This window comes from Corapipo altera, unplaced genomic scaffold (genome assembly GCF_003945725.1).
Source record: "Corapipo altera isolate COAL_440 unplaced genomic scaffold, ASM394572v1 81, whole genome shotgun sequence".
Lineage (NCBI taxonomy): Eukaryota > Metazoa > Chordata > Aves > Passeriformes > Pipridae > Corapipo > Corapipo altera.
In genome coordinates, this window is record NW_020884987.1 from 317,067 (window position 1) to 389,155 (window position 72,089).

At 39.6% G+C, this 72,089-nt stretch overlaps 1 long non-coding RNA gene across 1 annotated transcript; it reads left to right on the top strand.

Moving 5' to 3' along the window:
• The first annotated feature begins 27,037 nt into the window (after nucleotides 1-27,037).
• On the top strand, nucleotides 27,038-35,624 carry LOC113958093. The gene is made up of 3 exons (XR_003531418.1): nucleotides 27,038-27,181; nucleotides 29,616-29,707; nucleotides 35,372-35,624. It is a non-coding gene; the product is annotated as an uncharacterized LOC113958093 (long non-coding RNA).
• The last annotated feature ends 36,465 nt before the right edge of the window (nucleotides 35,625-72,089 follow it).

A 72,089-nucleotide genomic window follows, 5' to 3' on the forward strand; every position in this document is an offset into this window, starting at 1 on the left:
TAACTGTTATTATATCACTTCTGGATGTCTAATACTACATTTTGGTTCCACTGGGTGACTGCCTTCCAACTGTCTTGGCATATTGTACCAAGCTATGTTGACACCTAGAAACAGGATTCCTTGCTTTCCATTCCTTTTTTTCTATGATATGAACTATTTTTCCATCCTATCTACATATTATGCTATACCTGAGTAAATGAGCTGCTTAGGTTAGAATTCTTAAGTCAAATCATCTAATACTTGGTGAGTTCATGCATTTTCTCTTTTTTTAACCTTTGATAAACCAGTGAGCATCATTGTAGGATATTCTCAGCTTAGTTCATTGTCTTTACTTTCCGATGGGTTTGTAAGTGGCTGTCTTGTCCTTCCATGTGACAGATGTGACTTGTGCTAAGCATAGAATTGATCAAATTGCTCAAATTGGCAAAGATCAACTTCTTCATGTGGTGAAAGGAATGATATTCCATTTTGGCTTCACTGATGGAAAGGAAGAAAGGAAGGAGAAATTCTCACACTTGCAGAAGTGAGTGTGGTTGTGTAATCCCAAAGGTGATTGAATGTGCCAAGGAAAGGGGCTGGCTCTGAGACTTCATTGTGATGATTAATTTTCAATTTGTGGAACTAAGCACAGTCTCATTGTCACCAAGGAATCCTGCTTCACAAAAAGAGTCCCTTCTGCAAAGCAGGACAGTGTGAAATCTCTGCTTAAACACCCGGAGCCCCTATTTTAACTCTGTCTTATTTGTCACTAGGGGTTGTCACCCTTTGAGCACCCTCTTATGATAAGAAATGTGCTGATAATTACAGGCAAGCTCTCAAATTTTCTTGACACTTTGGGGGTTTGTTGTTGCTTTTAAAATTAGAGGATGAAGTAGTCACACTTGAAAAAAAAATCTGAATAACTGGCCATTAGTTTAAAGTGCAACCAAAAATACCTACTCGAAGGTGTTGGGTAAGCTTCAGCTAAAAGACAGCAAGTAAGCTTTGGTACATAATTAGCCTGCTTTTTGTCCCTCTCCCCTTTTAAGAAAAATTCTCAATGAGAGACTGAGACATGAACTGCATTATCAGCTGCTGAAAAGTACATAGCAGTTCTCATCAACAAAATAGAGAACAGGATTTCAAATCTGTGATTTTGTTCAGTTATTTCAGAACAGTAAGGCTGTGTTTTGTCCCAAGGAAAGTCTGATATTTGTCATTCATGCTGCCTCCTTGAGATGCTTCAGTATTCACTGAGTGTTGGTGCGTAGATTAAAGAAACTGCACATTTATTTATTCATCAGACCATAACACTTTCTGGAAGTACAAGACACTTCCAGTGGATTTCATGGACTGCATACATAATTCTTGTGTGTCATGGGGCAAAGGTTTCCAAATGTATGAATATGCAACTTAACTTTTGTGTTTAAGAAATTTCTCAAGAATCTAATTATGTATAGTTTGGGATAACAAACTCTGCAAGTTTATTCTCCTACAGCAGATTCTGGAATGGATTGAACTTATTTTAGGGCTCGTGTGAATTGCAGCAACCAAAATCAGCATATTTCAGCCCTTGGACATTTTTCTTCCCCTGTTTATTTCAGCAAGGCTTATGCCTTGCAGTAAAGATTAAGAAGGAGCGGAAACAGATTAGGAAGGAAGCATAGAAGAAAATTAAAGGAGGACAAAACGCAATCTTGTACCAACATCAAGCAATTTTGCCACATTGCACTTTTTTGTGAGGGTTAACTGATGTGACTTCTCTCGTTCTGCCCCATCCCTTCCCATACCCATCTCAGGACTGTGTGAGGGCTGCCAAGAACCAGATTTACCATGTTTGCAGCCCACAGGAACTGCCCTTGGAGCTGTTTGAGCTTGCCAGAAGCAAGGAATGCTTTTCCTAACCCCTGTAGCCTCACGCAGAGTAGGTAACAAAGTGAACCTCGTCCAAGACTCCTGCTGGCTGCAAGCTCCGCTTTCCATTCATTTATCCTAATTTCTAGCAGTTTGTACCATATTAAAGACCTGGCTGAGTTGTGTGTCTGAGAAAGGCTTCCAGAAGGATTGTTTGCTGTACTAAACCGTTGCAAAAGTGCTTTAGCTCGTTGTCCCTATTCCAATATTTACTGAAAAGTGTGACAGTCATCCATATTTTCTAAATGCCTGTTGATAAAATGTTTACCTAAATTAATCTCCTTATGATGAGAACTTTCCCAAAACAGGAGTCTTAGAACAGACCCTTAGGAATTTTCATCAATTCAGTTTCCTTTGCAGCTTCATCCTACACACAAGCTTCTCTGACTAAAAAGCAGCTCAGAAAATCTATTCAACTGAACATTTCTAAAAGCTACCTGGAGGTTCTGCCATATGTGACATTTAAATTATTACAAGTTTGATTTCTTGTTGGGTTGTATTCTGTAAGCACTTTATTCAGTAAAAAAAATGAGATGCTTTTTGAAGCTTCTGCTTCAAAATTAGTATTGGAATATTTTTAATAATTTCATTTTCACTGAAAAGAACTGAATGAGTTCTGTAAGAATCTGAGCTGGTTCACTTTGGAAAACTATTGTGCATTTTAAATATTTTTGTTTTCTTGTTTGAGTTTTGTTGGTTTTGGTTTTTTTAAAGGAGCTTCATTGTTTTCAAATAAAACTGTCCTTGACAGCTGAAAAGACTCAGAAAATCCTGAGCCTGTGCACTGCAATAGGACAAGGTTCTAAAAAAGATATGGTTCTTAGAGGGGGAAAAACAACAACAAAACTTATTTGAAGGGCCTTGATAGACTAAAAATCTGGACTTTTTTTTCACCCTCATCATTAATTTTTAGGATATGTTAGAACAATATTATTGTTCACATACATACTTTGCTAATTTTTTTCTAATGGAAGAGAGCCACTATAATGGCAGATTAGAGTGGCCTACAGTCTAAGCAATGCAGGAGTGAGTTTCCCATGTTTTTACAAGCTTATATATATCAGAATACTATGAAGAAGCCAGAACAGATCTGAATTTTTGAGAAACTTCAACCCTGTAAAATAATTACATGATCACGTCTAATTTGTAACAGATAAACCTGGGATGCAACTTGACTTGGCAATAAAGTTTTCAAGGTAAGTGAGAATTAGTGAGAAATTTTACAGGTGGATGGAAATGCTCTGTGGGATTTCTTGCCTGACTGGACTGAGCTGTGCTCTCCTCATGAGTAAGGCAGCATTTATGCAGTTTTATCTGATGATCTGCCACCCTGCTGCTGAGAAGCAAAAAAATAAATAAAATGCTTGATTCCATTTCCAGATTTTCAGTAAAAGTGTCTCACAGTCAAAACTTTTGATCTTGACTTTACAGTTTGCAAGTCTGTTCTCGCATCTTTAAGGTTTTAGTGAGTCTACATTAAAATCTGTCCCTCAGATTTGAGAATTTTTACCACTCACTGTGTATATTTTGATAGTATCTGTAGATTGCCACAATATTTAGTGTGAAAAGGCTACATTAGACAAGGCTGTGATCCATGTCATCACAACTGGATGCTGTTGTAACATTGCAATGGCTTCATTTATGAAATTGGAGTAATAGAATGTTATAGAAGGTTCCATTATTTAATAAGCCTTTGAAAAGGTAGGTATTTTTAAAATAACAGAATCTTATTTAAAAATCTGAAATATGTGACTAGAGAGCTAAGTAAACAAGATAAATTGCCTCTTGGCACTCCAATAAATAAACCAGCAAGGCCACTAAAGCCACATGAGTCATAGAGCCATAATGAATTTACTTGAAACTTAGGAAAGCAGGGATTTGTTTTCTCAGGACCACAGATTCAGTCTCTCACAGACCTCCCTGCTTAAAAAGTCAAATGCCAAAGAGAAAAAAATATCCCACACAATATTTGACTCTGATCTAATGTATTGCTGTAGGTAGGTTTACATCGAGGTTGAACTAGAAACACAATCACCACAAGCAGCAAAGCAGTTTGCATGTTGTGAATTCAACCATTTAGAAATAAAAGCATAGAAATGAAAGGCATTTACTGCTGAAAAAAATCTAAGACACAATGATTATGACTTTATGATTTTTAAATATGCATGGAGGAGTCATCCTGATTCTTGGCGTGTGTTCATAAGCAAACTTTTATGGTCTCAGAAGGTACTGGGAAGCAGTGAGAAAGGTGAGATAAAGTGAGAAAGGTGAGATAAGGAGAGAAAGGTGAGATAAAGTCAGAAAGCTAATATAAATGAGATTATCAATAGGAAAAACCTGAATTTGCCTGACCACAGAGCCCACAGAAAACACTCTCCTGATGCTTAACTGCTCTGAAAAGATAAATTTTGGGGCATCTGTGAGAATACGACTGATTCAGAAAATGCTCCTACTGAGCAGTATCTCTCAAGGGTCTACTGGATCACAGTGGTACTGATGGGTTTCATTTTTCAGAAAAGTGTGGGACAAACTGTTTGCATCGTTTGTAGTGACATCTGCTTTTCGATCTATCTGCGTGGGAATGATCCCTGTGGATCAGCTGTGTGGTGTGCAGGCAGTGAGGGGCAAAGAGACTTTGCTCTTCCCCTCTAGAGACTGCTGCTTCCAGGGGTGGCTCTGGAGTCAGGAGAGAAGAATTTGAGGTACTCAAACGGGGAGGTGCTTCACACTCGGCAGTTTCTGAACAAGAATACTGATTGCCAGAGCTGGCAGAGTCTGGGGAAATGTCAAGTCGATCTCCATCAGGATTTCAAGCACAAGGCAAATAGGTGCAGACAGACGTTGAATGCATTCCAGACACTGCCCCCCCCCCAACTCAGCTGTTACAAAGCAGAGAATATTTTAAAAATTCTTTTTCTCAGCCTGAGAGTAAACCCAGGGGAAAAGGTACCTTCAGATACATCCTCACAGAATTTAGACTAAATAGGGACACATTCTGACCCTCCATATTTAATTAAAAGGCAAAAAGATGGTAATCAAGAGAGACTTTATTGGTATGTATAAAACATGCATTACCCCTGTGTTTTATAAATGCAAGCCCTTGAAACTTGGAGTAGTTATTTTTACATAGAGTATTCTAGCTTCTGTTCGTTTGAATGCTACTTATTTTTCTTATAATCGCTTAGGTTTAATTCCTTTTTTTTTTTTTTCACAATTTCGGTTTTCCTGGAGAACTTTCTTGAAAGCCATGAGGTACGTGCTGTTTGTATATTTCAATACTCTGACATTTCTGCTGAGAAACAGTGGCAGGCCGGTTTTTTTTGCTAAAACCTAAAATCCAGTCCTCCGCCTAGGAATCAGGAATTGCATGTTGATGTTTTGATAAGCCTACAAGGAAAGTTGGGGAAAAAAAGAAATACTGTGGTTGGCTCCAGGAAACAAGCTGTTTTCCAGGAATGCTGAATTAGTTTGTAATCTGCAGCTCCCTGTCTCCTTATGGTTGTACTTTTACCTTCCCATGCAACGGCATCACAGGGCTCGAGCACTGGCTGGAGCTGATCCAGTGTCCTTTTTTCCCCCTCTCTGCTCTGATTTTTGTAGTCCAAGTAATGCCTCTAACTGTCTTTTTTAGGACAGCTTTTAGGGCAGTGTTGGTACCACCTTGTAGTCTTACCTTTTTTTATCCAATCAACGATTGACTTCTGGTCAATTCTGGTGTTGTATTTTTTGTTCCAACAATGCATAATAAGTATATACTAGAAAAATGTTGCCAAGTCTATAAAGGAGGAAATGAAAACAGTGCCACAACTTTATTTTATTGAAATAATTTCTTACTGAAGTTCTTGTATACTGCTCTGGGATTGTCTTCTACAAACTGTCTTTTCAAAACTGATTTGTTAGGGGAAAGTGTGTCTTTACCTTTCAGTCGCACTGCTATATTGGATGTTTCCTAGTTTTTTTATCACTGTAGGTATGGCAGGTTAAAGACAGAAAAATGCTCCTGCCTCTTTTTCAGTCTCTTAGTGTCCTTGGATGTCAGGCCATTCCTTTATCTGCATATTGGGATTTAGACAGAAATAAGAATACACATATAAACTGTAATTTTTTTATATTGTTCCACTGCAGTGATCCTTATTCCTTGAAACTAAAAGAATGTGAGAAATTCAGAATAAGGGCATTAAAGGGTCTACGTATTCAACAGGGGGCTTACATATTCATCGGGGGCAGAACTATTACAATAAGAGATTTTACAGGGATGAGGTAAAGGGGAAATCCTAAATCACAAACTTTTGGGTCTTAGCATTTACATCATAGGGAAAAACCCATTTTATCTTAGGGAATTTTACAGAGGGGAACAGGTGTTCAGGTCTACAGGGAACACAAAGAGAGCGATAAGGTACAATAGATCTTCTGCACAGGTCTGATGGGATCAGGGTGTGGATTCTCTGGCTCGAGCAGGGCATGTGATAACATCATGCAAGGAGTCTCTTCACATCCTGCTGAAGAAGGCAGAAAGAATCCACAGGGATGAGGTCAATGAAGGGGGCTTTTCCCAGCTTCTGTAGCCCATGGCCTTTTGCAAAGACCACTCAAATCTCTCTCTGCAAATATTATGTCTTTGGGATCCAACATCCAGCTTTCCACTTCCTCACCCCAGCAGTCCCTGTGCCCGCACCAGGATTGTGTTTGCATAGTCACAGCCATGTTCATAAATCTGGGCTCTTGAGCAGTTTATACAAGACTTGTTTTTCTGCTCTTGAAAAGAAATCCTGTATTGAATCTCACTTGATAGGCCTTAATTGTTTGGGTTTTTTTCCACAAGCTTAAGATGCTTCCTATGGAACGTCTGCCGAGATCAAAACCAGGCTTCCAAGCACCACTGCTGTAGGACTTGTTCAAAGCATGAGCACTTAAACCTCATGAAAGGCAGACTAGATACTTCTGATGAATCAGCCCCAGCTTCCCATTAAAGTCTGCCTGGAAGGACTTTCTTTGTGTGGCTGCCATCGTGGTCCTCAGCAGTTCATTTGGGGAGGAGATGTTGGTTAAGACCATGCCAAATGTACTCCTGCTTTCCACAGGGCTGGCTCAGGACCTCTCTGTGGCTGTGGCAGATTGAATTCACATGGAAAAGTGAACTGCTGCCCTACAGACTTGGCTGGCCCACCTATCCAAACTCTGCCACCCACACAATTCTCTGTGACCAATGTTCCTGTTAATACTTTCATCCTACTGTGTATTGCTGAAGGCATCTGCTGCTTCTTAGGAATTCTGGAAAAGTAACCAATGGTGGTACATGCTCCAAATTTGTGCATTAACTCAGGGTAAGACCACACATCCAAGCAGACTGTAAAGCTTCCAGCTTCATCTCCACCACTAATGGATTAATTAATTCCCAAATGGGCCTCTGTCTGTCACAGCAGTCTGAAATTCCCGCTAACTCCAGGACAGTCAGGGTCCTGTGCGAGTTGTTCTTACAGGTTCTGGTGGTCAAAGTCTGTCCACAATCTTCTTACTTCTTCCATTGCATTAGATATAACTGGTTTTTCTCTTCAGTCTTTACCGGTGTGGCCAGGGGCTTTTTCCCTGACTTCTGCTGCAGGTAAAATATTCTTTGCTCAGAGATGGCTCTGATGAAGAAAAGGCCAGTGTGTGCCACAGCCCAGAGTGCAGGAACCATAGGATGCCGTCTGTCCATGCACAGACCGCCAAGCCTTTGGCTGGGCCAGGCCAGGTTACAACAGCTTTATCAATTCCCTTTGGAAGCTGTGGCTGGAGCTGGTGTCTGGACAGTCTGGCTGGGCAAACAAGTGTAAGCACAAAGGTTGGCAGGAGAGAAGGTTTGGGTTGGGGACAAAAATGATGAGGTTTCACATCAGCAGCCTGTTAATGTAATTAAAAGGGAGAGGCACAGGAAAGACTCGTAACTGAGGACAGTGCAGGGAAGGGCAGGAGAAAAAGCTGCGTAATTCTCTTGTTCAGTCACTCTTTCCATCTTGTGTCAGCATTTTTAGCAGCTGCCATAGAACCAGTGAACCACATTTTGTGTGAGTGTACACAGCATATGTATGTTGGACTTTCTGTGACACCTGGGGCATCCTCTTTGTCTTACCAATACTTTCTGCCTGACTTCATATCCAGTGATCGATGTGTGTAGAGGCATGCATGGAGAAGGTGCTCTTTCTGCAGTCAGTCTGTGTCTGGAAATCATGGAACTTATTAGCTGCAAGGAATCCCTTGGTCAGAGGCAGACATATTTATGTTGGTGAATGGGAGTATGTATTTATGTGATCCTTTCTAGGGTTACTATGCATTTAATTTAATTGGTATTGTTTCATCATAGCCTTATTGACAGAGTATAGTAAATTATTTCAAGGTGACAGTGGTTCTCCCTGTCATTGTCCCATAAGTACCCTTAGATATTTGCCCGATAGTGCAGACACTTACCTCCCTCAGGGTTGGCAGACTGTTCCTCCCTGGAATAATTAGCATAATTCTAATCCTATCTCCAGGAAATTTAGTTAATTTTTGTTTTCTCCCTCTGCAAGAAAGAAAAACTAAGTTTAAGTATAAAGTTCATTATAATATGATTATCTAAATTTACGTGAAGTCAACCTGCAGTTCAGAAAAGAATAAGCCTTTTGCCTTTTTAAAAGTATGACAAGACTGACTTATCAACAAACACAGTAAATTCCAGATCTTGGCTTTAATCATGCAAATATTTATATAAGCATGTGTTTAAGTGCAGGTACAGCTATATAGGTCTATATATGTACCTTCAAACAAAATAACCCCACAAAAATCTTTTGGAGAAGCCACAATAGCACAATAAGTAACCAAATTAAATAGGTACAGTAGCTGTGGTCTTCGTCACTGCCAGATTAGTGATGCTACAAATCTTGTGAAATACTATTGTCCACCCAGACTTGTACTGCAGTCTACAAGCTTACATACCCTAATGACTGTTGATATATATGATACATACTTTATGCCAATTTTGCTTTGCAGATAGAGTAGGAGAAAATAGAAATATTTTTATTTTCTCTAGCATTTTCAGTGAAGAATAAAGCGGAGTTTCAAAGAAACTAATTGAAAATGTTAAGCTCTTGCCAGAGTAAAAAGCTGTTGGCTTGCTACAGTTTGAGACGTCTCATGATACGTGTGTGACACATGTTGTTATTCTAAAATGGCTAAAGCAGTCTTATATTGAAACAAAAATATGTTATTCTTTCTTCAAATATACACAGAACAACCTCATTCAGAGCCACCATACAAAAGGTTAAAAATTGTTCAGAAGATTTTGGGATTTTTTTACTGTAAGGACATTAACATAATGTTATCCTTTTTGTGTTTACCAATACATTTGATCAAGCCACAGAAGATTCTTATGCAAGCAGCATTTTCAAGGCAGCAAAATCTAAATTGTCAAAAGTGAGGAAAGAGTTTTCTGGTGCTTTTTCTGTCAACCTGAATTATTTTGCTGTCTGAGTTAATGTTTTAGCTGTCTATTTAGCAGACTTTAACCAAAACCCATTTAATTAATACTACTAGGCTGCAATGTTTTTAGGTCAAATATTACAGAGCTGGTTTTACTTGTCTTGATATCTGAACTCATCATGAGTAAAGATTTTAGCATGGTCTCTAGCAATCTGACCTTCTTTCACATGACATGACCACAGGCTGAACTCTGCAATGAAGATTTTACTTCTTTTGTTTCGTCCCTGACCTGAAGTGATATCAAATTTCCGTTGTTTTTGGAAGAGCTCAAATCCAAGCTGTACTCCAATGTGCTCTATGATTTTGATCTAAGTCTGAACATGCAGTTTGCAAATCTCAGGCTGCTCTGTCAGGAAAACCTTGACAAGTGTCTGTTTTATTTTACTTACCAAACTCAGATACATTTTAGTCACTGGCCCAGCTTCACTGCTTTTGGCACGACAGGGAAGTCACATCAGGCATGTCCCATTTTTGTACTCTCTCAGCAGCTTGGCAGAGCTAGAAGCTCCAATTGAATTGGTAATTATTCACCCTATGGCCATGTCACAACAGCAGTGATTTGTTATTTTCTGAGATGTCCCACCTTACCTATGCATACAGCAAGACACTGAAGAGGGCTGAGGCACTTCCACCTGAGAGCAGCCCACCAAAACCCTTGAAACCACACAGGTGCTGCAGATTCTGTGCCTTCAAATAACAGCAAAATGGAAATAACAATGTCTGAGCTGAGCCAGAAGGGTTTCATTCCACCTTCATGTGGCGTTCCCAGGCTAAGATGGGGTGGAAGACCTTCCAGGACCAGTCCACGGCAAGTACATAAAACCTGTGCAGCTTTGTGTTGGTCCAGAACACAGCAACAGTGCTCAAAACCACGAGGGAATTCAGGGGAAGCAGTTTGAAGAGAGGGGAGTCAGGCCAGAATATTTTCTTTACAAGGAGGGGGGACAGAACTGAAGAAAGGTGAGAGTCGAAGAAGACAGCTGGGAAGACCTCTGTTAAAAAGAGCATTGCCACTCATCTACACCTCTCACTAGAACTGTGAACAAGATAATTTAAACCACCTTGTTATTAAACAAGAGACTTTAAATAATTTTAAAGATGACAGATCATGGAGTCAAAAAAAATTAAAACAAAAGAAAAAAGTGTCATAATAAGATATTTCACAATTTTATGCAGTTTTAAAATACTTGTGCTTCCTGTCATCATTTTACTGCAGATTGAATGGGAATTAGTAATAAATACTCCTGTAAGTAGTGTCCAGTATATGTTTCTGGTTCTTTAAAGACACTGAAATACCTGTAGGTGAGTATAAAATCTATGCAATATGTGAGCAGTGTGCAGTTTATTTTCACACTCAAACTCTGTTGCAGACAGCAGGGAAAGAAGGAGCATTTATCAGCCTGCTGGCAGTATTGCTTGCTAAATCCTAAACTGAACAAGAATCTTCATTCCAGTTGTTTCTGTTCATCATTTTGGATGTATTGCCCATTAAATTCCATTGCTGTATATCTCTGCAGTAAAACCTAGCACACAGCTACGATTTTAAACAATTAAAACAATTTATAGAAACCCAACCCCAGCAGGAGCCCGCAACATTTCATAACAGCCTTTCTAAAGGATTGCCTGGTGAAATTCTCACCACAGTGCAGTTGATTTAATCTCTATTACATGCAGATGGCTCTCTTTTTGTGGTTTACTTTGCTGCAACAGCATTCTGTGTCAAGGTGACACTGCACCAAACTACAACAGGAATTGGCAAAAAATTTAGTGATGTGCTTATTAGTCTTTTATATTTGGGTGCTAGTTGATTTTTGTTTTATTGATGTCCTTGGGGAAAATCCAACTTTTTTTTTTTTTCTCAGAGTGTTTTGGATCTAAAACTAATACCACCACAGTTTATTAAATTATCTGGTCTCATCTGCTCTTTCCATCTGTTAACAGAAAGTGCAAGTACGTGCTTTTCTTCTTAATAATTGACATTATGTGGTACACTTTGAAAATTTTCTATTTGGAAGAGTCCTTGTGTTACAAACCTGTGACATTTGAAAACTGACCATCGTTAAAACTGCATTAAAAGATGCCTCTTTTAAGTGTAACTTCACTTAGATATCCTCACTTAGGCAAAGTTTGATTTTTCCAATGATTTTAAAGTGGTTTTCTCAGGACCCAGGGGGAATTTACTATCCCAATTCCACAGAAATTCAGTGGAAAATACCAGGTGGTGCAGCTCACTGTAAGTTTAGATAGGGAATGTGGAGAGACAGAGTTGCAGTTCAGAGGTTCAGAGGTCTGCTGGGAAGGACCTGAGTATTTCTGGGTCCTTTGAGCCATGTGAACCCTGTCAGTCCTTGCCTGATATCTGGATTTAATTTGGATACCTCAAAGACTCGCTTGTTCAGCCTCCTACCATGGTCAATCTTTTCCCTCGGTGCTCTGGGCTGGGGAATCAACCCCCACACTCTTTTCCAGCTCTGACTTCAGGCGCTCATCCCACGCCAGGCCTTCCCATGAAATGGTTGCAATTAACCTTTTTAACCATCTTGTTCCATGCCTGAACAGGGGGGAATTGTCCTTTGATTTGCACAGAAGCTTCGAGGGTCGCTTTGGAATATTGAAGATCCGTAAGTTCCCCTAAATCTGCAGGAGGTGATGGAAACTCTCCTGTATCTGATGTGCATTTTCCCACGGGGAAAAAAAGAAAAAGAAAACAAAAAGAGTTACTATGTAAAGAATAAAACCGAGAGCAGATAAAACTGGACATTTAGACTTTTGATTTTGAGTGAAAACTTGAGAAAATGAGGCATCTGCAGCAAGGACTCTTCTGGGACACATTTGTTGTCCAGCCCAACTGGGTTTCATGGTGCTAAGTGTTGGGTTTTCCTGATTGTACCTAAAGAGGATTTATTTATTTATTTATTTGTTTGTTTGTTTATTTTTAATCCGTTCTGAGGAAAGGTCTTTTTCCATCTATTTTGGTAAATACTATTTGATTTTCCCTCTGCCATGAGACAGGGATGGACTGTTATGCCACAAATCAAATTACTGAAGTGTAATTGAAAAACCGTCACTGCCACTCATCTGTACCTCTTACCAGAACCGTGAACAACACAGTTAAAACCACCTTGTGATTAAAGAAGAGATTCTAAAAACTTTTTTAAAGGCAACAGCTCATCAAGTTAAAAAACAACAACAACAACAAAAAAAAAAAAAAAAAAACCAAATCCAAAAAAACAGAAGTATAATAGTAAAATACTTATGCTTAGAAATACTTAACCAGAGTTTTCTTGGTTTGGAGATCTGTAGAAGAAAAAAACCCCTCAATATTATCAGAGGTTTCAAGCAATTCTGTCTTTCCTATATATTGTCAACCTCACAATGTAAACTACTCTCTTAATGAACCTGATATATCAATATATCACTCACATGATTCTACAAGAATCTGATATAGCCATTAAATAGTAATTTTGCTCAGGTACTAAGATTCAAGAGTTGTCCCATTATTTTCCATATCTCTTGTTTCCCACATAGCTGAAGTGTCCAACTCTTCACCTTTATTTTTTTTTCAATATTGTGTGTGAGAGACTGTGATGGCCAGAGAATACATACCTGGAGAAACATGAACAGAAAACATATGCAGTGATGAGTAATATCTAGAAAGTACGAAAAGATAGATAATGTAAAAGCAGGAAAGTAAATATAATGATTTATATTTACTTATGGTAAATAACATATGGTCTTAATGTTTCACCTGCTTTTAAATACTGTAGATAAATAGAGTAATTAAATAAAATCATGAGTGAGAAAATAAATATAGTTATTCTGAGGACCTTTACATTTCTATGCTTTTAGAAAACTATTCTATACTTGTTATGCTGTATCTACTCTAAAGCATAATATCTTATAACTAAAACAGGAACTCTGCATAATTGTGTATTCAAATATGTCAGTAAAATATGGAAGAATTAAATCCTCCAGGATTATCTAAATTAAATTTTGTGGTATCTTATAACATTTCTGAACCTTATTATTTTTTTTAATAAACTCATTGAAAGTTCCCATACGGAATCAGTTCTAGAAAAAGTCCATGGCATTGTAGAGATTACCACAGATAATAGTAGCCGTTCTATATAATCTTTCATCTTCATCCAGGTCTCCATTTAGAGACTGAAGTTTTATACAGCTGTAAAAAAACCCAGCAGTTTCTGGGTAGTGGTTTCTCTTCTTTGCATCTCATGGTTCAATTTAAATAATTTATTTTCCAGTTTTCTCTTGTCTCTTAAAAAATTGTGTTCTTGAAAAGCATCAAGCTAATTCCTTATGAAAGCAATTATCTTCTTCCAGAAGATTCCTTACTAAAAAATGAACCCAGCCCATTTCTCTTTTTTAATAACTGTGCTTTCTAGACTGTCTCCTAAGTATGTTGATGTTGTTTTTCTGTGTGCTGGGCAAGAAATAAGTGATGTTGATCAGGGGAGGGAAAGAAGAGGGAAGTTGTGAAATGCAGTCAGAGATCTCTAAATATCATGTGAAAAGAGGGTGCTGAAAATCTAACAAAAGACAGGAACTGGGATCCAGGACAGAATTTTGTTGGAGACTACTTCAGGACATGAACAAAACCCTGATAAAATAATTAGAGATTGTCCAGTCAGTGCAGCTCAGATGGAAGGTGTAGAAAGCGGATTATCTTCTCACATCCAGGGGATGATGGGGAATCCAACACAGTCCAGTCAAAGAAACTTGAGTGCACAATAAAAAACATACCATGTTGTCCTGTTTGTCACAGCATACACAAACCAGAGCAGGGGGCAGCCTCTGTGGGAAGTGTGTGTTAGTTTGGAACTGCCAGGAGAGAGAGCAGTGCACTGGCAGATAGGGTGACCAGAACACTCTCAGTTTAGGAAGGGAGACAGGATCCCATGTCAGCCAAGACTTTGAGGTCTGTCTCCACCCTCGTTCAAAGCAAACAGACAAAAAACCCAATCAGAATTGTTTGCATAATATCTGGAACAAGGTCACATATGAAACAGAGGAAACTCAAAGCAGATAAAAATAAAATGACCTGAATTTAGCCTTTGCCAGCCTTCTTTGACTTTGAAAGAGAGCATGTGGGCCCTTTTCTTGCTCTCACTTAAGAAACTTTCTATTGCTTTCTAATTTGCAAGAAATTTTACACAATCCCCTTGGGGAAGAGCTTCTTTCTATCCCCACTGAGGCCTTGCCATGGGTCAGTGTCCTGCCTTTGCCACGTATTTCCAGCCTGTGCTCAGATGCTTCCCTGCAGCCAGTGGCAAGCAGCAAGCTTGGAGGGACCAGGACCAGGATACCCTGGAACCAGGGTATCTGCAGGGATCGATGGGCACAAGAGCTCCAGAGCATGGTGAAATTCCAGAAGAAAATGGAAAGTTTCTTAATTTTAAACTGTAGAAAGGTTTGCAACCCGAAGTGACGTTAGTGATGCAGGGAACAATGAAAGGCAAGAGGACAAGAACAATCGGAAAGTAATCAGGCATAGGGAGGGTTGGAGCAGTGGAACAGAAGGACCAGGGGCTTTAAACAGGACCAGGGGAGCACTGGGCAACTGGCAAACAACTCGTAAAAAAGATTGCTTTTTAGTCATAACTGTGGAAATTTCAAGTTGAGTATAAGCACATAAGATATCTGATAACTGAAGAAACACTCTTCCTTCTGTGTGGCAAAAATGCACTCATCTGAGAAGCGAGAAACTTCATGTTTTTAACGTTACACAAAAACTGTAACCCTGCCTAGACTCCAAATCTGCAATTTCTGGAACTCCTGTGAAGGACAAGGCCCAGTAAAATGGATTTAATTTATTAGAGTAGTCATGATCATTAGACTACAATATTAGTCCTTAGCAGTCCTAGATGGACTTTTTGCCAGCAACAGTATTGATTCTGAGAAAAATGTGATTAAATTGCCATTTAAGGGTCGTTTAAGGATTAGGATATATAATAGATGGTTTATATTGGCCCTAAATAAACAACAAATGTCAAGGAATTTATTGAGGCTTTTGCTTATGCCAAAGATTATAAAAAAATCTCCAAGGAGAGCATGTCAGTACAGCTCCTTGGAATAAGTACAGATAAGCTTAGGCTAGGGGGGAATTAAAAAAAAAAAAAGAGGTTCTTGGCTTAATATCAGGCAGTAAGAATATACTTACAAGACCTCATTTAATCAAATCCACTTTTGCTGTATGCAGTGTATTTAAATGAGCATCTGGCAGATGTCAGTAGTTTCATGAACACCTTGACAGTTTTCTGCATAGTATAGGGTGAATTTTAGGTGTTTTTACTTTCAATCTAGCGAGTTGGTAAGGAAAAGGTGTTGAAATAATTGCTTACCAAAAAAAAACCAAAAAAGATGGCTGGGCAATGTGAGTATTTTGGTAAGCACAGAGTCACGATGTCAGCACTATTAAAACATTCTGCACAATCCCCAGGGAGTGCAGCAGCAAGAGAGATCCAGCAGAAGAAAACACAAGAGGCTGAGGTCCAGGACCTTCTTCTGGTTTATGGAAGTTGTATCTGGAGGGAAGCAGCTGTGTTTTATCTCAGGTGTGAGGGTGCCACCCCAGGTCAACCCCTGAAACAGTGACGTGTCCAAAGGGCTCCCGGGGCTGGGAGGCAAAGGCACCCTGTGGAAGCTGCTTGGAGCCAAGCCAGAGGCACAGGGCACTGAACGGTGGTGGGACCACAGCAGGGGGCTCTCCAGGAGCTACGGGGCTCCTTGCTGTCTGTCAACACTCATGTTTGGAAGTCTTGTTGGAAATGCATCCCATAGTACCTAATGGTATGCATAATACTCTGGTATTTATGATTAATAGTGTGCCTATATGAGCATTTAGGGGTTTTTACTGTGGTAACTGCAGTAACAAATATTTATGGTGATGTTTGGCAGGAACATCTGTGGTCTGAGCCTTTTGAAAGGCAGCAGAAAGAACCAGGTGGAAGCCTCTGCTGTGAGGTGGTGCAGGGTAACTGGATGTGTGACAAAGTGCTGCAGGCTCACCTGTGCAGGGGCTGCTGGTGGAACCAGAGAGCTTAGAGGTGATGAAGGGGGAAGAGAGCGGAAAAACAATGAGAACAGAAAGCACTCATGGTTCTGACAGACTTCTTGAATGCATATTCTTCTAACGTCTAATTTTTTTATTATCTATGAAGTGAGTTGCCCCTGCATCCAACCTCCTTCCCTTCCTTTATTTCTTTCAGAGATTTCAAGCCCCTCTCCCCATGCCTGGACTGTCTTTGTGCCAAGTGCTCTTCCTTCTCACCTCCCAAACTCTCTCCATTTCTCCAGGCACTGATCATTTTCTCAAAGCCTTCAGCTTTGCACTGTGGTAGTGACTTTTAGTTCAATAGTGACTTTTTAATGTTACTAAGCTCTTTTAAATAGGTCAGAGGATATAGCATTTAGACCAATTTTCTTATTTTCTTTCTGGGAATAAAAACTGCACGATCACCCACAGTGCAAAATCAAACAGCATAATAATTTCTCTGGCTGGATAACCTTGTATCATTTCTTTTATATGACTAATTGATGTGTTGCACATCCCTCTGTCCAAATGAAAAACAACATAACCACAGGCCAGAACTGCAGCTGATTTAAATTGGTGTGGTTTGACTTTATTAAACTAACATTGAACAGGGTCTAGCTATGCATCTAGAACTTAGTATCTCTCTACCCTGCTTCCTGCTATCAAAACATTAATCTCAAAATATATGGCTAGATATATGTAATTGTATATTTTCCCATTAGTAGACCAAATTAAATTGAGACTATGTAATTTTTAATTCTATCATTTTATTGAGAGACTAAAAATGTCATTAAAATATAATATGAAATTTTAATAATAGTTCAAATATAATTTAATAATCATATATAAAGCATGCATGATTAATTAATGCAAAACACTTCAAGAAATTCAGTTCTTAGAGATTTTTAACAAGACCTCTGCAACCAGGGAAACAAAGGAACATAATTTTATCGTGTTGAAATAAATTCTACACACATACCATTTGCTTAGTGAAAAATCAAGAGGAAGTGTTATAGGGGGTTGTAGGAGAGGTTATGCCATCTGTGTAACTGCCTGCTGGATCATCTGCACTTCAAAATACTGTGTAGTTTCCTCCTCCTTCTCAGGGAGGTGCTGATGCCTCAAAGAAGTAGCAGAGAAAATTAGATCATTATATTTTGTCAGGAGGAAGTTCTGTCCCTTCTGAATGTTCAGCAGCCCCTATTTTTGTATAAAAATAGGAGCTACTCCTTTTTACCTAAGTTTATGCCTTTCCAATTCTTATTTTCTATTTCAGTCTGTAACTGTCCCTTTGTGACTTCAAAATCAACAACCAGCAACATGTAAAGATGTCAGTGGCAGAGTAAAGAGTAGGACCACTAGGGCTGGAAGATGGATTTCCAACTGTAGTGAAAGAAAATGAGAAACCTTGGAACAACCTCCCCTCTTAGTTGTTTTTACAAACCATTACAGGCTATGTTTGGGTCTTCCATGAAATATGAGCCATAAGAACTAGGCATGCAGAAAGAGGAGGGGAAAAAAATCCTGACTGCAGCTTAATTTGGATTTTATTTTTTTTCCTTTTCCTGCAGAACAGCCCACAGAAAATAAAAGCAGTGTTTATGGGCTCAGATGCAAAAGTATTATCATTATTTGCCTTGAGAAAATCAATGAGCCCCGGAGAGAAACTAAGCCAGCAAAGATTGTCTGCGGTCCTTCTTTCCCCCCACCATGGGAAAGCTGTCATTAACAACCTGGCTTTGTTACTTCCCAGTCACACAATCAAAGTGTAAACCCCCACGTTCAGCTCTGGTTACACCAACCTCTTAGTGGGCATCACACAGTTAAGGTCTCCCTTTCCAACCATGCCTACTCATGAAAAAAGTCACTGTAAAGGCACGTGGATTTTCTTGTACATGTCAGTACTTTAAAGGGTCATTACATAAACTGGCACTGATGACTTGGCTTTTTAGTCTCTGAGAATTGTGGTGACCATCTGTAAGATCTGAATTTTGCAGCTGCATTCAATAAGACAGTGTTGGACTAAATCTTGGAAAAAAGTGCCTAATGCCAAACTGCCTATCACTGTCAATTTGACTGCGCTTTAAACTTACAAATATAAATTTCCCTGAACAGTTGGGAAACAATAATAAAAAGTCAAATGTCTCATTAAGCAATACATGCTTCAGCCTAATGAATGTATCACATAGGAGATAAAGGAAGAAGGATAATTAACAGCACACATGACAGCACAGAGATTGTCTGGACCATACTGACCGATCGTTCAACTTTAACTCTTAGACTCTTAGAAGAAAGTAGTTGCTTTACATAAAAAGAGCAAGTTCATTTGGGGCTCGTCCAAACCACCATTGCCAAATAAAGCAAATTATGACAGTGGTGTCATGCAGATAGCAACTCACTGTAAACTGGCCTTACTTGAGTTCATTAGGCATGAGGAGGTTTCTAGTTTACTTTATGAGGCTGATAGGGAAACTGCAGTCAAAATCAAACGCAGCATGTGCCTTCAGATAATCCAGGCTTAAATCAGTTCTTGACTTGCTGGGAAAAAAAAAATCAAGCATATAGACAATGAATCTTATAAGTAGTCTTACTAAATATTGATGAAATTTCAGGAAGGTTGGAATGATTCTGATTCTAAATCATTGGATACCAGGGAGACTTCATCTATTGACTTTTTGGCCTTATATTTAGATGCAGCAGTTCTTCTTTCTGATGGTTAAAACTAAAGCTGTCAATTATAACATAAAAGCACAATCTCGTAAAACTCATTGGGGAAAAAAAAACCTGAGTGAAATGGTCTTGCTTAATGTAAAAAACTTGTGTTGGCAAATATTTGCTATTGCACCATTTGGGTTGCAAATCTTACTTAAAAAAAAAGGAAAATTAACATTGGTAGATGGGAGCATGAAATCTAATGTAATATTGACCTTTTTGTTTCCTTTCAATAGATGTTTAAATCATGCATCATATTTTTTGAAAGTGTTATTGCTATTGAAACTTAATTAGCAAGCTTAGACTATAGTGTAATGTTTAATGAACAAATGCACAGTAATTCACATTATATGTATTTTCAGCATTATATTTGTTCCATTACTGAAGCATCATGTTTCATGTTAAAAAAATCGTTACTAAATGCTTCCTTTGTCAATGTTGAAAGTTTAAAGAAAACAAGCGGTCTAACTTGTAAAAAACAGAAATATAAACTGTCCTAGGAGGAACTGCAATCTGCCCTAATCTGTGCCTGGGTATTGCTCAGGGTGGTCATAAACATGCATCTCGAGGCACAGCTCTTGAGGACATTTTATAGCTTCATTTTATAGTAAAGGTCAACAAAAAATATTTGAAAAACATTTTGATGCCTATATATAATCATACCTCAAATATGTTATAATGGAGCTTGTTTCCAACTGAGCCAAAACCAAACCTGGCATTAAGGACAGTAGAATTTGCTGCACAGGCATTCTGATTCTGAGTAATGCAATGAAGAAATCTTTCACTATTCTCCAGTTTTCTCATGACAACCCTTGTATCCCTAGAGGTTTGATTCTGACCAAACAGACCCTCCAAGCCAACCTGGGATTTCCTCCCCCTTGCCTGTGAGATCTGCTAATCATTGATTTAAAGTAGTTTACTGGGGCTTTGGTAATTTCTAGTTCTGTCTCCTCTACCCTTTTTTCCCTCTCAGGCGTGTGTAGCCTGAAGCTCCCTTTCAGGCAAAGACATGACAGAGAGGCAGGAACAGTCTGTGTGGAGCATCTGTTTGGGAGCCTTCCTAGAGGCAGATCCCTGCCAGCTGCTGATGGAAATCATCCGCAGGAACGCGAAGGGCGTGAGTTGTGTGGCCTCTCGGGCCTTCATTACTGAGAACTAAATTGTCTGGGTCCTCTTGCTCACCAGCTACTTTTAGAAAAAAACAGGCAGAACGTGAGCAAAAGCGGCGGTTCTCAAACACCCGAATGTGAATAAGCAGCTTCTGCTCCAAACCTGTGTCTCTGACTTGTATGCACACAAATCGTGGCACACTTATGTCCGTGAACGGGAGGCTATTAGAAAAAAGTAAACATCTATGTTTCTACAGAGCAGGAAAGCAGGTAGTTTGAAGCAGATATTCACAACTTTCAAACTAGAGCACAGGTACTGGACATAGTTGACAGACAAAAGTAGCTTTAACACAGCAAATCTTGTGGAGGAAGCCAGCATGACTGCCTGCGCTGGAGTTTGCTCCACCAGCATTGTTATGAATAAGCATGCCTGGTTTCTAAATACACCAAAACTCTGGTGGCTTAATATCAGCAGCACTTTACAGTGCCAGCATTGTACCAAAAAACTTGCAAAACCTGGTGCAAGACATATATAAAACCATGATTAACACGTTCATCCCAAACAGAACAAAATGAAGCTTCACCAGGTACTGGGCTGGCCTTTCTGTTCACAAGCCAGGGATGAGTATATAGGTATTGCTCTTGCTACATTAGCATTAACAAGAACACTACAATTATCTTGTACTTCTGCATTTAGAAGAGGCATGTGTTAGCTAGCAAAGAGATATGACTTGCTGGTAAAGCAGGGAAGGTTTTTGTCAGATCTCAGCATCAGTACAAGCAAGGACGCACAGCAGAGATTGTGTTCCTCTGCAGCTACTACACAACTGAGACATACTTCGTGCATAGCAATGCATGAATACATTCAATCTGTTCCTGTTGCAAGACTTTTCTGAAACAACATCACAGATGACCACAATACATATTTTCTGTCAGTCTTTCCTAAGGTCCTCCTCACTGACAAGAAAACACATGTACCAGACAAAGGGAATTTCTGTGGTTTGCTGCCAGGATGAATATAGCAACTTGGTGACTGTCCAAGAGTGTTAAAAATTAAGAGCTTAGAAGTCTTTTGTATGGCAATAGTTGAGATACCACAGCATTTCCTGTTCCTAATGCAAGGGGACTATGTGGAAGCTGTTTACAAACATTCTTTCTGTACTGGAAACCCCTGTATTATGTCTGGATTTTGAACTAAGTTCTTCCATGCTTAAGCACAAAGACGTGATGCGTGGCCATAAAGCAAGCACATCAGTTATTTATAATTTCTGGGCTACACAGCATGACTGCAAAGTATGTGATGGGGCTGGGACTCTGACAGATAGATGAAAGCTAAAAATTAGTGCAGTTGGGGAGTGACTCCAGAAAGGAGAGGCTAGAGGTCAGGGTGGAGGGAAAAAAAATGTCTGCAGGACCCCCAAGGCAGCAGGCAGATAGGGAGGTGCTTTTTTATTTTTTCTTCCCCGAAACACTGGAAGGTACGCTGAAAGAAAAAAAAAAACTGAGGACACAGAAGCTGGACAGTGGCCCAGGCTGACTCCCAGATCATCAAGGACTCTAAAATAAATAGACAACATTTGGAATATAGACACAGACAGCCGGCTGAGGGAAGTCATTATTCTTTTCCATATGGCACCTGTGGAGTCACATAGTAAGTAGTGGATCACATTTGGGGTATCCCAGGACAAGAGGGATGCTGCCAAACGGTAGGGGCTCAGCAGAGGCCCACCAAGATGGTTTTGGTTGGACTGTGTCCACGTACAGAGAGGTTGAGGGAGCTGGTGTGTTCATGTGCTGGTTTAAAAGTTAACCAGCAGGGGAAATGAACTCAACTCAAAGGACATATTATAGGTCAGAATAACAATTTAATAAAATAATATAATAAGTACGATTATACAGGCAAACAATTGGTCTTAACCCACAAAACCCAAAAGTATAACCCAGCACCCTGGGGCATGAACAAAGTGGTGTTCCTTGGGCCGCCCCTGAGTCCAAAGTAAAGGGAGAGGGGAAAAAACCTGCTGGTGGGAGAGCTGTTGCAGTCTGGTCAAAAGTAGGGATTGCAGTCCAGTTGAGGGTGGTGGTCTCAGTCTGGTTGAGAGTGGTGAGCTGCAGTCTGGTTGAGAGCGGTGAGCTGCAGTCCTCCTCTGGATCCCATGAGTGGTCAAAAGGTCCCGAAACTCCAAGTTTATATATTCTCCAGTTCAGGTAGGAACGCTCAGTCTTTCCCTCAGAGCGGGGAATTCCATAAAAGGGTATGAGGACAGGAACATCTTCCTATTTCGCAGGCCTCTACTGATAACAGTTTCTGGGAAATGGCATGGAAGGCTATAGAATACACAGTTTTGGGCTACACCCATACAGTGATGAATCGGTCCCAGCTGTTCTAACTAGGACAGTTCAGCACAGAGAGCAGAAGGCAGAGAGCATCTCATTGCTGCCTTCAGCTCCCTCTCAGGGCGATTTTTACAGGGAGGACAGAGCCAGACTCTTATTCTAAGAGATACAAAGCAGAAGGATGGGACAGAAGAGTCACAAAGTGCAGCTTGGGAAACCCTGCTGGATATAAATCCACAGCTAATGTGCTTAAGCACTGTAGCAGGTAACCCAGGGAGTTTGTGGGCTCTCCATCCTTGTAGGCATTTAGTGCTGCATTAGACAAGATCCTGAGCAGCCTGGCCTAACTTAGACTTTAGCTGTACCCTGAGTACCTGACACACCATATGGCCTCCAGGGGAGCTCCCAGCCTCAGTTATTCTGGTTCTGATCTGCACCATTTGGTAAGGAATGAGAGGTACCAGCCAAGAAATATTCGATCAAGAAAGTCATGGAGCCAAGTGAAATAGAGCATTCACTGAACACTCAGCCTGGGCCTTACTCCCCAGTGTGTAAATGCGAAATGAATCTTATTTCACATGGTATCCAAGGGGGTACATGTCTCAGCAGATGGAGTAAGGTTTGTATTTGTCCCAGGCTCAGAGAGGAGGCATGAGGAGTAAAGCACTTAAAATTTACCATATTTGTTGGTATGCTATTTAATTTTTGTACTTCAATACCAGGAATAAAACACCCTTACCTTCACCTCACAAAAGTGCCACCTGGTTCTGTTTGTGGCTGTTTCAAATGGGGAATGGGCAACTTTGAGGGGATGGTCACCAGCAATAGTTTGGAAAAAAATTAAGAAAAGATTTCAAATTTGTAATATTCAAATAATCTGAGTATTTATACTGCAGGTTGCTTATTGCAGTATTTCTGTTTGCAGATGGAAAGCCCGAATAGGATCAAGTATAGAAATAGACATTTTCTGTAGACAATTTCTAATTTATCCAAAGAATTCTAGGCACAAATGTATTCAGTTATTTCATTGGTATTTAGTCTATTGTTTACAAAGAAATATACAGATAATAGGATGAGAATTTTCTTGTTTATAATTTGTGGCCCTGTAGATAATTTTTTTAAGGAAAGAACCATGAAGAACGTGCAACGAACCTCTTCCATTTCGATTCTTTGTTGACTTTCATTTGGACTGTTTATTGAATTATTTATTTGGTTTTCCCCTCAACTGTACTTCTTTCTGGAAAATACCCATGAGACATATGTTTTGAATGCTTTTGTTTAACCTTAGCTGACATGGCCATCTCGAGAACACAGGCATGCTTGCACATTTATGGACACAGTGTACAGGCTTTGACAGACACACCTATCAGTGGCAGACCATCACTGAAAAATCTCTTTGTGCTTTCAGTGACAGCCTGGTTTGATGTCTCACTCTTCAGCTGTGTTTTGTTTGAAGACTGATTTCTTTTCCTGTGTTTTGTTTTTCTCATTTTATAAGCCAAAGTAGTTCTTCTGCTTAATTTAGTTACTTCGTTAATGATATAGGAAGGCTTTTAAACTTATATGTTCCTATTTGGAAAATAGGCTAGTGTTTATTGTCTTCAGTGATCGTGTCCCATGTTGTGAAATGTAACCACTTAGAGCTTTTTCTCCTGCTTAGTCCAAGCCTTTATTATTGGTACAACTGAGGTAACCAGCTGGCTTTGGTTTAGGGGTCAGTTTTGAAACACATTCTTCAGTTTTGAGGGTTTTCCATGGAAGACTAGAATAAACAAAAGGCCTGTTGACTTACATGCATGCTACTGATGTGAGCAAATGATTTTAAAAAGTCTATTTCTCTTTTGTAAATCAGAATTTTATGACCAGAAAGGAACTTTGGATTTGGTCCTTGTGCTAAATATAGTGATTCCATGTTCTTAAGCTTTAATTGAACTGTCTTAAAGCCTTTAATTAATTTTATTTAAGATACATGAGGATTTATAGCTATAAGTATTGTTGGTCAGGAAACTCTTTTCTTCAAAGTTTGATAAAAGCATAAAGATTGATAAAAGGAAACAATTTTGTGAGAGGTTGAATATGTTCACAACAGTAACTATTTCTGTCAACCACAGCAAGAAAACTGGCAAATGGAGTAAATATAAAACACTTTTCTGGCCACTAAATCTTTTTATGAGTAGATATGCATAAACTTCCAAGTTTCTTTTGATGGAGTTCCTCCCTAAACATTCCAGCTTCATGGAAGAGGGTCAGATCCTATGGAAAATGGGCAAGAATTTGAAACAATAAACCCCATAATTTTCCTTAATACATAGGAGGCCAGATCTAGCAATGGGAAAGATGAGGCACTTTGTGCCAACCTGGGTTGCTGGCACCAAATGCAACATCTGATAAGCAGAATATCCTCTTCACCACCAGAACCCTGCATATATTGCAACTTCCACTACAATTACTTTAAGGGACACAAGTCACCCCAGACAGCCTTCTAGAAAACACTCATATTGAAAGCTCAGGACATTCTGAAGCAGTGAATCCCATCTTTTTCTTTTCCATGAGTGCTCATTTTTGTACTTTACTTAATTCACATTGTAAGTGAATGCATTGAATTTCATAGATATAAAAATACTCTTTTAAAACTGTGTTTTAATAATAAACTAGATTTTTCAGCTTTATTCTTTAACTCATGAAAAAAATAAAAGAAAAAAAAAGAAAAAAAACCCCCTACCATCTGGAATTATTGTTATTATTTATAAAATTTAAGTAGTTTACTGCAGTAGGAGCCAATTAGATACTTCTTTTGTTTAAGTCTTGTCCCAGAGCTGAGAGAGGTCTTGGCTACAAACTAAAACCTCTAAGTCAGAATCTTCTTTAGTTAATTCCACTTATGTGTCGGGGATTTCGGTAGGGCTGAAAAATTCTACATGATCACGTTCCATTCATGACAAAATTCACATGTTCGTCCTGTTCGTAGTTTTGTTAAAAGCACCAAGAAATGTCAATGACAGACTATAAAGATGCAAAATGGATAATCCAGCCATCGCTCATATCCCATGGTAGAGTAGGACACCTGGGTTTGTTTGGTTTTGGTTTTAAAAAATAACGTTTCTTTAATCCTGTGCATTACTCGTGATTAAGTCGCACTGCAAAACACTGACCCATTCAAATGCACTCCCCACACACAGGGTTCCATTCAGAGAAAAGATTAAGAGGCCTTACACACAGCAAATGGCATCTGGTTCATTGAAGGCACTTGTAGGACCTCTTCAAACACTAAGGTGAGACAACAGGTCATTTTTATCTCCACCATTTCAGACTGAATCCTGTCACAGATGGGTGACATGCAACAGCAAAATCTGAAAATAACAGAAAGAGATACCATGAGAGATGGGTCTGTGAACCTAACTGTGGCCTGCAATGGCTGTAGAAATCTTCTATGGCTTATATCCTGTCCAAAGCTTTAAGGAGAGAAGGGGATTTTGGTGGGCAAATTTTTTATGAGGAGAATTACAAGCTGACCTGTGGGAGTTTCCTCTCCAGGAGTTGGTGAACAAGGCATTGACTGACTGCATCAATGAGCAGGTTGCTGAGTATATGACAGATGAAGTGTGATAGAATCGTCTGCTTCCCCAGACAATTTGTACCAACCCTAATGAACAGTAGTACAAGAAAAGAACAATAGTTGGTATGTTTATAGGAAATTTGGCTTGTTGCTTCTTCTAACTGCTGTGTGGGACAGCGATTTTGTATTTTCAAGCTACAAAAATAAGCCTGAAAAGTGTAACTGCCTTAAAGACACCCGTTGCAAGCTGCACATAGACACTGTCTTTGGCCAGCATGAGAGATGGAGCCTGGACTTGCAGAGCTGTCAGTGTCCCAGTGCCAGGCACCTGCTCCTGGCTCCCAGAGACATGGTCTGGGTTTATTCACCTGGTCACTCAATGGGGTACTTGAATGTTCTGGGCTGCAGCAGTGGGACTGCCAGGCTGTCACATTTAAGTTCCTCATGTCTGCAGATCCCCTGTTTAGCAGTGAGATGTCATGCTCTCACCTATGAAAGTTGTGTATGTTTTTCTACCTGAACTGGTGGCCCATTTAGCCTCATGTGTCTTCTCTGCCACCTCTGAGGTCCATGGAATGGACTGATCACTGCATTGACCCCAAGTTTGTTCTGTATCCTGCTTTTCCATAATGGCCACTGCACGCTGACTTGCTGCCAGCAACGCTTGACAACATTAGACTGTTACAAATCTGGTAGAAGACCCTCCTTGGTAAAGTAGTGTTTCATACCAAGGTCTCCAACAGCTTGCATGACAAGATTGTTGGCTGAAAAGGTAATCCATCATTCATTTGGGTAATATTTTGCTCAGACATGCACAGGACAGCTAAAATTTGCATGATCCTTGAATCTTTCACAGCAGTTGTGTTTCTATCAGCCAAGAAAATGACTGTGGATCAGCACACACTCTTGCCTCACATAACTGAACAGGTCCTGAAGTTGGAGTTTCCTGCTTTCCCTAAACCCAGATGATCAGCTGGAAGGCAGCTTCCCTGCCCTGGATTTTTTGATTTAAATTGGTAAACAAAGGTAGGCGTGAGAACATCTGTCAAGTCGTTCTGTGCCAGGCTCCTGGGAGCAATGGCAAAGTTATCCACTGGATACACAGGCAGGAGCTATGGAAAGATGGCAGAGAGGTGCTCAGGATGGGAATCTGCTCTGTCCATCTGCGGAGCACTGATTAGATATAATACATAGTGGCTGTTGTACCAGTTGCTGATTGTTTCTATTTGGGACAGAAACGTGCTGCCTACGACCCGTGCCTCTCACACAGCACCCCCCTTGGCAGTGCTGGAGCTAAAACTTGGGGCAGCTTCTGTTGGTGAACCCCTTGTCCCAGGAATATGATCACATTCTGTGTGAGCATCCATGACCCAACTGCCAACAGACATTTTCCCAAGTATTTCTTGCTATTCACTAGCCTAATTAGATGAGCAAAATTGCTTCATTCCACTCCCTGGTGTAAATCTGTGATAGCTTTATCAGTATCATGCTGTAAACTGTAACACTGTAATCAGCCCAGAACATATCTGCCTATTTCCTGAGCGTTTGAAGGGCCAAAATGTTACATTTTTATGTGCAGTTGGTTCGATCACTCTCACAGCCTCCTCTCTAAACAGCGTTTTATTGCAATTTTAGTTTCTCCAGACTATTTTAATTAAAATACAATTTTTTCCTTATAAAATGAAACAGCCAAGTTCATTAGTTATAGTGTCAGGGATGCTATTTGCTGACAGTTCTATACTAGTGTTAATCCTGCAAACTCTAGACTCCTTAAAGAATAAACCATTTCAGCATACAACCATCAGATTATGAGATCTCTTTGTCCCCGGCTACCTTTTCACTGTTAGGGGAACACTCACTCTGTCCTTTGCTCTGTCACCACAGCAGAAAATTGTTTCACAAGTCTTTTTAGCAGTAGATATTTGGATTCTCCAGTCTGTAATTTTCCCCCAAAATGAACAGAGATCTTAGAGATCAGAGATTAAACTCAGAGAGGAATTATATCAATAAAAAATATTATCCTATGAATTTCTTTCAATCATGCAGTTCAACTGCTTGAAGCAATTATGATACCTAAACAGAACTCAGGTCATTTGGCTTACATCTTTTCTTCTCTTTCTGTTCTGTCATCTGAATTAAAGCTAGCCTTCATTTTTACCTTTTAATGGTAGTTTTATTTATCTCACAATTTTGTGAGATGAATAATAAATCTTGGTCACTCAGAACTGTTCATGCCAGAAGCTTCCCTTTTGCCTTACCATTCCTGTATGTGCTTCCAAGCTCTGGAGATCTTTCTGACCAGGACAAGCACCTCTGGCTTGTGCTGAGCTGAGCTCCTGATGGTGCATTAGCTGTCCACAAAGGAAAAGAAAAATTTAATTTGTGTTAATGTGACAGTTCTCATATACTTGATTGTCTGGCAAGCTTCACAGAAGCAGGGATTTAGCAAAGAAACACTTAACTTTGCCTAATTTGTTGAGATACGTCTGTATTTTGAATTAGAAAAATATGATTAGAATATAAATGCTAAAGGACACGAATCTTTGCCCTATGTATCTTTGTGACTTCCCATAAAGGCTTATGACACAGCTCTCAGTAGAGTGAACGTAGCCAGGCACAATCTAACAAAATCATCCAAGAGGATATAAATAGCAACAAGATAGATATGATCTGAGGGTTTTTTGGGTTAGTTTGGTTGGTTGGGGTTTTTTTTTATGCAAGATCATGCACATGGTTTAAATACCTTCACAGGCTATATATAGCACAGGAGCTTCCAACTCACAGAGAAGTTTTAGTCACATAAGCGGGGAAAAAACACTTTGCAGCCTGATTGGCTTTCAGCAAGAAAATTACTCCTGAGAGACACAACTGGTTAAGCCTCAAAAACCTCAGAGGTGTCAGCTTTGACTGGCAGAGGTGTGAACCCACATTCATGTGGGCCTAACCTGTTCGAGAAGTCAGGTACAGAGTTTGTTGTAGGGGCATTGGACATATATTCTGATAGTTGAGACATGTATTCTAATAATAAGGCAAAATTCAGATAAGTGAGATCTCAGGGTATATGCTTTTGAGCAGTGTGACTCAGAAGTATATAGAAGTAGGTCACTCATGGCTGGGCTTCGCGAACGAAGATTTGGGAAGGCTTTATCCACATTTGTTACAGGCTCGTTGGTGACTTATGAGGCCAATACGTGACAGACATGTCCGATTGCAAAAGAGAAGTAAGTCAATGACCAAGAAAAAGCTTGGGAGGGCATCCTGACCTCTACATTTTAAGAAATAGTAGAATAGAAAAAAGTGAAAGATTAAAGAGAAATGGATCAATAAGGGTAAAGCAAGTTTTTCACACTAATTCAGAAAAGAAATACATGGTTAAAAAAACCTGAAAAATAATTCCCAAGCTAAGAAGTCACAATTTGAAATGCAATATATATGTGATATAAAATACATTTCTTGTCAGGACATCCAGAACTTCTCCCCTGATGTCTCGGTTTTACTGAAAATCTGTCTCTCTGCACATTAACCAGGCTACCTCTATTAAAGCACAGTCAGGTAAAATTCCATATCCACAAGGAAGCCTTGCATGAACCTGTAAGAGAGAACTACCTGAATTAATGCCATAAAAACCTATAAATACTTCATAAATCACTTCCTCTTCTGAATTAAGAAAAAAAAATCCTTTAAGACGTACATTGTAAATTAGTTTAATCCAGTGAAGTGGTCCACTGCTGAAATGCATTTCCCAGTACTCTTTAAAAGTAAAGTCAAAGAGTATTTTTTTCTTTCATGAACTAATTACTAACTCTGGGCACTCCTTGAATGATGTGGTACAGATTTTGTCATTCCTAGTATAGAGTTATTGAAAACTGCATTGAAAGGTCATAAATTTAAATATTTATATTTTATTATCAAATGTGTCTTATTTTTTCCCTAGGCTTTCATTTATTCCCCCATTCTAAAAATATCCTATCAAGGACTTGAGTTATAAAGGAACTCCAAGTTTTTTTCCTTAGTATGTTTTCCACCAACTCTCTGCAGTCAAGAGCTGCAAGGTTCAGGACTTTCATTCTCTTCTCTCTTACCTTATATGCATACATACAAACCAAATCTATTAACTAGCAAAAAGGGGGTCAGAAGAAATGAAAACATACTTCACACTTGTGTCTGCTTGCTTGCTTTCCTCCCTACAAAAAAAAAAGAAATATGAGTCATTCCACACATCTCTGTTTGACTAAGGCAAGAATTCCCTGATTAATACAATAAAACAGGCTTTCCCAGGGGACAAAGCATCAGGCTGATAAAGTAAAAATAGAAAAGGAAATGTGGGGAATGCACGATTGGTTTCAGAACTATTCAATTATTTCAGGTCTGTGTTACAATATTTAAAATACTACAGTAATGTGCTTTAATTGCTTAGCATTCTTCTGTCTTTTAAAAGAGAAAATATTTTATGCAGCATAAAAACGCTCTCTAAACTTGTCTTATATAGTGTTGAGTGCAAGCAAGTCCAAAATTAACAGAACAAATCTGTTCACCTATTACTGTTAGTCCTTGTGCATGCAGAGAAACCTAAAAAAACAAAACAAAATCATTTTTCCATTGCTACAGATATACAGAACGAGCTGCTAGTATGAAACGGGAATACATTCATGTGGGTTGCATGGGTATATTACGTACAGCAGGTGGCCATATAGAAGCAAGGGTAGGTACTGAACAGCTGTGCACAAAAAGAAATAGCATTAATTACCTATTGACACTGTAGAACTAGAGGTTTGTTTCCTATAGTTGAATAATAGTTCCTTCAACATCTTTCCAAAACACATTTACAGACTCAAACAACTGCTCATGATAATGAAGAAATTCCATACCTAGTTCACAATATTATCATGCAACTAAATCTGTTTATAAAAGTTGTGAGGGCATATTAGCACTCACGTGCCACTCTATGTTGGCACCACATATTTGCACACCAAAAATCCACAGTGTGGCCAGCACATGACCCCAAAAATCAGACAAACAAGGAGGAAGTATTTTTCTTTTGTCACTGACTGTAATGAAATTGCACACAGAACATATTTTGGCACTTGTAGGCAGCTACAGCAAAAGGACTGGATAATGGATCTTTAATATCAATTTATTGATAAAAGAAGTGAGAGCTAGTTTCTATCAGCTCTTTTATCAGAAAGCTGGTAGCACCATCTCCGTTTCTGAGAGCAGAAGAAAGAAGACTCAGATGAAATTAAGTACAGTCTTTAGATGTGCAAAGCAGAAGAATAACAAGGGTGTGAGCCTGGAAAGCATCTCCCTCTATGTCCATCTTTATTTTCAACCTTCAGAAATCATAAATGTCCTCATACTGCAGTTTCATCAGAAAGAAAATCTAATTACATGAAATTTGCTTTATTTCAGAAAAATATATATGATCTTTAGATTTCAAAAGTATTGTTCCTTGTTAGTTTTTTATTTTATCACCTATTTTGTGGTCTCATATTTACAAAGTGACACTAAATACTTGTGTAACACAGCAGTTTTTAGTTGAAATGTCCTTTAAAGGAGAAAAAAAATGTCAGAAATCTGGACATACACATACAGCTTGCATTTATGTGTCAGAGAGTAACAGAAAATTACGGAGTGCCCTCTAGAATATGCTCTAGCATATGTCCAAGTTTTGCAAAACATAAGTCCTTGCTGTATATTACCAAGATTTTCATTAAAAGATCAGTTGAATAGAGTCAACTGGTTGAGGAGGAATAGGGGAAAAAAAGGAATAGGATCACATTCCAGGAACACACTTCTTAAAATTGTACTCTATTATCCTATTTTTTCCAATACTATCTCATATAAGCCGTGAACGAAAAACTGGTGGAACCTACACGTACGTACCACAATTTGTAGATTAATTTATTTAAATGTCATAGGTCTTTTAAAATAGCATTAAAATAATCTGATGGATCAAATGCTATGCAACAAATGCTATGGACTTCATTGGCTAATTTTCTGCATTTATAGAAACAACATGTGACTGACCAATTGCATGCTATTTTGAAAGACATTCAGTCATGATACCAGTTTTATTAGTCCTTTTGTAATTAATCGCAGTAGTTCACTGAGTAAGAAAAACAGCATGCATTTGTTGGAAACAATCAATGACAGTCACAGGGCTGACAGCCATTTTAGTGTGCTAAATTGTGTCCCAAACCCAAGAACTACACCTGCCTCCTCTCCAGCCTTAAAACACCACTTGGACTCCTCAGAGTGACGAGTGAGCATGAAACACCACTGCAGAGACCAAACTAATTCAAGCTAAAGAGGTAGATAACCATCAGAAAAATGCTGGTTTGTGTCAAGAAAGGCAGATCCCAATAGGATCATGAATGTCATTCTCCTCTTTCTTCAGTTTTAAAGAGTGAATGCACTTGACGCTTTAAGGAAACCAGAAATCCCTCTGGATCCAATAAATTCCAATTCAGTTTTATCTTATTAAGTAACTAATATGATCCGACCGTCCACATAAACACAAGAAGTGCTGAAACACAAGCAAAATAACTCTTTGTACTGTGAGTAGTACTTTGTTTTGGACTTCGTGGTATCTTTCTCTGCAACAGTCCATGGAGGATGTGAATTCCAATAGTTCTAAAAATAATGAAATACAGCATTAATGTGGATGTTCTACTTTCACTCAAGGGATGTGCCACCCAGGCAATGCCAGATGATGCCCTAATGGAGGTACTTATTCCTGTATCTTTTATATTAAAAAAAAATATATATATTTTGATATGTAAGGTGTGCTCTATATGGACAAAAAGAAAGTAAGGCAGTAGAGAGCAGGGGAGCCCAGTTCTGCAGTAAAAACAAAGCTGTCGTGCCTTCCAAGCCTTCCTGTGATAACAGGGTTTAGGAGCTTCCACCTCAACCCAAATAAGTGCTTGACGAACTTATCTAAGTACTCTGAGCATAATTGTCCTGTGACAGGCACATCTCTGTCCCTAAATGTTTAGCAGGTTTGCATTAGGAGGGTTTTTCAGAGGTCTCCAGTGCAGAGGTCAATAAACTAACACAATCCCAGTTTGGAGACAAGAAATTGGAATTGTTTATTGGATTTACAACTTCATATTTAAAGGGTTTAGGGTTTACACATTTAACAGAGGGTTTACATATTCGTTCTATTACAATTAGAGGGTTTCGCAAGGATGTCAACCCAGGTTGACAATCTTGGGGTCTTAGGAATTACCTCATGGGAAAAATCCATTTTTACCTTTGGGGATTTTAGAGGGGGGGATTAGGTATTCCCATCTACAGGATTCAAGGGATCCAGAGAATGCACATGCAAAGAGGGGAACACAATGGGTTTTATGCAGAGGTCTGATGAGATCAGGATGTGGCTCTCTGGCTCTGGTAGGGCATGTGATAACATCATGTAAGGAGTCTCTTCACATCCTGCTGAAGAAGGCAGGAAGAGTCCACAGAGATGAGGTCACTGAAGAGGGGTTTTCCCAGCTTCTGTAGCCCATGGCCTTCTGGAGAGACCACTCAAATTTCTTTCTGCAGATATCATACTTTGGAAGCCAACACTCCAAGAGACTTAGGATGAATTTTCAGTGAGAACACCATGACCCATGTGGTAATTCCAGACAAGCCAATGAAGTGCAGGAGAACAAATGACAGCTTTGTCCTCGGGCAGCCAACAGGCAGGGTTTGGGCACAGCTCTGCATGAATTAAGCTCTAGTGCTTCTCATCTGAGCTGGGACAGTTATTGTTCAAGTGCTGGCTGTGCCAGCTTAAATCCAGGGAAGCTGTGAGCCTTGTGCTGGCCTTCAGGTGGGACACGTGGCCTACCTTTGTCTGGGCTGTGCAGCTCTTGTGCTCTTTCGTGCTTGCTGCCAACCAGAGGGACTGTGGAGCCGAGGATGGTTTCAGCCTTTCAGCTCGAACCACCCGCTACCAAGACTGAAAATGCAACAGATACTTTCACTTAGATTGGCTTTTTCTATGTCACATTCTTTCCTCGTTGGAAAGGTTATTTCAACATCTTGCTGATTTGTTGCATTTGCTTTTTCTTACTCATTGTGCCTGCTGTTCTTAGCACAGGAAGAGCCCATTGCCTTGCTCCATTAAAAGGTTTACTGTAAGAAGGTTGAGATCACTCTCCTGAGCTGTATTAGGTGGAAAGCATTGGCTGGGTGTTTTTTGTCCCAGTATTCATTCTCTGCTGTTATTTAAGGACAACTTTAAGTGTCCTAGTCATATGTAGACAAATTGCTAGCCCTGAAGGCTCTTGTTAATGATTTATACACTCTTCCAGTGTAGTTAGAATACTTTGACTACAAAGCCTTTTTTTTTTTTTTTTTTATTTAACCCAGCTATTCCTTACTCTGTATGCCTTATTTAACAAGTTGCATTTTTTTCAGGTAGCAAAAGCTGACCAAGATAACAATGCATTCTAATGATTGATTTGGTAGGATAAACCAAAGAAATAATCTCTGCAGGAATTTTATCATCCCAATTGTCAGGTTTAAGGGATGTTGATCCTTTAAGAACTGAGACCAGATTGCACAATGTTTTGTTTCATCTCCTAATCCATATTTTCTTCAGTTCCACTCTCCCCTCTCCTAGGCTGCAAATGTAATGAATAGGTTTGATTTACAAATGGATAATGAGAAAGCAGAGGTCTTCCTCCTGCTGCTGTCTGCCGGTCACAGACAATTCCACTTCAGTCTTTCACTCAAAACAGAACAAGCTGCAGAAAATAAGTGCTTCCATGAAAAATAAACAGGGAAACATCTGCCATGGAAAACAAGTGATGCCACTAAATAAACAAGCTTCAAAAAAGAAGCCCTCTATCCTCTTTTATCAGTGATGAGAAACAGAGAATATTTGCATGTCTCTATAGTTAAGCTAAATTAAAGAATATGCTTTTATAAAAACTTGTCCACTCTTATTTCTTAAGTCTTCCTCTTTCTGATCGAGGAAATAACGTCATTTTCTAACATCCAGGAGTTAAAACTCTCAACCTACCATGACTAAACTCAGAAACAGTTACCTATAATATGTGAGATTCCATTCCAGTTTTACCAATGTGTTTTCTCCAGAGTCACATTTTTCACCCCAGAGAAGACAGACAGATGTGATCAAGAGTAGTCAGAGCAAGTCAAATCTGTGTGATGATATGACACGTTGCAGAGCACGGGTAGAAAAGAACTTTCTGCTCCTTTTAGGTTGCAATCTGCGGGACTTCCAGAAGAGGAAATGGCTCCGATGGTTACACTTGCTGCATGTGGAGGAGCTGTAGAGCAAACCCAAATTGTACCAAATCAGCAGGCAGTTCTCTAATACTGTTACATCTGCTCTTGTTTTCTTTTTTTCAGGACAAGAGTTATAATTTATGCAAAAGGAGAGCAATCATAAGTCCCTAGATTTGTAGAAGTAGTGTGATAAGGCACATAAAGAGTGGTCTTAAGATCCCAGATACAAACTAACATGTATTGATTTTTAACAAAGTAAAAATTAGATGCCATGCTGTTTTTCCAGTCTTTGTTACTGCACCTTCCTAAGGAGATAAATTTAAATTCAAATGCAAAGATAATTCAAGTGGAGATTTCAGTTTGGTCTTGAGTAATCCAGTGTTGGGGGAATATGATGCTCTGTCGATTATTTGAAATTGAATAGATTATCTTACCAAACACACAAGGTAGTATTTCATCCTAGAAGACAATACCAAAGTCAGAGAGAATGTTTATATATTGGAAATGACCTGGTTTTTAAAGTGGAAACCATTAGAGAAGAAATTGAGATTTCCTCATAGGATTTTATGATTCAAAACAACAATTCATGCCACATAAACAAAAATGCTTCCAACCTGAGAGCACGTGTATCAGTTTTGTAGAATGACGATGCCAAAATGGCAAATGGCAATAAAGATTTAAAATAGGAGTCAATCTTAAATTTTATTTTCATGTTACTAATGAGAAATTGTATAGTATGTAAATGTCATATATAATAAAAGGGAATGCAAGAGGTTTTAGTAGATCATTCCAGAACAATGCAATTCATATAAATAGTTTGTCTCAGCTAGAAAGAATTCAGCAGCGTTCTTAGAAGAATATCTGTTCTGTGTAAATCAAATTAGACACAGAGAACCCAAAACAAATTGGATGCAGAGAACTATATCATGGCTTGCTGCATCCATCTCATTTCCCAACACCCTGGGATCCCTGAGCTCTCTCCGTGTCTGAGGCAGTGCTCAGGCTGCAGAGTTGGCAGGCGCTCAAGGGGCTGCCGGAATCTCTCCCTGACTGCACTCACTGGCAAGTCCTGTCTAGCAAGGTTCCTTCTCCGTGTCCTCTCCTCCCAGGGTCACATGAGGCCACAGGCCTCTGGCTCAGAACGGATTTCTGCCTCTCTTGTCTGCAGCAGGAAAAAAGAACGGAGAGGTTCTCTCCGGTACCTCGCTCGCACACAAGGAACCGGCTACTCCTTCTGCCATCATCTCATGGCTTTGGGGGGAAGGCCTTGTTTACATCCCTCCTTCAGCGAATTTGCAGATGACACTAAGCTGGGGGGGAGTGTCGATCAGCTGGAAGGCAGGAGGGCTCTGCAGAGGGACCTGGATAGGTTGGAGAGTAGGGCTGATTCCAACGGGATGAGGTTCAACAAGGCCAAGTGCCAGGTCTTGCACTTTGGCCACAACAACCCCATGCAGCATTACAGGCTGGGGACAGAGTGGCTGGAGAGCAGCCAGACAGGAAGTGACCTGGGAGTTTGGATTGACAGAAAGCTGAACAGGAGCCAACAGTGTGCCCAGATGGCCAAGAAGGCCAGTGGATCCTGGCCTGGATCAGGAACAGTGTGGCCAACAGGTCCAGGGAAGTGATTCTTCCCCTGGACTCAGAGCTGGTGAGGCCACACCTTGAGTACTGTGTCCAGTTCTGGGCCCCTCAGTTCAGGAAGGACATGGAGGGGCTGGAGCAGGTCCAGAGGAGAGCAACAAGGCTGGTGAAGGGACTCAAGTACAAGTCCTATGAGGAGAGGCTGAGGGAGCTGGGGTTGTTCAGCCTGGAGAAGAGGAGGCTCAGGGGAGACCTCCTCACTCTCTGCAACTCCCTGACAGGAGGTTGTAGCCAGGTGGGGGTTGGTCTCTTCTCCCAGGCAATGATCAGCAAGACAAGAGGGCTCGGTCTTAAGCTGTGCCAGGGGAGGTTTAGGTTAGATGTTAGAAAAAATTTCTTTCCAGAGAGGGTAATCAGCCATTGGAATGGGCTGCCCAGGGAAGTGGTGGATTCTCCATCCCTGGAGATTTTTAAGAAGAGACTGGATGTGGCATCAGTGCTATGGTCTAGCAACCGCAGTGGTGTTGAATCAAGAGTTGGACTTGATGATCTCGGCGGTCCCTTCCAACCCAGCTGATTCTATGATTCTGTGATTCCCCTCACCGTGTGGTTATCCTCCCTGGAAATGGGCACCTGGTCTTTGCCACCTCAGGAAGACAGAAGCATGGGAATGGCCAACACCTGCCCTGCTCCCTTGTTGCCTGAGGGTTTTTTGATTTTTTGATTTTTCTAATTTTTATAAGTTTTAGAAGTATTTATACAGCAAATGTAGATTTTAGAAGCAGTTGCATTTATTCCCTCACCCTTTAGCACAGTAGCTACACAGATCCCCAATTCTCTTACCCCATTCCATGTTCCCCATATCAATTCCCCCTTAAATTCCATTTAGCATATTTAGTCTTCATTTCAAGGTAGGTCTTCTACTGTTTAAGAGCATCTGATCCCTAGCCTGAACTGCAAAATATAACCGAGGACTCTGTGCACTGTGTGCTCTGAAGAAGAGGAAGATGATGAAGAGAGGGTCCTGATACAACCCCAGACCCAATTCCCAGGTCAGGGGGTGGAATAGGGTAAAGGTCAGGGGTGGATGATTCAGGGATTGGATGGACATCATTATAAAATTGTAACACTGGGTCAAGAGCAGAAGCACGTGTAACTTATAACCCCAGTGTCTGAGAGGCATCAGGAAAACCTTCCCTCACCTTACCTCCAAAATTAAATTGCCCTGAGTTTTCTTTAGGCAACATCTTCTTAATGCTGTTCTTTAAGGTGTGACCTTGTCCTTTGACACGTGTGTGGTGTTCCTTCAGGCTCTTGCGGTTCACCTGTTGGACAGACTGCATCTTGCTGTTTATTTGGGATTCACTGTCTATGCATAAAGTAAGGTCAAAAGTGAATAATGTGATAATTCTGGCTGTTAGAGTGAGCTTAGTAGCACTTAGCAGCAAATCCATTTCTGCCAGAGCTTTATCAGCTCTAGGAGATACCAAGCCCTGTTTGAAAGTCTCCAAGGACCTGAATATGTGTCATAAAATGAAAAGCAATACTAATAGCTAATTCTTATTACTAATTTTTGTTTATTTTGATTTTTTAACATTTTAAAAGTCACTTGTTAGATCTTATTTTGCATTTATCTGATAAATTAAACATGCTTTGCTTCTTTCCTCCTTACAGACTATGATCAAGCTCCTGCTGAGCATATTTTTGATATGTCAGTTCACTGGATCTCCATTGATATGCTTATTCTGTAAGGTTGGTTTTCCAGTTCTTGAAATGTTGTAATTCTCTTATGGACCTTTCTGATAGGACAAACACCAGAACTGCAAACAGGATGCTAATATCAGAGTGGTCAACTATCATATCCAGCCACAGAAAAAGTTTCTTCTGATATTCTGTATTTTCTTCTATGTCTTTGTTTCTGTTAACTATACTACTATAAAATTTTCTTAGTCATGTTTTTCCGAAGGCAATTCCTACAGCATAAGAGCATCTTGCCTGTCCTGTCCTTACTTAATTACAGAATTGGAGAATAGTTTTCTGGAAATTATGTGCTGCCTAACTTTGAACAAGTTACCTGTTTTTCCTGTGACTTTGGTAGCCTGTGTTTGGCACGGATGGGGGGGAAGGTGCTGGGGTGAAAGGGGAAGAGTGCCTGAGTGAGAGGGATAAAAACTAAAATGCTCTTTAGGAGCACAGAGCCCTTCAGGATGTCAGCAGGATGAGGTGAATAATTACTTTGGTTTTCAACATGTTCTTCCCAAGCATGCTCACTAAATAGTGCTTATACCAGTTATGAAATCTGTTATCTATGACATGGAAAACATGAGCACTGTGGTAATTTAAAATAAGTTAACACCTTCGTTAAGAGAAATTTGGAAAATTTTGGGGTTTACATCTCTCTTTCTCCCATTTTATGGACTCCATTACTGTTGGATTTTTTTAGTTAAGTGAGTTAACTTTTGCTGGTCCACTTTAGGTGTGAGGTATACATGCAAAAAGTTCTTAAATACGTAAACTTAGTTATACCATTTGCCCCACAAGGTCACTAGAGCTGACAAGGTACAATTTTTAGCAAAATAAAAAATTCTTTTCAGTTTATAATATTACATTTTGTGAAAACCTCCAGCATCCATCCTGAATGAATTATGAAGTGAATAATTTACATGCCTTTATTTTTCGGAGGGAAGCTGATATTTATGACGATAAAATGCACTTGTTTCAAAAGCTTGTTTCGAGTAGCCACCACCAAATAGAGTAACTGCCTTTGGAAAAGGGGACATGCTTCTGATCATGCTATTGCATTCCTGGGTCACCCAAAGCACAGGTTGGGTGAGCAATGGGTGCTGCATTGCTCATGTAATCCTATAAATATCTAAGCCACGCCACAGTGAAAGCACAGCATCTCCAGCTCCAGTGCAGATGTTTTCCATACAGGAAACCTCTAATCCAAACTTTCCCTCCTCTCCTCTTGCTGGCCTCACATGGCCTCATCATGTTCTTTGCTCATTCTGAAACAATAATATACATTTGAATGGCAGCCAGACCGATTGCAGCCTGCCTTTCAAAAATCACCCAGTCCTTCTGACAATTGCATTTCGCAGAACATTCCAATCAACCAGAGTGGGGGTAGAAAATAATTTAATTTTTGTTGTTAACGAGTTCAAGGATGATGATCCACTAAGTAAATCTTATTTCTTCTTCAGTCATTTCCCATCGGTCCCACATTCAGGCACAAACCGTATATGTGCACGTCTTTGTTCATACTAGAAATGTTTCCAGATTGCACAAAGAAGGTATTTGCCAAAGCATTTCTCTGAAGTGTTTCTACTTCTGAACAAAAAATCAAGGTGAACCCTGAAGGATGCTGTACAGCACTTACTTGTGTCATACCTTGTAAAGCCCAGTTCAACAAACCGGTTTTCCTGTGATTAAATGATACATTCTCACTTTGAAGTGACAGGGTGTCAGAATGACATGAATTGCTTGAAAAGTTTCAAAGCAGAGCTCAAGTGACTTGTTATAAAGGACTTTTATATTCCTGGTGTTTGCAGAATAAGAGGCAGCTTTGTGTTTTTTTCTGGTGCCAAAACACACAGGAAAGCATGCATAATTTACTGGAATACAATGGGATAAGGGAACCTTCCAAAGTATTTTATTTAAATTTTTGTTCTGGTTTATATTTGCTCCTCTTTTTTTGGTGTTTTTCTGGCAATTGGAATGGATCTGAACTTGCACTCTCCCAAAATTTATAGAGTCTGTGAGAACGTGTGTGGTGTGGGTGGCTTGGAATGTTTTCTGGATCCACGAAAGAAAAGTTTTGTGTGTAATACGATGATAAATTTCACAACTTCTTTGAAGGTGAACAGGAACAATCTTATCACTGGACTGATTGAACAGGCCTGTGTAATAGCCTCCATCAATAACATTTTTTTATTATTTACAAATTTCTGATGCCTCCACTGCGTGGCTTAGTCAGAACACCCCACATTTGTTTGTTCCCTCCTTTCTGTGTTACACAAAGACAGAATAGTGCCATTATATTGTTAATTACTCCCACTGGGTATTCCAGGACACCAGTAAGAGAAGATCTACATTACATAAGGGTCATAAAACACATCTCTAATGTTTGGACTCCCTTGGAACGCTGTTATTCCTCCAGGCTGTGTCTATATGACTAAATCCAAGCATGCCAGGAACATTTCTAAGCACTAGGGTGTGAATGTCTGTGCTAGTAAACAGAGCCTTACTTGGCATCAATTCATCCTTTTACAAACAGTGGTGTACCCAAACAAGTCCTGGGCACATTTTGGTGTTTTGGATGTTTAACAGCCAGAGTGGCCGATCCCTGCAGGCAGATCTCCTGGAATCTCTGCTTTTGGAGAGTGAAAGCAGTTGTCTAGCTTTGACATAAGCCATCCCAATTCACTTGGACCCAAAGAATTTTCAGGCAAAATTCTTTTCCTGGAGCAGACGTAGCCAGAGGGACTACTATAAGAACCAGTAAAAGTTGATATTTCCCCAGATCTTGTGCTTGTCATGGAAGGCTATTTTGGAAAAAAACCAGCACTTCTCTCAGATAAGGAACATCTGCTCATTTGTGATTTTTGAAATATCAGGTATCATACAGAACTAACAAACTGATATATCTCCAACTGGGTTGCAATTGATCCTTCATTTTTGAGGAGAGATTTTCAATTGAAATATTTCCATCTCGGCCTCTTTCCCATTTTATTTCAGTTTCCCACAGACCTGCTGAGCTCCTTTGTTGTTGCAAATGAGTAATGGGGAAAAACTACAATTAGCCTGAAGTTTCAGGGCAAGATGTGTTTGAAAAAGAAACTCGTTGACTGCACATTGGACCTCAATGGGGTAGCTCACGGAGTGCTGGCAAGCAGGAAAATCACATAAGGTTTTTAGTAGAATTTTAGAGGTTAACAAAGTTATTAGAAATCCTCAGGAAGAAGGAAAATGTTGACTGTCATTTAACTGATTTAGGACATATTCTACTTCTGTTAAAAAACAGTTAAAGAAACAGACTCTCCACTTAGAGATTTCTATCATAAGCCAAACAAGAAAAACCACCCACAGAAATCAGTGAAGAATCTAGTCTCAATATAGCAAGGGAAAGTGGAGGTAGAAGCTAGTGATTTACACAATATATTAGTAATTTTAAATGTTTGTTATATACAAAATTCCTAACTAAGGTCCAATCTGGTGATGCAGAATAATTGGTGCCTCAGAAGCTGACACAATTAGCGAAGATAATTTTGATAATGAAAAAAAAAGAAAGGTAAGCATTGCAAGAGGAAGAATTTACAGATTAAAAAAGTGGGTTATTAACACAGATTTCCCCCAGAAAAGACACAATGAAAAAGATTTGTAATTGGTAGTAAAAACAATTTAAAAAAAAATAAAATAAAACAAAAAAAGAGTAGAAGTTCTGCAGTGCTGCTGGCTGGCTTGAGACCAAGGGGGAGTCAAATGCCTTTTCCTCCCACTCCTTCACTTGGTGTTAGCAAGAGTCAGAAACTCTGGGGCCAATAGCAGTATTAATAGTGTAAAGGTTTTTTGGGGTCTTCTAAGCAGAGTTGTATTTGATCCTTTTGTTTTGTTTTGTTTTGTTTTTTTTACTTTGGACAGCTTTCTGTCAATTTGCCATTTCTTATTTTCAGGATATGTCAGGATTGCTGATTTCTGCCTTTCCCTATTTTCTCTCTTTCACGTCTCTTATTACTCCTGTTAATTGTAACTCTCTATTTTTTCTCCCAGAATGATTTCCTCCCTTCCTGATTGCTCTTCTGTAACTCCTTTCCCATCTTTCTCCTTATCTGTGCTTGTCATGTCTGCTTTTCCTCACAGAACTCCTTGTCCAGGTTTCCTTTCTCAAAGGTAAAAAAAATTAAAGACATTCCAAACCATTTGTTCATGTATTTTGTCAACTGTTTGTTATTCTGTCTTCCGAGTTATCTCTTCCCTCTAACATTACTGTCCTTTGTCATTGTCTGTTTAATTTATAGGCACTTTTGTATAATCTCTCTTTTAAAATTCATCATATGTAAAATCTCTTTCAAGATCTTCACTAACAGAATGGTCATTAATAACATGTTGGAATGAGTCAGAAGTGACATAGAGAATTTTGAAAAGGTACCAAGTTTTGGATGTGTCTTTGGGTATTTAATATGACCTTGTATATCTGTTGCCTCTTAAATCTGGAAGGGCAGATAAGTTGCACCAATGCAATAGAGAGATGATCTTTCCTTTGTCTAAAGGGTTTGCCACAACAGCTACTGTGAACTGATTATACATGAGGGAAACCATTGTTTGGGGTTTGGCTTCATGGGCACCTTTTAGGTATTGTCCTATCCTACAAGTTTTGTTTTCAAAAGAAAGGAGGAGCTTGCTAACTGAGCTTTGTGATGGCAGTTTTCCAACTGGGAGTTATTCATTTAAAGCAGCACACATGTATTACCTAATTCACATCAAAATGTGACCCCCTTCAGCAGAAACCACAAACTGAAAAGTAGCCCTGTATGAGGAAATATTGTTGGGCTGTTTTAAGTCCAAAGACACCAAGCACCTGGCATCTAAGCATTGCACTTGGCTTTAACTGCTAATCCCAGCAATATCCAGGAAACTGTTGAGTTCAGCTGTGGTACTCACCACAGTTTGGTTTTTCATGTGGACAAAATTTTTCATCTAACTAAACCTAAAGTTCTGATGATGTTAGGTGTCTATAGTGAACGTCAGTAACGTTCTCCCTTTGATCTCAATGGGAAGTGTTTCCACCTCCAAGATGAAAGAGGTACCAAAAAGGACACTCCCCATTGAACAGATTTGGTGTCCATAGTGACCTAAAGTTCTACCAAGTCTTCCTTAATGTTCAAGTTTGTGCTGCCTACTATCTTTCTGTTGGATGATCTTGTCCTCATGCATTATTCAGTGATGAACTAGGTCAAAGTAAACTTAGCATTACTACCACAATGAACCATTTCACCGTGGTTGACTGGAACAGTCTGAACCTGGCATGTGTAACATTTTCTCTGTACAATGATTAACGTCATTTGAGCCAGTGGTTGAAATACTTACAAAGGATGGAAAATGAGCTGTAGCAAAAGAAATAGGGCATTAATGCCCACCTTACCATGAGTAAAGCTGTGATACACATAAAAAAAATCAGCTGGGCATCAGATGCAGAAAGCAACAGTCCCACCTCTGAAGAGGTGATAGGTCCCATCTATTGACCAAATAAGAGTACTGATATCTTCTCTGTCCATACATCTCTGCAATGCCATCAGTTCTGGGGCTTCCCACGACAATGCAACTCTCCAGGAGGTAGTCAATCACCAGAAATGTTCCTGGAGTAATAGAGAAAGATCAAAATGTATCCGTACTTTGAGATGTTCGAATGGATCCTTAGGATTATGGGGAGCGGGGCAGTTAAGGACTCCTAAGGACATCTAAGGACTGTTGTATTTTCTGCCAATCCTCCCTGGCAAATCCAGGAGTCCAATCTATATAGCTCCGCTTCCCCCACTTGCCATGTTTCAAATTGACTTGGCTTGACTGTTAGTATTTAAATTACTTTTTTCATTCTTGAACTCAGGTGATCTTACACTTCAAAATGCTTGTATACTTGCCTGAAGTTGATTCTACTTTAGTGAATGGAGCTGCCTGGAAGATCTTACACCTAAAAGCTTCCTGTTAAACATGAAAAACAACACTGGATATGTGCTTTTAGCAGTAATAATTATACTTTGTGATTCTCCTGTTTAATGATTCACTTGACCTTTTCTAACCTGGGTTTTTACTTGTATAAAGAACTAAGAAGTTTCATTTACATTTTAAAAAAATTTACAGCCACGTGTCTCTCAGCTGGCCTGAGCAGCACTACTTAAATTGCCAAGAGTAGGAGAAAAAAATTCCAGTGAGAAATCACCTGAAGACAGGCTAAGTTGCCAAGTAGTCACTTGTTTGACCCCAAGCAGCTGGTATTGTTCATGCTATGTAAGGCTGGAGGGCAGATCCGAACGTTTCCCGGTGCTGGCTCAGCTCTCAGGAGCGAGGAGGGAGCTGTCAGCTGAGTGATGGAGAGACCTCAGCAGGATGGGATGCACAGGCAGAACTTCCTTCCGGCTGGACAACCTGTGTCCTTCAGTCAGAGGTGGAAACTTGCTGGGGGAAGGGGAACCATTTAGATAAATGCAAGTTGGGGTTTTTTTTTTTTTGCTCCCTCTGCTCAGGTTGTTCACACTGTTGAGTCTGAAAGGCAGGTTCTTCAAAATAGATGGTTCTTTTCATTTGAGTCGATTTATTTGGCTCCTTTAATGAGGTGCCGAAAGTAAAGATGCTTAGCACGCATTTTTCAAGGACTGCAGGTGAGATTTTGCTGCAGATGACGGGAGATTATAAACTAAGGTTATTACACAGGTTTAAGAACAGACAGTTGTAGGGTTCTAGCTTATGTCCTGTAGAGGACTAGTGAAATAAAGCCTCAGGTTAGGGCTACTGGTGAAATCGAGGCCAGTGTTTGAGCTGAGGGGCTTCAAAATCAGATTTTTTATTGTTTTTCAAAATGGAATCACAGTTTTCATTTAGGACTCAACGAGTTTATTCTGCTTGTAGTGGTAGCAGTTGCCGGCCTGTGATTAAGGCTAAGATTAATGTTAGGGTTAAGATTAATGCAGATGAGAGCCAAGAAGCAGCTCCATATGAAGCTGCTTGCCTAGTTTTGTATCAAAATGTTGGACTTAAAATTAGTTCCCTTGCCCAGAGAGGATGCTCAGTTAGGTTCAAATCTGTGTTTTAACTGGCAGGGTTTAAGGAGCCTGAACTCCATACAACTGAAATATGTTTCCCCCTTACAGAATAACAACCAGCGCCAACAGAAACACCCTAATTAGGCTCTTTTAGTTGCCAAGAATTTCAGATTAGAGGAAAATCAGTATATTGCTGGATTGAAATTAGCGTTCAGACATGTCAAGCGCTGCAGAAGTATATCTCCATGCAGGAGAAAAGCTTTCCACATGAATAAATCAGACAAGGACCTCTTGTCTGAATCCAGTCTTTCTAGCTTGTCTGGAATGTGACAGTGAAAAACTCAGGACAGCAAGGACATAGCTAGGACTGGGAAGAGACTTGGGAAGCCACTGGAGGTGGATTTGAGCCAGTGCTGAAACTGGGTCTCATGACAGAGTAACTGGTTTATGGATAAATACAGGACAACTACCAGGGGTCAGAATTTCACTTGCTAGGGGAACTAAGAATTAAGTTTTGAATTAGTAACCTTGTGTTGTAACTAATGAGCTTTAAGGTGCTAACGAGTGTGGGTCGACACGCAGTGCCAGTAAGGGCAGATGCAACAGGGTCAGGCACGGGTTAAAATGATGTTCTGGCTGCTGGGTTAGGCATAGCTCCCTGGCTTTTCCTTCTGATTGTTTCTGCCTGACCAGAGATCTTAAGCTCAAGGCTGCATGTAGTGCAGGCATGAAGCCTAGAAGGGCTTTTCAATCACTGTTACACACCAGGCAGCCAGCACCGAGAATTTTGTGCTGAAGGAGTTTCTGTGAGTCCCACTGGTCTGATACCTAGAGCCTGTCTCATCTGGAGTAAAGGGGATGATAGGGGCCAGTGTTAGGTAATGGCTTAATGCTGTCCTAATGAAAATGCAGTTTAAAACTGGTGCTGAGACAGCAGTCAGACAGGATTTGCAAAAGGTGCAATTTTATGCGCAGAGCCAACTTTTATAATTTCTTTGGTGAATCTAGAAGTGCCTTGTACTTTCACTAGAAATAATGCTGGTTTGGATATGTGATTTTCTCTTCACAAAGCAGTGATATTAGTTTTTATGGAAATGTATCCAGTCTTCACATTTATGTGAGTTTTGTGAAAAATTTCTGCAGTATTAAATAATTATTTGTAACTTTCAGTATTACGGTTTTTAGAGAGTTAAATTGTGTTATAAGAGTAGATTCTCTCTCTTAAGACAGAGTATTAGGGGTAGGTTTACACTGCATAGTGGTTTGGGTTTTTTCCTTCCCTCGATCCTCTGTGTGGGTACTGGGTTTCTCCATGTGGAGGCATTACAGTTGCTGTGCCAGATGGGTGATGGAGCACTACTCTCTTAATTCCACATGAGACGAATGATGGGCTCAGGAAGCAATTTTGATAAAGAAATTAGGATGCATATATCCTCTTACTGTTCCTAGGATAGAGGAAAACAACATAATTTAAAAAGCAGCAACAGAAGATCTCTCACCATAATCCTTTCTTTCAATAAACAGAGCTATCTTGTTTCATGAGTTAAATTTGCACCAATAAACACACTGTGAGTTCCCACAAGAACATGCCCAAGACAGTCCTCCACAGTCTAAAAATCACCCTAAAAATTATCTGAAAAATGTCCACAATGCAGGAATTATCAGATCTCTGAGCTCTTTGTACTTGTCCCGCAGCCAAAAAATTAACTTCTAATGTGAAGTTTCTAACCCTAAGGGTGTCCAGAATACTCTTAATTATCTGTAACCTCAGTTACCATTTACTTCATTTATTATAATTTTATTCTGTTTCATTTTGGGATTAAAACTTACACAATTTTGATGACGCTATGGTAAAAATGAAAGTTGCTGCGAGTGAAATGCAGAAGCAAGTGATAAAGTTTTCAGACATAAGCATGAATAATGCTCACGTTGACAGCAGTGAAACTATTCAAGTGTAGAAGTTTTTGTTCATAAAGTATCTGTGGCCGATAACTCTTTGCAATGTTGCAAAAGTTCATATAGGTGTTCATTATAAAACAGGCCCTATTCCTCAAAATCAAACTGTTTACCATTTTCTGTATCTTATTTTGCTGACAAAAGGTTCAGATAATGCTAAAATACTCTTGTCTTCTGTAGGACATGAATTTTTTTCTTACTTTACTCCAAGCCTGTCATGGCTAGGCTTCGCAAACGAAGATTTGGGAAGGCACTATCCACATTTGCTACAGGCGCGCTGGTGGCTTATGAGGCCAATATGTGACAGACATATCCGGTTGCAAAAGGCACAGCAGAAAGACTCCTTAGGGGGTGTATTCTGCAAGGCACGGTTCTTTCTGCATTGCCTTTTTTCCTCGAGAGTGATCCTGCGTGTGTTCTCGAAGGAGACAGCTGCATTATAGATGGTGTGTCTCCAGGCCTCCCAATTTGAGGCCAGAGTAGACCAGTTATGGTGATCAATATGGCCAAGACTGAGATGTTGTTTCAGGGAGTCCTTGTATCTTTTCTTCTGGGCTCCTCTCATGCGGCAGCCAGTGGCAAGTTCACCATAGAGCAGGATCTTAGGGAGGCAGTGGTCCTTCATCCTTGAGACGTGCCCTGCCCATCGCAGCTGCATTCTCAGTAACATGGCCTCAATACTTGTGACAGCTACTTGCTCTAGTACAGATGTATTGGTCACATAATCAGACCAGCGGATGTTAAGGATTGTATGGAGGCAGCGTTGATGGAAGCGTTCCAGGAGACGCAGGTGGTGGCTGTAGATGACCCATGATTCGGAACCGTATAAGAGAGTAGACAACACTATGGCTCTGTAAACACTGATCTTGGTGTTTTTCTTCAAGTGTTTATTACGCCATACTCTTTTGTGGAGTTTTGCAAAAGCACTATATGCCTTAGCTAACCTGTTGTCTATCTCTCCGTCGATCTTACCATCTGAGGAGATGAGGCTACCAAGGTAATTAAACTGTTGGACTGATTTGAGCTCTGATTGGCCAATGGTGATATGGGGATGATGGGGGACTTCCTGAGGTGCAGGTTGATGGAGGACCTCTGTCTTCTTTAAACTGACTTCCAGCCCAAAGAGCTCAGCAGCATCTGCAAAGCAGGATGTTAAACGCTGCAGGGCTGCTTCTGTGTGGGCAACAAGGGCGGTGTCATCAGCATAGAGCAGGTCCCGGACAAGGTAGTTCAATGTCTTGGTGTGGGCCTTCAGTGGCCTTAGATTGAATAGACTTCCATCAGTACGGTATCAAATGTAGATACCGTCCTGATCATCGAGGTCTGCTGTGGCCCTTTGGAGCATCATGATAAAGAAGACGGTGAATAGGGTAGGAGCGAGAACGCAGCCTTGTTTCACACCATTCTTAATTAAGAAGGGCTCAGAAAGTGTGTTACCATATCTGACTTGGCCGTGCTGATCCTCATGGAGTGAGATGATCATTTTAAGGAACTTGGGGGGACAACCTAAACGTTCCAAAATCTGCCACAGACCTTTTCAGCTCACAGTATCAAAAGCCTTGGTGAGGTCGACAAAGCTTACATAGAGACCTTTGTTCTGTTCCCTACACTTCTCTTGCAGTTGTCTGAAGACAAATACCATGTCTGTGGTGCTCCTGTTGGCTCTGAAACCACACTGACTTTCAGGTAGAATTCCTTCTGCTATAGTGGGTATTAGTCTGTTCAAGAGTATTCTTGCCAGGATTTTGCCAGCAATGGAGAGTAGAGTAATACCACGATAGTTTGAGCAACCTGATTTAATACCTTTCTTCTTGTACAAAGTGATGATGACAGCATTACGAAGGTCTGATGGTAGTTCACCGAGCTCCCAACAGCGCACCACAAACTCGTGGAATTTGGTGTGGAGTGCAAGGCCCCCATGTTTCCAGACTTCAGGTGGAATTCCATCAACCCCAGCTGCCTTGCCGATTTTCACCTGCTGTATGGCCTTGAAGGTTTCTCCTAAAGTGGGGGTAGTATCCAATTCATACCTTATTGGTTGTTGTGTGATGGACTGAATTGCTGAATCTTGGACTACACGGTTGGTACTGAAAAGAGTCTGAAAGTGTTCAGACCATCGATTCAGAATGGAAGTTTTATCTGTTAGAAGGGTTTGACCATCAGCACTGAGTAGAGGGCTTTGTACCTGGTATGTAGGCCCGTATGCTGTTTTCAAGGCCTCATAGAAACCTTTGTGATCACCTGTATCTGCGCATAATTGAGTTTTTTCAGCTAGATCGATCCACCACTTGTTCTGGATGTCATGGAGTTTCTGTTGGAGCTTGCTGCATGCGAGACGAAAGGCTGTTTTTCTTACATGACAGGACGGCAGTGCAAGGTGTGCTTGGTGGGCGGTTCTCTTCTTCCTCAACAAGTCTTGGATTTCTTGGTTGTTTTCGTCAAACCAGTCCTTGTTCTTCTTGAGGGAGAACCCTAAGGATTCTTTAGAGGTTTGCAGGATGCTGTTTTTAATATGGTGCCAGATTGTTTTAGGAGAGGAATCTGCAGAAGCTGTGGGAATGTTTTTGAGCCTAGTCTGAAGGTTTGCCTGGAAACTGTCTCTTACTGTGGCTGATTGGAGATTGTTAACTTGGAGTCTTCTCCTTGGGATGCTGCCCCTTTTTGGTTTGAATTTGAGCTTGAAATTGAGTTTACAGCGCACAAGCCGATGGTCTGTTTGGCATTCTGCGCTGGGCATCACGCGGGTATGGTGGACATCGCGGGCATCTCTCTGTCGCACCAAGACATAATCGATGAGGTGCCAATGCTTAGAACAGGGGTGCATCCAGGTTGTCTTCAGACTATCTTTCTGCTGAAAGATAGTATTAGTGACGGTGAGTTGTTGCTCTGCACAGAATTCTAGCAGAAGTCGACCATTATCGTTGCAGTTTCCAACACCATGCTTGCCTAATACTCCTTTCCAGGCTTCAAAATTCTTGCCTACTCTGGCATTGAAATCACCAAGGATAATGATCTTATCGTCTGCAGGAACCTTTTGGGTAAGGAGGCGCAGGTCAGTGTAAAATTTATCTTTTTCAGCAGGGTCAGCTTGGAGAGTTGGGGCATATAACCTGTAAGCTCTCTACATATAGAGGTCCCTTCTTTTCTGAGCAATTTTGCGGCATCTGGCCTGCCTTTTTTAATTTAGTTGTGTGTTAAGATGATGGCATGGCTAATAGCAATTACTTCAGTTTTTCCATAGCTGCACACAAAGCTGTATTTTCAGCAAAGTTTAGGGGAATTAGACAGTCAAATCCCAATAAATTTTAGTGGATTCCGGACACAGAACTGACTCTGCTGCTTTGAAAATCCTGAAAGACTTATAGTTTTCTTTGCTTTTACTAAGTAAATGTGGTAACCTTTTTAACTCAAATGTTTAGAAATTAGCTGAAACACTTGTTCTGAATAGATCTAAATATTACCAAAATACAGCAGTATTGTATTTTGTAATAGTTTGTAACAGTTCACATGCTCTCTTTTCCATCTCTCCTCCCTTTACAAATTAAGGACCTGAGGAGCCAGCAACTGAAGTCAATGGAAAGTGAAGCTGCTGAGCAACTCTGTAAACAAACTCTCCCAGCTTGGTGAGGTATTCACAGAAACGCATCCAAAAATGTGCTTTCCCTTTGTGTGGTGTCTGAATGCTCCAGGGCTGATACCAACTCCAAGTGCAACTTCAGAGCACCGTGGAGTGAAAGGAATTGTGTTAGCCATGGGTTTCCTCAGGCTCTCAAACCTCAGGTATCAGCAGAACTGTAATGTGAGAGCAGTCAGTCTCCAGCTTCAAAGGCAAAGGCATTGATAGCTACAGGTTCTCATTCCTTCAAAAATAAAACTGTGGTAGAACATGATTCCACGTTCCCAGAAGTTTTCACCTTTTTTTTTTATTATTATTTCTTTTATAATGCTTACTGTGTGCTGTAGGACACATTCACATCAATATTTGCTTTCTGTTCATTTTCAGAAGGGCTGTGTTATCTCTGCAGTCTCAGTACAGAGTGTTTCCACCAGTTAAAATCAGAAAGCTTTTCAAATGAAATATTGAACACTATCCTTCTGTAACTCTTTTTATTTTTTAAAAGGTATGTGATATAGTCTTCATGTTTTAACCATCCTCACCAAGCAGTTTTATGATGTTCCAGTTAGCAAACAGTGATTTTTAAAATGTGGTTTCACTCAGGCAATAGTTTCAAATGCTCAGCTGCATTAATGGAATAAAATTGGTTTCAAAATACTTCAGGATCTTAGCACTGCAGAAATTAGTTTTCCTGTTCTTATTTTCATATAATAAAAAATCAGTTTTCTCAGTAGTTATCAGATGGTACATCTTTGAATGGATGTGACCAAGTATCTGTGTGTGGGAAACTCTGACTTTTTTTACCTCTTTTCACCTATTCTTGACTGATCTACTTACATTTCTCAGAAGACTGAAGAGATTTAAAGAAACACCCATGAAAGCCATTGATCTGGTTCATGGCTGGGACTTCTAAGAAAAAGCTATGCATGGGAACAAAATCTGAAGAAAGAGGGAAAAATATGCTGATAATAAAATGGATTAGATATGTCCCTCATTTCACAATTCCTGGTTGTGTGAGGTGCCAGACTATTCTGAGAGGACAATTTTAGGACAGAGATGATATGCAGTGTGTGTGAGAGAGCTACAAGATCCCAACTTCTCCCACCCTATCTTGGCTTCTGTGGCAAGCTACTCAGCTGCAGATCTAACTCATGCAGAAGGAGAAAAGTACGTTTATTCAGGCCCAGGTCTATGGTTTCAAATTTTTTGTTGTTTTCTGTGTATCCAGGGAAATCTGATGATTTGGTTTTTACTTAATGACCCTAATGCTCTGACCCCCCCCCCACCTGTTATGACTCCGCTAATTTGGGATTAACCCAAAACCATTAAGAATATACAAGCATTTTATGTCCTATTTGACTGTTTAGGTTGCTAAATACGTGTGGTGAAACTTTGATACAGTTTGGATGGCAAAACAATTCATACTAGATAAAATAGTAGTTAATCTGATATACTCACAGGAAAATTGTAGGTCTAACATTCATGTTTATGTGGTTGTATAAGCTATGGAGGATATAGGCGCCTTTGAAAAGGATACAGGATTTATTTAGGGCTATTACATAGTGCAAGACACTGGCACTGGAGCTGAAGGAATTTCCTACTAACAGACTTATTGCAGGGCTTACATCGTGCTTTGTTCCTTGCAAATCATTCTTCTATAAAACAGATGTATGCTGAAGAGCACACCTAAGGCTTGCCTACCCTATGGCTTGTCTACTTGAAAAGAGGTTTCCTGTTGTTGAATTTTTCCTGTCTATTAAATTTTTACATCTCCCTATTTATCCCAGAGAGCTGGTTCTCATAAATTATGCAGTGAGAGTATCACTCAAAATAAGGACAAGTGTTATCCTCCAAAGAATTGAGTCTTCAACTAGACCGTTCCTGTTTGAGGCCATATAACCCATTATTTTGAACATGCCCCAGTAAAAATAGCCAAGCTTCACAATATCTAGGGAAATGAAGAAATTCTTGAGAGTCTGGCTATTACATTTTGTACTGGAAAACTTACAGAAATCATTGAGGAAGAACCTTTACTGGGGGGGGAAAAAAAGGCACACAACAAATCTAACATCTGAGAAGGTGTGGGAGTCAGTTCTCAGAAACCAATAGGGTGCAATTCTTAAATTCTTTTCTGCATATTTCAGAATAATATCAACCTCTCTCTGGGAAGGTAGAAGAGGAAGAGAAGAGGAAGAAAAGGAAGTATTCTATCTACAGCTGTCAGAAAGAAATGCACTAATTCATTTTACATTAATCTTCCAGAGAAGGAGGTAAAAAGAAGAGAAAAGAGTAATTTTACAGTTCAGTGAAACTTCACTCATTTATTATTTTAATGTTCCAAAATGCACAATAAGTCTTTAAAATAAGTGAGTGTCATCCATATAGTAATATGAGTATACCAAACTGAATTGGACCCTTGCTGTTCACAAACACAGGTTGAGAAGCCCAAAAAGCCCTCAGTGATAATTGCAGTGTGCTAAACATCAGAGGAGAATGACATATTTGTACCTCAAAGGAAAACACAATCCCAAGAGCTTAGGTACTGGTTTTTTTCATATTTGTTTTCCATCGCTCTTTTGGTTTTCGCTTTAGTGGAAGGATATTTTGTTCTGCCACAAATTTTGCAGGTTTAGTGGCTCCTCTTCACCAGTTTTCCTCAGGAACAGATGCAGCACTGGATGTTTAACAGCTGATGGAGGGACCTTGGCCTGGGGAGCCATGAGCCCTTCTCAGGGAGCACTTCCAGCATGGGTTTGACGCCGTTTCTCCCTGCTGACTCAACAACCTCTCAAACATTTCATTATGCAGGCTCTGTGGGACATGTGGGATGCAGAATAGAGAGCATGAAAGCGTAGGAACACCTCACTATTATTTTCTTATTATTTTGCAGTTACAGAATGTTTGGCAAATGATGGTATACAAAGTTGCAAGGCAGATGCTATAAATTGGGTCAGTATGATATATATGGCTGCCAAGGAGCCGTTTAAAGTATATTTTCACTGTTTCCAGCAAAAACAACACGAAAGTAAAGACATCATGAAATAATTATGTCATTTGGAAGGGAAATATAGGAGGGATTTTAAAAACATACGTGCAAAAGGAAGAACAAATTGAACCCACACCATACTTGAAAACTTAATGGAAAAGGATAAATTGATAACACAAAAATAAAACCATTGCCTCACCCTCAATACAGTCTGAAATCCAAATTATATCCTACTTAGGGTCACTAATGAAGAGAAAGATAGAAACTGCTGTCTTTATCTCTGCTCAAGGGGTAAGGAGGTTTGTAATGACAAACATCTTCCAAACTAGGAATTTAGTTAAAAGTGTAGAGCACTGAAGAGAAAGATAGCTAATAAATTAAGCTATAAGTATAGACCATTACTGTCTGAAATACATTTTAAAATCATCAAAGACTGCCATGGTAAAATCAAATTGTATTTTAAAAAGCTGTAGCCTTTTTCTAAAACAATAGACAATAAAAGAAAATTTGCTTGACTGGGCCAGCGGGTCACTGTGTTTTCAATTCTGAATGGATTAATTTTGGACCTTCATTTTTGAATTTGTCAATAAAGTCTTTGAGAGTTGCCAAAATATGCAACCAAGAGGCAAAAGAGACAGTCTGAAAGGCTCATGTACTGTTCACAGTAAGGATTTATCTTTAAAACTTCTTAAATCTTGAAACACCACCATTTTGGGGACAGATTTTATGCTGTTGCTCCCTGGTTCATTATACTGCTTTTTAGCACTGGTGTGTCAGAGTTGTGCTGATGACTCAGTCAGGGTCAAGCTCCAGTTGTAGCCCAGATTTTGGAAAACATGCAGGAGCCAGCAATAACTTGCAGACTATCTTAACAAGCCTCTTTCCACACCGCTAATTCCAGACTGTTATATAATTGCAAGACTTTAATATCCAACTTTTAAGGACATGATGGCATTTTGCATTCCTTAAAGAGAAAAAACATTGAGATCTCAGAACAATTCCCTTTAAATAATTCCTGTTTAAATAATGAGGAACTTCTCATATACAGTCCTGAAGGGCTCAGTCTTCCCTATTCCTTGTAAGACACAAATATTCTCATTACCACTTGATAATGGGTTGAACCAAAAGAATATGGCTGTGACTAAGTCAGTCCTAAATGACTAAGTCCTTTCCACTTCCAATGTCTCCAATAAAACCTCTGCCCTAAAATAATAGTTAAATATCTATAGACAAGCCAAAGCCAAAAAAAAAAGTAAAAGTTTCCTCTAGAAAAGCCCCAGGAGCCTTGAGGGCAATGGAAATCAAATGATTTTGATTTGGAAGCAATTAATATTGTTATGAGCTGTGGAGGCAATCAAAATCCCATAAAGGGATCCAGTAAGTGCCTATTTGCCCTAAAATTAAGGGATGTGTGATGTGGAGACATGTCTGAGGCATGTGTTTAAAGACTGATGTCTCTTTATGAATACAATGTTTTGTTATCAGGCCCCATGCTGCAAATCATCAAGAAGGTTTTACACTTTTTATTTTTTTTTTTTTTAACCAACTGGCTGATATTTTTAAGGATTTGCCAGCAGGTTTGTGTTACAGTATTCTTAAGCATATTTTCTAATGTGACAAATTTTCCATGCTGATCTCTATAGGCCCCTCTTGTTTGTTACTTCATAGTGAGGATAGTGTTGGAGTTGACTGAAGTGTTCAGTAATAAAATATATGTGGCCAGCTAGCACTGCCTCTTCCACAAAGGGAAAACATTTTCTATTTGACTGTATTTGCATTCCTATTTGCTTTATGCAACTAATGCTGAGAGCTTTATGGCCCACTGACTACAACATGCTGCTTTTCATGGTATTCCTTTTTTGGTCTGGAAAAGTTTTTTTGGGTTTTCTTTTTTTTCTTTTTTTTTTTTTTTTTAAATACTGGACTCTGTAATGTTGTATTACTCACAGTAATCTTTCTCATTTAACCATTTTTTGGCATAATTTAATGGCCTGACTTCTGCTTAGAACAGGCAAAAGTCACAGGTTATCAGCGTCAAATAATCCAGTTCCTTCCACTCGTACTGGGATCGTGTTCTGTTCAGCATCTTCCCAATTCTTTTAAACCATACAGTTGTTTGAAAGCCAGTACTTCTCATAATATGGGCTCTTCTTTCTTGAGCTGTGCTTTGAACATCCCCCACGGCGTTCTGTGAGTCAAATCTGAGCAAAGGTAGAATGAAATCTTCAGAATACCCAGAAAATAGGTAAAACCTGACAGAAGGGTTTTGTAGATCAGCAGAGCTCCCCGAAGGTGAAAGTTTGAGCCGTTAATAAGGGTAGACAAGGGAAGCAGGAGTTTGAAAGCAGAAGATAGATGTGTTTTTTCCGTACACTTGGCCCCCAGCTCTGCTTTTGTGCATCTACAGAGCGTGATGAGAAGTGATTTTCCTCAGGACTTGCATCCTTGTTATTTATTATATCCTGGCAGCACAATGTGATGTGCTGAGATCTCAGCTGGATTTAGCCCAATATTCCAAAATTAAGCAAGTCAATGGATGTAAGTCAAGTTAAAGTTTTTCATAGCGTTCCAAAGTGAATTAAATTGTCCTGTAGCTATTCCCTCAGCCCATGTTGCCCTGCTTTCAGTAATTACTGCAATGAAATACAGTGTGGCACTGCAGACTTGGGCCCTGATCTCACACATCAGTTCTCTGTTCTCATTCATGCTTCTGAGCTCCAAGGGGGCTTCCCTCGTTGAACTCACCCTTGTTTCACCCCACGAACAGCCTTTTGTCTTAGTGGGGCTAATAAAGCACTAGAAATGTTCTTGCACCAGTTTTGTTTTCCTTCTCTTGGTAAGGTTTGCACAGGGGGTAAAATTAAAAAGATACTTCTAGTAGTTCTGCTGACAAAAAAGAGGGAGCAGGACACCTGTCAGAGCCACCGTGCATCCTGACCAGCTCTGAAGTTACAAGCAAGCAAGTATCCAAGGCACATGATGAATTACAACTGGCATTTACTTTCTCCTTCCTAGTCTGCGTGGGTAAGAAAAATTGGCATGAAGTATGCAGCTACAGTTGAGCAAATTTTTTGTATTGCATCTGGTTTAAATAACTGAAAGTTTTCTCTCATCTTGAAACTATCTTTTGAAGCTATTCCTAAACTCCCTTCCCAATATAGGGATTTAAAATGACACTTCCTATTACCCAGTAGGGAGGCTTCATATCAGGCCTTGAGTTTTGGGAGTGGTTTGGGAGATTCTTTCGTCTTTCTTCTGATGCTGCACTTGTGTTTATAAATAAAGACTTAATGAGAAAAAGGACTAGAATTCAACAGGGCTCATTTCCTACATGCAGAACACAGCCCACCACTGTATTCAGTCATTATCAGGCATTAATGCTTTCTGTGCTACAGGAGACAGGACAGACAAGAAAATGAGGAATGTTCATCCCAGAACTGACGTTCTACTGCACTACCAGGTCTTGAATACTTGACTCACTGTATAGGAGACTGTAAGTTATAAATAACCATAAAAGTAATTTTTCCATAAGCAGAATTATTTGTTTACTCGTGTCTGCTAGCTGTCCAAAAAGGAATGGAAAGGAAGGCAACCTTAATAATAACATGAACCAAGTACAGTTAGATTAACCTTTCAGACAACTTATATCTGGCATTCAAACAATGCAGAACAACAGCAACACCAACAAGAAAAACAAACAAACAAAAAAACAAACAAACAAAAAAAACCAAAATGGAGTAAATTGTTTTAAATCCAGCAGAGAGGAATGGATTTGCCAGACCATTTCTAGAACAGGCTGGCAGCCTTTTGCAGTGCTGAGCTTATCAGAAGGAATGTGGGTCACATACCTCTACTTCAACATGTAACCACAGTATAACCAGGAGCTCTAGGATCTCCAGGTAGAAAACCTGGTAAAAGCTTTATTCCAATTAAAACTTCCAAATGGGGTTATAATTGTGCCAGGCTTTATTAGTGCATATGTATTCTTCTATTATATGTAGGATCAGTGATAAAAATAAATTTGCTTTGTCCTGTTTTTAAAGAAAGAATATTAAATTAAGCCTGGAAATTGAAAATAAATGCAAAATTCTGTTTAGTTTTAGACTCTATGCAGTTCCCTCAAGACAGCCAAAACTGAAGAAATGACTGAGGCTAACACTCCTTTTGATTGTGTAATTTCTATTTGCTCTATCATTTATAACATATTTAGACCCTTATGATTGTTTGGAAGATGTGGTTTCAAGCTGCATTTACTGTTTGGATTTGCATGCTGGGTCTGACCCAAAGCTATGAGGATTTCAGGTCGTGTCTCAAATAGATACCTGCTGAGACAGCAGAACTTCATCTTTCTGTTTACTGAAGCAGTCTTTGAGCCAGGCTTTGGCCTTCCCTTACAATTCTGCTTCCACTTCCTCCACTTCCCATGACAGTAGATAGATTCCAAAAAGGAGAAATGCTGATAGTTTGAGCCCTAGGTTCAGTCAACAACAATCTTGTATACTTGTGGCACTAAACCTGCATTATATGGGAAAATTGTGGTTTAAACAGGTTTTAAAATGGCTTTTGGTGGTGTCCTTGCAAACACATGCTTCTTCTTCCCAGCACCCCCCACGTTATCCATGCAGGAATGTCCTGGGAAGGTGTCCTGAGGTGTGTCCCATTGGCCTTTGTTAACCTCTTCCTGTGATTGGGTGTTCCTGTAAACCCCTTGAGACTTCTAATTGGTTACTCTGTGAATCCTCCTAAACCCTATAAATGTAACATCCCCCACAATAAACGCTCTCTTGCCTCCTCTCCATGCCCGGTGTCCTGTGACCTGTCTCCCTGCCAGCCATGGGGCCACGTGCGGGGGAGGGAGGGGGAGCACCTCTCCCCTCCAGGCTCAGGGCCTGAAAAAACCTCTGAGATACCCCTGGAGTTTCCCTTTCCCCATCCCTCAAAGCGTCGCAATGGTTCTTCGGATGGAAACGGAACTAGAACTGGGCTGCCCCACGCCGTGGGTGGGGAAAGGGATCCAGATATACTTCTATCATAAAAAAAATTATCATATGTTCGTATCTGCCCTGTTTGTTTATGTCTTCCTCATCACCACACAAAATTGCTGCTGTACAGGAGCAAATGCTGTGGAAGCTCATGGGAATGAATTCTTTCTTGTGACATTCCTCCACAGCTTTGTTGCCAGGATCTGCAGAACTTATTTTGCCTTCCCGTGTTAATCTGAAATGCTGAATGTCTCCTGGAAGACACACATTTTCTCATTCTCGTTTCTCATTCCCTCTCTCATTTGATGTCAATAACTATCGGGGAAGGAATCCCAAATTCCTCAGAAATCAAGACACAGGTGAGGAGAAACTTTCACACGAGTAATAGCTTGAAGCTTTTGTGCCTTTCATCTGTGCTGAACTGCACAGGTGGAAAACATGTAAAGTTAACCACAGAGATTGAAATGTGTCTGAATTCATGAAGATAAAGGAAAGACAGTTTTAGCACAGTGGAAAAATTGAGATTTTGAAAATTAAACTACTTGCATTGGGGGTAGAAATGGTGGTTTTACTCTTCACTGCAACTTTACCTTTCTCCTTAAAAGGGTTGTAAAAACTGTCCTAAGCAGCACAAGGTCTACATTCACCTTAAAATGTTCTATAAAATGACCAACCTCTGATGTGATGAACACACCATTAGATAGAAAGGCAACTTTAAGTTTGACAAAGTAATAAATTACTCTTCATTACATCATATAAAATCACATCATCTCTCATTGAAGCTATTTTCTTTCACGGTATGTCATGAAAGTCCCAAACCCACAACTCTTTACCACAGTTTTACATGGGATGTTCCCAGGGCCTTTGAAGGTTTTTTCTGTATTTGGAAAGCAACTGCTGCTGCCCACACCAAGGTGTCCTTTAGGATTGGGTAAAGCCTAACTCGGCAGGGATTCTGTCTGGGTTAGCACAGAGGGCTGTGCCAGGAGCTGGCAGCTGGGGGTTCTGGGGCTCGGGGCAGCATCCCAAGCCTCCAAGTGCTGTGGTCATGCTGTTGTTTTGTCAGTGACCCTCTAAATTTCAGCTTTGTTGTTGTTTCTGCCTGCTGAGAGGGTTGCTCGCAGCCCACAGCTGAATGGGATCCCCTTTTTTATTTTTTTTGTGAACTTATCTCATTGTTTCATCGCCTGAATAACTGAGGGCAACCGAGCTTGGATTTAAATCTGTGTAAACAGAATCACGTGTCCAAAAGAGGAGTAGGAAAAAAAATAACCTTCAACAATAGATGAGAGTGCTGGTCAGCTAATTAGTCTTAAAATGAGCATCTGATGCCCTAAAATGACATGCCACCTTAGGGAAGCTGCTCCTGTGTGTGGAGGCTGCTGCCCTGTGACAGTTTTCTCACCTGGGTAAGCTGGGGGGAAGCACTCACTTCAAAAAGGAGGAAGCAACATTTATTCTCTCCAAACTATGCTAAGAGCACTGTACTAAGCAGAGATATTCCAGTACAAGTCCCAAGTAAGAAGTAAGATAGTAAGGGAGGAATCAGAGTAGCCACAGAACTCTGTGGGGAGCACAGAACTGGTTCCTGCACTCTTTTCTGTGAGCTGTAGCCAAAGCATTTTAATCTGTCTTGCCTTTCATCAAAGGCACAGAGGCCATCTTCCCTGAAAATGATAGGTTATGTTTTTGTTTGTATGTAGGGAGGAAAATGGGGAAGAGATCTGGAAACAGGTAGGAGTAGTGTTATGTCCCTGCCCCCAGAATCTCTTGGCATCTATGACTGTTGCACAAAAAACGTGTGCTAGTAGCAGCTGGAAATTCAGATATGTGAAGTGAGTATATTTCTGTTATTAGAGGTGAAACAGGAGTTCAGGAAGGAAGGGGGGAGCCAAAGAGGCAGCGAAATCCAACACTGGTGTGCTTGGAGGCTTGCTCCATTTCTGAATCAGGATTTGCAGAAATCACACCAGTAACCAGCAGTGTGGCGTCTCTTCCAGCAGGGCTTTGAAGAGTAATGTAAAACCCATCCCAACCTAGTGGCACTACAGAGGACTGCTTGGCAACCTGCAGCATCAATGTGAGCTGTCTGTCTGTCTGTTATCCAAAAATACACTGAAGACCTAAATATACCTACACACACTGCATACCATCCAACCATACTTACAGTTCCAGCGTCCAAATGCAATAGTTGGGAGGAAAATGTTTGGTTCATTTTCTCAAGATGGGAAAAACATTTCCTGACAGTTTTTAGCCCAGCATGTTCAGTCTGCCTCAAAGAGATTGCCAGAAAAGCTGCATCATGTCGTCTCCTCCTGGGCTCAAAGCAAAAGCCATGTACTCAGAATGTTTCCTGTCTTGGAAGAAAACAGTATAGAAAGTACACAGGTGCAAGACACATGGCAAAATTGTGCTTTTACTTTATTGAATAATACCCACATTGTTGCTGTGTGACAAGGAGGGAAAAAAATAGATCGGTTCTAACTACCATGTGATATTTGGCTTGGACTATCAGCACAAAAAGTGAGGAAAATTGCTTTCAAAATTATATAAACTGAAATGCATCTGTTACTCTTAGCCCTCATTAGCAGGATATACAATGGAATCCCTCAGAAGTGTATTAGTTGCAGTGAGTAGGTAGTAAACTATCTTTCCTTTAAACTAATACCAAACTAGAATAAGGCAAGGGTTTCCACAAGCATTAGGTTAAAATGGAACAAGATCATTACTCTTTTATCAGGTTAATTGGTGGGCTTTGCCTCAAATGCCTCAGATACAAGTGAAAACACTTGGCATTGGGGAGAATGGGGTTGGGGGATATTCAGGTAACTTGCAGAAGCAGTTGATTTTTGTTTTTGTGGGTTTTGTGGGGTTTTTTTTTGTTTGGTTTGGTTTTTTTGTAAGAAGATGCCCATGCTTTTGCTGTTTCTTAAATAACCTGAAATATATCCAGTTAAATATGTATGAATGATGTCTGCTGTCTTGTAATCTCTCCAGTTTAACATGTATAGCAGTTTAAGAAGCTAGGGAATGATCTTGGGCACACTGTAGCAGGAAAACACATGAATTGAGGTTGTGGAAGAGAAGGAAGTGCTGAGCCAACCACTCTACACTTTTTCTATAGAGCCAAGAACAATAATTGATCTGTTTTAAAAAGAAAGATGTACTTGTAAAGATATTTTAATAAGTGAGATATTTAATATTTTAGAGAAGTAACAAATTGTCACATTAGCTGGGGTTGTCTCTATTCAAGGGTCTCTGTACAATGTTCCATCGAGTGGTGTGTGGACACCCAGTACTTTGCACTCTAGTCTAGGCTTATCACTGGCAGTTTTAAGCCTCTTGATAACTGATTTACTCACAGTGTTTTGTCTTAACATGGAAGAGAAAATAGAAAAATACTAGGGAATCGGTTCAAGTAATCAGTGATTTATTCTATGTCCTTTCTTGATGATTACTCTGTATAGAACCATTGTTGCAGCAGAAATGAAGAAAAAGCACCCACTTACCAATAATTAATTTAAGTTATATATAATCATACTGCATCTAGGATGTCTTTCATATAGGATAATATTCAGTTTCCATACTCAACACTATAATCTCTTCAAATCTGTCAGCCTACAGCAAGAGGCAATACCTGGAAACATTTAGAGAGAAAACTGCACAGGAAATAGTACTGGAAGTTCACTATGTATTAGTCACCTTTCCAAGTCACTGTTAATGTGTTGTCCTTTAGTATAGAAGTAAGGGAAAGAGTGCTTTTGGAATGCCTGAGTTACAGCCCCGAGTCTGTTCCAGTATCTTTCTGCCTAGTAGAAGGCTGAAGATGCACAGGGTATTCTCAGAGCCTGCTTCCTGCTGAAGGAATATTGCCTTGGCATAGGATTTCTGCAAGACAGCTGCAGGCTGCTCCCTGGGGAAGCCCTGCTGGGCTCCACCAACAGAGAGTGGAGCCAAGGATAAAGGCTGGGGAACGTGCCAAAAGCACCGCATTTGCACCACTGCAGATCTTTGGAGTGGCAACATGACCCACGTGCACAGGCTTTTGAACTGCCTAAATTGCACTGCAGTTGAGAGACGAGAGATAATCCAGTGGACAAGAAAATGACATTTTATTATTTCTTCTTTTTTCCTCCCTCCCCTGACACCCTGATTCTGTGGGTGGAAGGTTCGTGCTGGGTATTCATGGGTACTCCACAAAAGAGAGAGTTGGGAAGAGATCTCCAGGTTGCAGATGATTAAAATTGGGCAATATGCACAGTTCTGATGTTACTTGTGTCTGCGTGTCTGTGTCTGACTGACACATAGGTGAGACTTTTCAAAAGCAAAATGAAGGTGATAGAAGAAAAAACTCGTTCCTTTTTCCTACAGAATCCTGGTATCTATTATCTTCCTTCTCCTGAATTCTTTCTGTTGTAGTCATGCTTGTGTGCTCAGGTCAATACCACGTTTACTCCTTTTTTTTTTTTTTTTTTCTGTATGCCAGAAACACCCAGGTCTAGACTTCAAGAAAAAAATCTCAATCACAACAGTTTTAGCAGCCTGATTCACAGTGCAATTTGTTCCATAGAATGTTCAGGAAAGCCCAGGTGTCAAATTAGGCATCAAAAAACCTTTGTGTTAATATTCAATTTACCAGAAGCTAATTTTTATTACTTTAAGCTACATCTTTATGGTTAGGGTGGTATAAAGCCCTCAGATATGAAAAAAATCCCGAAGAATGAAAATTAGTGTTATTTTACAGGTTTTTAAACTAATACTTTAGGCCCAAGAAGTTTGTGAAATATGACTGGAAGGTACATAACATTGACCTACAATAAACCAATCAGATTCTATTTGCTTTTTCATATGTAAGACATGGTGTATATATAAGCACTAATATAAGAGTAATTTACCCATCTAATCCTAAATTTAAACTTTTACTAGATAATGTTTAATCTATGTATGACATTTAACTGTCAGGTTTTCAGTTTTTGAGAACACAAAGTAAAAAGTGTAAACATTTCAAGAAATGTCTATGGAAAGTCTTAATTTATATATAATTTGTCATTCAGCAACTGCAAAAAGAATCATATTCACTTTTTAATTGTTCTTCTTGCTTGGGCTTTCTAAAAAGCCAAATGAAAATGTTCTTTTTTTCATAATGCATCAGAATGTGCTGAGTTAATATATCAAAATATCTGTTCTAAAAATGTCAGTGTAAAATTGCTGACACAAAACTGGTGGATTTTATGTATTATCAAACTTATCTCAAAAGTAATTTTCCCAACACCCTCCTTTCTTTTATAAATCAAAAGCAGTTCTTTGGCATGTCCTTAAATGCTTTGTTCTCTGCTGATGAAGTACAGACTTCCTTGTTCACCTAAAATGAGGCAAAACCTGAGGTATGCCAAATAATTGGCATGCGTTGACAAAGGCTCAGCTAATTGGAAGGAATCCAAAGATTGTTCAGCCATGAAGAAATTTTAAAAATAGTAAGTCTGTCACACATATTTTGGACAGAGAGCAATAGTAACATTTTACTTGAATACGTTCGTTCAAATGCATATTCCAACACAAAGCAGGGAAACTGGAGCAATTGTTCCGCATAACTTTTGCAGGTATTTCACATAATTTACATTAAATTAAAGTTGGAGAGTGGGCAGATCTGGATTCAAGTTTGAATAGCTTACACTCAGGTACAAGAGGAAAGGGGAGTTAAATGGAACAGAAGTTGCATTTTGGGTAATTTGGAGGCCAGTAGTTCTACAGTTTGGAACTTACATTCAGAGAAGCAAAGTAGAGCAAAGGAATGGCCAGTGAAAGTTGCTCTGAAGAAATTTTATTTTATGTTTTATTTACTTTGAGTAAGACATCAGTGTTCAGCATGTGATTGCTATTTAACTCATGAAACATTTTTTTTTCTGTAAACTTTATGACAGTCATACTTTTGAAGGAAAAAAGAAATGTCACCAAGTCTTACTCAATCTCAAAGAAAATGTGGAATCTCTTGGAACTGAGATAAAAATGAAGGTTGAAAAGGTTTACAACTTCTTTGCAAAATGTGGAAAAATACTGAAAAAAACCAAGCCATTAAGAGATCTGTTCTAAAATTATTGATCATGTAGAATAATCAGACTTGATTAGATCCTGCTCTAAGGATAAGATTTAGTTGCAAATTTGTGGGTTAAGTGAAAAGTTGTCCTCATTCAGGCGAGTAGACTGGTAACAGAGGGAGGTGACAACAGAGTTACACTTCCTTTGATCTGAAGAAGATGCTAAATTAGACTGCTGATTTAGTGACTAACCATGTGGGAATTTCTCATCTCCTTTTACCCCCTAATGAGATGACTGAGCCTTGACTCAGACACAGAGAAAAGAATGAAAACTAGAAAGAATGAAATACTAGAGTATTTCAAAACAGAATTCAAGCTTAAAAGAACCAGTAAAAAGATAATGTTCACTTAGAAGGAAAGTAGAAAACAAATTAAGTTTATGGTTGAAAAATTACCACGTGTTCATATTTAAAGAAATTAAATGGCCTTTGCCCTAAATATATCTGTGCCTGTCATATTCTATAGAATAGAATCTTTATGCCTGAATGCTGTTTTTTTTCCTCCCAGAAAAAAATACAATGTGACATCCAACGAATTAGACACACAGAGAAACTCTCATAAACCTGCCTTCAGCCAACCAAGAGTAAATCTCCAAGAACAAAATGAGTATAATTCTTGAACAACTCAGTGCCTGGCCAAGTTCTAACACCTGTGACTGCTGTACATAGAGGATGTATGTCACAAAAGCCAAAAATACCTTGTGAAAAAGAGAGCTATACTGTTCCACAGTATGCTTTCCTTCTGTGAAACTGGGAGTACAGTATTCCTGAAACCAGGAACATATTTGGGAAGTAAGAGTCTTTTTTTGTTACTGGATGCAGGAGTGTTTAATTGTTTGAAAATCCAAAGACTAGTAATGGTGACATAAGCTTTCCACAAGGAAAACCTTATTTCCCTTTCCAAAACCCCTCAGTCCCTTGAAACAGGAAGACACGCCAGAAGTAAATAATCTGATGTTGAAGACACCCATAGAAAAAGATTCTGCTTTAAGTTTTTTGTTCTCAAGAGGAAGAAGGGACATGTGACATGCTTAAAGATCTCACTAATTGTCAATTGTTGCCTGATAAAGCTAAAATCTGTATGTGGTATTCCAAGCTGAGCTATCCTAGTAAGTCTTGGCTTATTCCAGTCACTAGAAAATAAAACATTTATATCAAGTATTAAATATTGTTAATTACTTACGATAGATATAGGAAAAGGAAAGGGTTTCTACATTGTTCTTTTTTATTGTTTAATTCTTTTGCCTTACTAAAACTCTGTATTAGATTAATCTGAAATCGGGCAGATGTAGAGAGGAATCAGAGAAGTTTTGGTGTAAAAATAAGGTTCCTGACATAGAAAGAGCTCCTGGTTTATGGAAGAGAATAAAATAAATAAATACGTGGCTCTGACACAGGAAAGGTTATTATTCGTGGGCTTAGTGTATACCTTCCAGCTGCAATGGAATTTATGATAAGCTCATCAACTTAGTAATAGGGTGTTTAAGTGTATCATTTTGGGAGAAGCACCAGGAGAAAAATGTGACCTAAGCACAACTCTTTTGCTGTCTCTCAGTTGTTGGAACAACAGAACAATTTATTCCAACTGTCTTCTAGGTTTAGCACACACTCCATCCCAAACCTGGCCACACCTATTGGCTGACACACACAGGGACTTAGTGCCAGCCTGAAAAATGTCAGCTCCTTTTGTGCAGGTATGTGAAACATGTGGTCTTTCTGCTGTGCCTGTAGTCACAACGCAGGAGGGCCAGCTAAATGGACTGTATTTCCTACTGCTTTTATGTATGGATGCATGTGATTTGGAGAAGTAATCAAACCTTCACAATGTCTTTCTAGCAAAACTATTCTGGTGTCTTTTCATGTCTTTAAATGCTGCAATTTGGGCAACTAACCTGTCATCTTTCTCCCCTAATTCAAAAGAGAAATCACTTTTGAAACTATAAAATCGTATTTGGAGAGAGAAAAGGTTCTATGTAGCAGCCAGATAAGGTGCTCACCCCCCTGCTTAGAATGAGAGAAGAGCTATTCTCCAGGTTGTGGCTGAATTTCTATTTGTATTGCCAGTGATTTCAGCTTCTGAAACATCATTTTTTTCAGGAAAATACTTCACTTGCTGAATCAATTTGTACTGCTCTACACCTATATTGAGTATTGTCCAAACAGTCAGCATTATTATATACATGTGTTTAACTGAAATATGGAGGCTATCATATTTAAAATGGAAAAAAATACATTAATTTCTTCTTATCCAATCAGTGGATTAATTACAACTAATATTTTCTTTTAGCTTGCTGAACAATAGTGGGGTCATCATGAAATATCTTTGGATTTTTTCGGGGTCATCATGAAATATCTTTGGATTTTTTCATCTACCTTTGCACCTGCATCTGTTCTTTAGAAGAAAATAATGATGCATAAATATCAGATGGGAAAAATTAATTTTAAAATCATGTATGTAAAGTACATTGGAATGAGGCTCTGAGTTGTCAAAGTCAAGAGTTTAAATTGCAGGTGAAGTAGCTGCATTTCCAACTCTCATTTAGTTCTTTTTGCATATACATTTTAGTGTAGTTTTTGATTACATCACATATTTGATTGCCATTTCATTCTGCTTCGAGGATTGAGTTTGCTCGTTAAAAACCAATTTCCCATGGTGACTTGTACTTTTATTGCTGTGATCTTGTCAGATGCTACATAAAACACAGAACTATTAAGTTATTTGGGGACTGCCTCCCATGGAGTCAACAGAATTCAGAAGTATTACCAGGCTTCCACAAATGAACTGAACAGTGCAACCTCAGAGCACAAATTGTCTCAGATGGTGCAGGCTTTTTTTCAAAGCATAGATTTGCATTTTCAAAGTATGGCTTGCAGCAACACTAGGCTTTACGAGTTCTGCACGTTGATTGTGGACTCGATGATCCTAAAGATCATTTAGTCTTTTCCAGACCAAATGGTTCTGTGATATGCTCATGCCCTAACTGAACACCTGGGATGGCCAGAGGATCAGCCACAAATGCTGCACATCCAGTGACAGTGAGTTACATATTATTTTTCAGGGCAGCATTGTATTGCCATGAGTGACACCATCCTTTCTGGTTTTTATCCAGGAGAGAGGTAATTTTATGCTTCATGCTGCTGCTAGGGGTGAGGCAGGTGCAAACAAGCAAATTGCATTTTCCTTCTGAGTTTCACAAAACACAGAAGGATGCAAGTGACCAATGGGTGGGGAGTGAAGTGTGGTACAGGAATAAAAGGTTTGTCCTGCAATATAGGGATGAAAAGTAGGCTGGATTCAGCAACATGAGTTACAGCATTTCCAACCTCTTGAAGTTTGATTCTGAAACTGTAATAAGACAGACAGCCTTTGTATATCTCATCAAAACAGAAAGGATCCTTGAGCAGCTGTCTATTACAGGAACAGAATATGAAACATCACCAGCATTTTTCTACATACCAACAAAGAGGGGATTTTTTTACATGAATTTCTGCAAAGGCATAACAGAAAATTACATCCTTGATCACACAGACCAGTTTTGACACCTGTCTTCAGGTGGATTATGCTGATTTCTGGAGGCAGTAGCCCAAATAACACTGACATTTCTTTCTAAGGTAGATCCATAGCATTTGCAGTGTAGGAATTATGCTTTCTCAAACAATGCAGATGTTTGCAGTGGTTGTTTTGCTATTTGCATTTTAAGTGTTGGTGAGAGCTCAGTTCTGCCAGCTGATTAATACTGACTGGGCCTTTTCTCTCCAACATTTCTGCTGTGTTCCTCTTGAATGTGTGGCTAAGGTCTCTGCCACACAGTGAGAGAAGAGTCCTTCCTGGTAACTTCATACTCCTGAGGACGCACAAGATTGTCCTCAACTGCACAGACACAATGTCTAAAATAGATTTCTAAAGTGCAAGAACTCCATTTACATGTTGGGAATCACACGGGACAGGGTTATCTGCCACCTGCCAAATTTCCTGGGCACAGAAAAGCAGCCAGCTGAGATGACCATGAAGGATCTCTGGTCTTCAAGGCAGACTGGTCATTGTATTAGTCATGAGGTGTACACAGCTATCCAGCCAAAATATCCATTGGGAGTACAACAAACTGCAGCAGTTTGGCTTTATGTTCCATTTTAATATCCAACACATATCCAGAATGTCTTTGGTGAAAACACCAACTCTACCTACGAAAAGATGAACTCTCCAAAGCAGATTTGGTATGGAGCAAAGATTTAAGTCAAAACCCAATAAAAATTTAGTGTTAGGCTCCTTTTTCTTTCTCAGTTTAAATACAGATTTACAAAAGGAAGTACAGCAACTCTCTTAAATCAGCTAATACTCTCTTTCAACAGCAAGCGGTTAATCATGTATCTGCACATTCCAGGGCTTTTCTCAGTTTGACTTTGAACATAGTATGTCAGGTGGCTTCTTTCTATTTGCTAAAATGTTGGAGGGGGGGCTGATGTGGAGGGTAGGAGGAATTTCTATGCCTTCAAAGAATCACAAGTTTGGTGCACTAAATCATACACTAGGTCAAAATTAAATTGTGCTGTGGTAATTCAACTGCTTAAAAAAATAGTTATAGTATTACTAGATGAAGAGATGTGAAATAAAGTAGCTAATTACATTCCCACTTATCTCTGTGCTAAATATGATACATCACAATGAATTTATATATGTTTATTGTGGGCACAGTACAGCTTTATGGAATAAATTATAAAGTTATTTGTTTTGCAATCAATTTGATATTGTACCTTTTTTAAATTCTGCTTCCAGTCTAACTTGTCTGGATTATAAAAATCACAAGGACAAGGCATACTAATAGACAGGACTAAACTAGAATACGTGTGTGGAGTTAAGAGTGAATATTCAGAAACAAAAGCTGTTAATATTATGCCTCCATTAACAACTTCATACATTATCTCAAACTGAAAGAAAACGGCACCTTAACAATGAGGTGCAAAAATGATACTAACTGGGAAAATCTGGTGTGCCCTAGACAGAAACACACTGTAAATGCAAAGCATAGGAATGTGAGCACAAAGCAACAGGTAGTTTGTGATGATAGCTCCTTATGTGGCATAGTGGTACATAAATTTTTAAATGACCACGTTCTGGAATGTAATGAAATGACCAGTCAAAAGGTATTTGCAGGGTGTCTTGTTATCATTTAATCCCTTAGAAATCAGACAGTATCACCGATTAGTCCTAGTAGGGGCTCTCCCTCCCTCTTATGCACTTTTGTAATTTCTCAAGACGGTTTTCAAAACTGAATCATTTTGAAAGCAAGCCTAGCTCTCAAATTCTCATAAAATATCAATTTCTATATCCCAGTGACATGGTGTTTCCCCTCATGCCTTTATGACACCATGTACAGAGTTCTTCACTCACTGCTCTTGCTAGTGAAGAGCATACTGTGTTAGGAGTTTAATTTCACTGATTAGTTTACAGAATGTTGATATAAGTAATATGACAACAACTTCTTATATATGGTTTAAGTGGTCAAATTGATGGATTCCCTTCCTTTCTTCTGATGGGTATAGAATTTGCATTTGTCTGAAGTGCTTCAATGGAGTTACAAAGCATAATCATCTCATTTGGGGGCAATACTACGTTGTGAGAAACAGAGATGTATTAAGTTCTATAGTTACACTGAGAAAAACTTTTTTAAGCAAACTTAACATTTCCACTCATCATTTTTTCCAGTGATACGAAGTAGTACACTGCAATCCCTGCGAAGTCCTGCCAGAAAGAGAGAACTGGATTTCTGCAGTGCTGTGGGTTTTCTCTGCATGCTGTGTCTCTCCTATTGACAGATCAATGGGATCATGTACCACATTTTGCTTCAAACCAACATAAAAATCAACGCAAGAGAGAGGGGACTTTAATTTTCAGGAGGCTGGTGTACATTTTGGAACGTGCTTGGGTCACCATGTTTATTTCCACACAGTGTCTAAACAAGGTTTTACTTTGCAAAAGTCCTGTGATACAGCTGGTTCTCATTTTCGTCTTGCAGACGCTGTCTTGCTTACAGGGCAGCTTAGTTAAAAAGCTGTGTTGACTCATAAGACCAAGATGTACAGTATTCAGTTTGGATTGAAAAGTGCATCCCCCTTTCATCGTCCACAGGGTAAAAAGCTTGAAGTCCAACCATATTTTTCCAGGAGCAGAAGACTCCAGCTCCAGAAGCAGTGTCAAAGCTCCCTTTTTCTGTGAAGCATAGTCAACTATTAAAAGGCTAAAAAATGTGCTTATTCATCTTATTATTATGGAAAGTGCTGGTGACTCACTGCATGGGCGAGAGGAGGTGGTTTAGTTTAGTTATTACTGTTTGTAATTGAGTTTTCTGTTAAGATGGAAACAAAACAGAAATAATACGGAAGATTTTCTTAGTGTACATGAATGTGCCCTTGGAGTTAAGGAGCAGGAGAGCATTTACAGGCACATCCCTGCACCAGCCAGTTCTTGCCACTGAATAAATGTGCCTGAGCCAAGTAGAAGTTAAAAAAAAGAAAAATCTAAAAGAAAGGAGACAAAATCTTCCTCTTCCCCCATCCTCCCCAGAGACAGGACTCGCAGCAATGGAATTTCCCTGATGGGGAAACAAAGGCATGATGTCTAATTGCTGGGACATAAAGACTCAGAGGGAGAGCACTGACCCCAGGGGTCAGGAAGACAGAGAAAGAATCTCAGTTCTGAGTACGTACAAAAAGTTCAAG